Source organism: Neltuma alba, unplaced genomic scaffold, assembly GCF_004799145.2.
Source record: "Neltuma alba isolate B1F8T4 unplaced genomic scaffold, ASM479914v2 tig00000377_pilon, whole genome shotgun sequence".
Lineage (NCBI taxonomy): Eukaryota > Viridiplantae > Streptophyta > Magnoliopsida > Fabales > Fabaceae > Neltuma > Neltuma alba.
Window position 1 is genome coordinate 96,020 of NW_021632026.1, and position 72,089 is coordinate 168,108.

The 72,089-nt window shown below is 34.7% G+C and overlaps 3 protein-coding genes and 1 long non-coding RNA gene across 4 annotated transcripts; 1 reads left to right on the forward strand and 3 right to left on the reverse strand.

Annotated features, from left to right (window-relative positions):
- Positions 1-10,234: 10,234 nt before the first annotated feature.
- Positions 10,235-14,118, reverse strand: LOC114729992 (disease resistance protein TAO1-like). Its single transcript, XM_028917043.1, has 5 exons — positions 13,524-14,118; positions 13,298-13,401; positions 11,590-12,652; positions 10,913-11,188; positions 10,235-10,790 (listed from the first exon to the last, which is right to left on the reverse strand). Exons 1-5 carry the CDS (start codon positions 13,851-13,853, stop codon positions 10,335-10,337), a joined length of 2,229 nt encoding a protein of 742 aa, XP_028772876.1. The 5' UTR covers positions 13,854-14,118; the 3' UTR covers positions 10,235-10,334.
- Positions 14,119-28,183: 14,065 nt separating this feature from the next.
- On the reverse strand, positions 28,184-29,952 carry LOC114729258 (uncharacterized). The gene is made up of 2 exons (XM_028916273.1): positions 28,926-29,952; positions 28,184-28,608 (listed from the first exon to the last, which is right to left on the reverse strand). The coding sequence occupies exons 1-2, from the start codon at positions 29,950-29,952 to the stop codon at positions 28,574-28,576; spliced, it is 1,062 nt and encodes a 353-aa protein (XP_028772106.1). The 3' UTR covers positions 28,184-28,573.
- A 16,096-nt stretch (positions 29,953-46,048) lies between these two features.
- On the forward strand, positions 46,049-46,932 carry LOC114730265 (uncharacterized). Its single transcript, XR_003738826.1, has 3 exons — positions 46,049-46,248; positions 46,361-46,426; positions 46,786-46,932. It is a non-coding gene; the product is annotated as an uncharacterized LOC114730265 (long non-coding RNA).
- Positions 46,933-53,007: 6,075 nt separating this feature from the next.
- Positions 53,008-55,857, reverse strand: LOC114729351 (TMV resistance protein N-like). The gene is made up of 4 exons (XM_028916381.1): positions 55,373-55,857; positions 54,210-55,299; positions 53,782-54,066; positions 53,008-53,153 (listed from the first exon to the last, which is right to left on the reverse strand). Exons 1-2 carry the CDS (start codon positions 55,855-55,857, stop codon positions 54,354-54,356), a joined length of 1,431 nt encoding a protein of 476 aa, XP_028772214.1. The 3' UTR covers positions 53,008-53,153; positions 53,782-54,066; positions 54,210-54,353.
- Positions 55,858-72,089: the final 16,232 nt, after the last annotated feature.

Genomic DNA, 72,089 nt, shown 5'->3' on the forward strand with positions numbered 1-72,089 from the left:
AAGGCAATATAATTCCATACAGCACCACAGAACACTACTATCAGAACATTATCAAGCACACTAAAAACCTTTAATCCATAATAAACTTATCACATAATCAGAGCATATTATAGTAAGCCAAAACCTTTGCTCTAATACCAAAAAGTGTAGCACCTCCTTTAATAACCTATTATACATTAATTGGAACCATCATAATGCATTTCCCAGTGTTTTCGAGTGAAAAATTTATAGTTTCAAAATTTTCATTTAATTCTATCCATACACTGTTCATCGGAATTTTGGTCAATTTTGAAAATTCATAACTAATTCTAAAAAAATCAAAATAAGGTGGTTCTAATTTTCATGTGAAGCTTGCTAAGAGTTCTATAGGGAAAAAATATTCATTGGACTCAATTCCATCCAGAACAGCACCATAAAATTCAACAAATGCATTGTTCATATAGTAAATTTTTGAATTTCCAGTATTCTAACAACTTTGAAAGGGCATACCTCATCTAGCTTTTCCCATCATACAACACATACTTTAACCATAATTTCTTGAGCAATTTTTCAAATATGAGGTATCTATATCACTGATACACATTTGAATATAATCCATACCTATGCATAATATTACATAGCAAATGTCAAACATATACAAAGATGGTAAATCGCTTCCATATACTTCCGTAACATAATTCCTTCTGTTGATATACCATCTCCCTATTCTTGAACATATCCTTGAGGTTCCTATTGATTATTTATCATTGAGGGGAATGAGATTTCATAAAAATCTCAATAGCAATAAATTACAATCGTCATGTAAATCAAGCAAGTATAATGTGACATGTCATAAAATATCAAAACATCCTCAAATTACATAAAACCATATTTTGCATCATACCAAAAGAGAAACATCAACACTTTCACATTGACATGTTTCTATGCATTTGGCCAAAGCACAATCAAATGTCATAAAGCCAACTATTATCATCACATAATTTCTCAATTCAAGCAATCAACATAATCACATTAAACAAGTAAGATAGACAATCAAATTATAATTCAATGCTACCTCTTAATCCTTGATACGATTCGGCCTCCTTAAGGAAATCATGCTCTCCTTGAATTTGTTCCACAAACCTATCAGTTCAAGTGTAATTCCAAGCCAAATCAACAATTATTCAACCTAAATACAACACTTAATCTTAAACTTACATAATTCCCCCCTTTTTCTTGATTTTTAACATAATTATTCCCTCTCTGTTTCTATCAATCTCTTGGCCCATTCCTACACAATTTTTTGTGTAGAATCCAAATATTTAATCAGATTTATAAAAATCACACTCCTTCCCTTTCAAACTGGTTTGGCTGAATAAGGGGTGTATGGTTTTCAAAAATTTTATTTTTGATTCCAATGATTTTACGCACTTTCCTTTAGTATATCCCTACATAAAAACATATTTTAAATCCATTGGAATCATCAAATCATAGCAAAACAAGCTGCTGCATCAAGTTCCCCCTTTGGCCGAATTGATGTATATAAACCCTATGTTGGGTTTTCTTCCAAAAATCAATCCATACACCACTTAAACATGCTTATTCCACTTGATATTTAAGATTTTTATCCTTCCCTAAGGATCAAATGTTCAAACCAAAATGGACAGCATCTCCCCCTTGATTTTCATGCAAAAACTTAACCCAAAACTAATTTAAATTTTAGGGATAACAAGGCTTGAACATACCTTGATGAATCCTTGATAAAAGTTAGATGATTCCTTGTCCAAAATCCCTTGTCAAATTCAGTTTCTAGCTCAAAAACGAAATGGGCAGCACCTCCCCTTATATTTTCCAATTTCCTAGCATTTTCTTGTCTTTTTAAGGGGCTAATTTATAAGCAAACAAATCTGCCACTCCTTCCCCCATTTGCACGACCAAAGGCCACCTAGGGAGGGTTATTTGGCAGCCATCCAATGCAAGAAGGGTTTAGATTTGAACAAGTGCCCTTTTTCTAGAGTTTTTCAACAATTATCTCTTAATTTTGCATTTTATTTTAATTAAAATGGTAGGGTCCAGAAACTACACAAAATTGGGCCTGAATTGGGCTCAATGTGGGCCCCAAAAATGGCCTAGTTTGGTCCAAAAAGATGGCCTACAACCCAAATCAAAATCCTAAACCATTTTGGAACTTTATCAGTCACTATTCACTAGTAATATTCCATAATTTTTCTAGGCCTCCAAAAATTAATTTCTCTCTATGATAATTCACCTTTTAATATAAGAACATGATCTGAAAATTTTCAGAATTTTTCGCTACCTTTAGGTATTTATTTTGAATTTTTCCCGATTAGGCCTTTATCCGTGTAACTGTGAGAAAATAAATTCCTTAAAATAATTTTCTATACTTTCAAGGCCTGACCAATTTTATAAATTCCCATAAATATTTAGATAACTAACCCATATTTTTTTGGGAATTATTGAGCCTCTAGCTATTTAAAATAATTATTCTCCTTTAATTTTTCACTATTTTCCCGAAAAACCTCCGTATTCGGGAAATTCCGTAATAATTCATTTATACCGATTTCACCTCTAGGGCCTTTATTGAGGTTCCAAAACCTCTAATCCACTAATTTCCTATTTTTAGAAAAATTTTCAAAATTTTTCTCAAAATTTTCCATTTTGCCCTTCCTAAACCAATAAATTTGAAAATATTAGTCCAAACTTTTTTTGGGTTTCACATCATGCTTAGTTTTCTTAGCCAACCTTCTTTCCCTATTGGCCCCAATTAAATTTTTCATCCCTTCTATCAATGCTAAATTCGGCAGGATGTGACATATATTTATAATTTGGCATGACCGGTCAGATCATCCTGGATCACAATGATGCAAAATATCATGAAAAATGTGCATTAATATTTATTAAAGAACCAGAAGATTCTTTAAAAATGATATATGATTCAAGAATTTTTATCTACTATTTGTTCTCAAAAGAACTAAATAAGATAATATCACTAGCTGTGCTCAAAATCGGATCCGTGTAGATTTATAATGTATCAAGTTTATATATGGGCCCATTTAGACACCATGTGGATCAAAGTAATACTTTATAAGTTAAAGATGCATCTATAAAATGGTCACAGGTATTTATGATTAACCTGTAACTTGAAGTTTGCAAATATGTTCAAATAATTACATTGAATATATAAGTTTCTTATTATGAAATCAATATGATTCTTGTTGAGATTGCTAGTGGTTGTTCTTCATGTTGCTGATGATTATATGCTTAGTAAAAGCCTCCATAAGTAGCTAAACCAGAGTTTATGAGAATAGAATTCCCGTTTGAGTGTTAGGATGATTGATTTTATATATTTTTGCACATAAATGCATCAAGCCAATAATATATCGTGAATTCTCCCATTACAATTGGCTTTTGGTCAAGAGCCAAACATTTTTCATCTTAGAATGTGCAATGTCTATCATTCCACTGTAATAATGCACATAGATGGATATTAAAAGTAAATTGGGATCACTGTTGGATTAGAATCTCCTTATTCTTGTTTGTCTTTAAATGAAACAAAATAATGTTTCTAAAGGAGACTTATGGATTTAGGAGACCTATACTGTATGTTCTCAATATGAGGGGGAGGAAATGTGTAGCTGGAAAAAAGAACATATAGAATATATTTTTACTATCAAATGTAGATCCTCAAATATAGTAGTATGAACAAGAAGTTCATAAAGTATTGCATTCATAAAATATTATTAATATTTGCCAGATGCAATTACTTATCTAAATGAGAATTCTTAATTCTTATATTCTAGCTAAAAGCGCTACTATTCTTGAAGACATGCTAAAAGCATGAGAGTATGATCGGTTCCAAAAGAAAAGAAAAGGGAGCAAATGATCATGATGATCATACTAAGGAAGCATGAATTGCAAAAGAGGTTAAGACATAACTATTTGACCCTTAAAGAAGTTTAAGTGTTTGAAAACAATAAAGAGATCTCAATATGTTATGTCATAAAAGAAAAAGGGATCGATAGAGGAATAAAATTGTCGACAATAATTTATTGATAATATCACATGATCAAATAAGGATCTTATATATAAATCTGTCATGAGATATAGACAGAAAAATGGTTGGTCAATAGAAAAGAAAAGACACAATACAACAGGGATTTGTATATCCCTAGCCCACACACTTAAAGTGTAATGCTAGTATCATGTAAATAGGCATTTGTAGAATAAAAAGAGAAGTAAAGTCTTGTGGTGGATTAAATTGCATGTCTTATCAATTTGGTAGTCTGGTAATAAATGAAGTTTTTTCATATGCGTCTTAGAAATATATAATTATCACGTATGACTCACTTTATAGTGAAATTATATGTGAATCCCAGAAGGATTCAAATCCTTGTATAAAGTCAAACGACCCAATATATGAACATATCTGGATCATAATGTATGAAAATCCTTGAAGGATTTAAGTTTACATAAACATACAATTATGTTCTCAAGAACACTATTCAATTAAGTCTTTATGTGAGGCATATGTGGTTAATATCAACTGAAAGGAATGATGTAAACATATTCCAGCTTGTCTATTTATGAAAAGATTCAAAATAAGTTTGTTATCAGTACTGCTTATAATGATAGCATCAAAACTGCTGATGAATTTTCAAAAGTTGCAAATTACTTAAAGGAAAAAAAAATTGAAATGAAAGCTTTAGGAAGAATATATGTGGATAAGTCACATCCATTATGTGGATAAGTAACATCTCTTATGTGTTTTGGTAGTTGCAAGATCTTTAGATATGGATTCTAGAAGGTAATGCATAAACATTTGGTCCAGAAATATCCTATCTTAGTGTCACTGAAGCATTTATATATATATATATATATATATCTCTAACCACATAGAACCTGATATATCATTTGCTGATTAGCATGATATAGTTTTTTATCAACATGAAGATGTTGGAATGAAGTTAAAAATATTCTTTGTTACTTTAAGGGTGCTGTGGAGGTAATATTATTTTATCTGAAGGTACCAAAGACTAATCTTAATGGCTATATAGATAAAGTATTCTTGTTTGATCCTTATATCAAGAGATCACAGTATAATCCACATGTAGGTAAACCATAAAAGGACTATTTGTCTCATGATTTTCAAAAGATTATGAAGTTCATATTTGACATTTTTATCTCACTACAATATTTGGAAGGCTTGTTCATTATATTAAACTTTACAGGCTTGAAGATGTCAACTGATGTTGCCAAAAGAGGGAGTTGATACACACTGTACTCTTTTTTCCTTGTCTATGGTTTTGTCCCATTGGGTTTTCCTAGCAAAGTTTTTAATGAGGTAGCATTGCATAGTATATCAATGAATGATGTACTTTTTTTCTTTTGCTAGGTTTTTGTCCCACAAGGTTTTTTCTAATTGAAGTTTTTTAACAAGGCAATTTCATATATATTAGACATCCAAGGAGGAGTGTTATGAATATAATAATATCTTTGTGGATGTCCATATATTTCTCATTATCTTCTATATCTCCTATAATCTCCAATATCTCCCATTATCTCTATATCCCATAATTATCTCATATTATTATATAATTTGTAGATTCTATCAAATGTATAAAGCTGTGCCTATAAATAGAGGCAATATATAATGTATTGAGCACTCTTGAATGGAATAAAAAATACTTTCTCTTGTTGATCCCCTCTTTCTCTATATTATTCTCATCTATTTCCTCTTTATTTGTTTTCTTAGTTTCACTCTGTCCAAGCGATTTTTCTTTTTATCGGATCGCACGAAGATGCAGCTTCCAAGATTACTTAATGTAATTCATGCTATTAAATATGTGTAAATCGAAATTTTTATTTTATTTTTAGACTAAATTAATGACTTAATCATATCACCTTGATGTTTTGGGGTCGTTTGATAATAAATATATTAATATTAAAATGAGTAATTAAATAAAAAAAGGAGAAATTAATGAAAAAAATTTGAGAAATCATTTATAAATAGGAACAAGTCATAACTAATTCTCTACTGGTCCTTAATATAGAATTTAATTATTAAATTAATTTTTGTCTCAAATATAAGACTTATTTTTTATATTTATCAATTTTTATTAAATTACTCTTATGGATATTCCCTCAATCATAATCAAGTAAGTGAGAAAGTAAGAATATTAAGAAAGATAATTATGGTATTTTAGGAAAAACATATCATATTTCCTATAATTAACTAACTCATCTAACTCTCTTAATCTAATCAAATTAGTTAAGCAGGTCTTATATCAAGGACCGGAGGAGTATTTATTTTTTATAAAATGGAACGAGCGATTATATATATAAATTTTTATTATTCTTTCTTAAGTCATCATCTCATCATTTAAAATAAGAAACTCCGCTGAACACGCAAGTCTACGTACAAGAGAGAACAATTAAATCGCGTGTATTGTTTATTGGCCAACCAATCAGAATAAAATATTACAGCAACAGGAAGCATCACTAACGTTGAAAAAAGTGATCTTTATCCAACTGGTTTTTATAAATTAAAATAGGAGTAAAAATACATTAGCATAGCTTTTCATAAAAAACTAAGGACCCGTTTGGTTTGAAGAAAATCCAGCTAAAAAAAATGGACAACGCATATTTTCAATTGGCTGTGAGCACCTGGTTTAAAGAAGAAGCAGGAAAGGAATTTCTAGCAGGAGGCTCATTTTCCTTTGAAGATATGAATTTTTAGTCGCTTGCGCGTACGAAACGCCCATTGTCTCATTTGCCTTGAAATGTTGACTAAGGAAACACGATTGGAGCTCAACAAATCTGAGGATAAAGTGGTGTGTGCTGAAGTTGGGTCTTCCACAAACGTCGGGACGCAACCAGCTAGCTTTTTCCAAAGGTTTATTAGCGTAGAACTCTTCTCTTCGTGTCTTCTTGATTTGCAATGGTCTTGTTCTCTTCTTCCTTAGTTTGAAGTGCAACAGTGTTGAAGTTATATGATGGGTTTTAAAAGAAAACGAAGGATGAATTTATATTTGGGTTTAATATTTGAATTGACTTTTAAACTGAAGACCGAAGTTGGGCTACTTTATGTAATTTTATTTTTAAACTTTTTTTTTTTTGGTATGGAGATAGTCTCATAGCTGGCACTAAAACCCTTTCAGAAGTCTGTAATGCGAGAGCATTAGTTATTATTATCAGCTGTGGATACCTTTAATTCAACAAAAAAACGCTATCTTTTTTTCATTTAATACTTATTTTCATCTAATTGAACATAAAAATTTTTATAAACACTTTTCACATTCTAATGCATACCAAACATCCACTCGATTGAAAATTTTCTATTATCTTCCTTTCAATTCCTTTTCATTCTAATGGATTCTTTTAATCAAACAGGCCTAAGTTTGAGAAAAATAGTTGTTTAAATGATATATGTTCAAAATTCAGTAGTATCAGAAGGTACCATGTCAAATATTATTTTTCATCCAACTAGCATTTTTTTCCCCAACTAATTTATGAAGCTTCCTAAATCCTAACACTATTCTAAGCATGCATTAGTCTCAATGAAGTTAATTTTCTTGCCTGGTACACTTATAGTCTTGCATACAATTTGAAGAGAGAACATTTTTCTATCTTATTTACAAGTCACATCATTAATATAAATATATTATTTTATCCTCTCTTTTTTTTGGGTGTGATTAAGGGTATCCCCAAATCACTTTAAACTTGAAACTAATTTTTATTTGACTAGGAGCATTTAAGATTAAAGTTCTTCCAACAAATATTTAGCTTAAAATTCGAATGTACTTTTCTCTAATCACCTCAACTTACAGTTTGTTGGTTATTTTATTTTTTATTTATTATTGTGTAGATTGTTATTTTCTTCAAAAACATATATATTAAATAGGGATAAGATTCACAAGTACATAGTGAAATTTTAAGAGAGTTAACAAAATTTAATTTTTTTCAGTTTCAGTATAACATATTAAAAGTAACTTTTAAGTAGGATTAGAAGGGTAAATTATTGTCATTATTGTGGTTGTTGTATATTATTATTTTTGCATTTGGTCATTTGATAACACGCCAATTTATGATGGTATCTAGCAAAAAAAAATTGTGATGATCTAATTTGCTATATATTTTTAATAATGTTAGCCCACCTGAATTATATTGTCCGCGAATATTGAATTGTTAGTACCCATCTAGAAAAGCAGCGAATCACTATAATTTTAGATAACCGTGATGTGTACAAGTGACATTGATTAAAAGTGATGATAGTTAATGGTGATTACTATTTGGATACTTCTTCTTACAAGTGATTTTAAAAATGTTGATTATGTTTGGATTTCAATTATTAAAATCACTTATAAATATATAATTATGAAAAAGTAACAAGGGTAGATAAGTATTTATTTTTTAAATAGAATTTTAATTTAATAATTATTATTAACAACGGTAGACAAGAGAATTTTTTGTTGTTAAATCTCCATCAGGATTTTCCAATTGCAAGCTACTCCTAGTAGCTTATGCTCAAACGTGTGACTGGGATTGAAATCATGGTACCGTGCCGTGATTTCAAAGCATTTAGCCAAATGGAATAAATAGATTACATAATCACTTATTAAGATTCAAATAAGTTTATTAAAGCTTCCACCATTTAACCAAACAGGCAATTAGTTTGTTAGAACTTACGAATCTTAATCGGCTTTGTCGATAATTTTTTTATTTAGAAATTCCGACTTATATATAACGCACTTAGATTACTTGAAGCTGTTGGCTGGTCTCTATCTATGTCATATGCCACGCTTGTGTAAAATATTTAGAGAAGATAAAGTGGTAAGAAAGGATCTGTATCAGAAAAAATAAAAATAAAAAAAGTGGTGAGAAAGACTAAATCAAAGTGATGGACGTCAGTTATTTTTTTCCCAACTAAATTTATAATTTAAGATACCGACAGCGTTTCATGGTCTACTGTAGCTAAAATTTTAAAAATTTGGCCGAAACAATTCAAAATAGGTTCATCTTATTTCCCACAAAAAATTGTTTATTCATTAATTTCATATTTATTTTATCCTAAAACTATTTCAATTTTTTAGTAATAAGGAGAAATGGCTCGTGAAAGTTAAGATCCAATTTGTGCTAATAATCATTGGTCTTCTCCAAATTGCTCCCATCTTAATAAAAAGCATATATGCTTTTATAAGTGTACTCTCTTAAGTAAATTCCTTTGTGTTATTCATAATAACAATATTAGCAATTCTTAATATTCTCACTGATTGTCAGTATCACTCAAGCAATCAAAGACTTTGTGGAAGAAGTTAATTAATTAATCCAAAATATTGACCTCATGAAACACGTAAGATTTGTGGAAAAAAAGGTTTCCAAGATAACTTAATTTAAACATTCCTCTGGTAATTAATATAAGATTTATTTAACTAATTTGATTAGATTAGAAAAGTCAGGTAAGTTAATTAAATTAATTATAAGAAATATGATATATATTTTTTTAAAATATCATAATAATTTTCCTTAAAATCCTCCATCCCTCTTCTAATTGATCATGGTTGAGAGTATTAATAAGAGTAATTAAAAAAATTAATAAATATAAGAAATAGATCTTACATCTAAAATTAAGATTAATTCAATAATTAGATTATACGGACTGGAGAGGTAACATATAAAACAATAGATCCCTTCCACGCGTTATTTATAAGACCAATAAACTTTACGAACGTGTCAAAATCACCTTTCATGATGAATATTTTGCTAAAAATAATACTTATAGTTTTTTTTTTCCTGATAATACTTATGGATTATATATTCAGCCTATATATGATTCTTTTTAAGTCAATCTATTTCTTTTTACCTTTTAACAAAAGTTAATTGTTATGAACAATTTTTAGGATATAAAATCTTTTTTTTTTTAATTTTCAATTCAAACCTCAATTCTGTAAAGCTTTAGATAATGACTAATTAAGAAAATTCTATTAACCATCATAATTCATAAAAAGTATTAGCATTATTACACTAAAGAAACATTAAGTTATAATTTTCCGTACTGTAAAAACATACACATGCGCAACCCTATAATTATATTTTAAATACTTAAATCACCATGTAAATTTTTCCATTTTCTTTAATCTATTGCTTTCAATAAAATAGTAAGATAAATTAAGTTTTAAGTTAATTCTGCGTTAAGAATTTTGAAAATAAATGGTTCAGTTTTCATCTACATAATTTCTTACACCCACCATTAATTAGTTAGAGATGATGCGCATACATTCACATATAATAAAAGTGGAATAATTGAGTTTAAAGCACATAACTAGCAAAACTATATCTCAGGACACACCTTTTATTTTTACCCTACAGAACAAGTAAAAAAGACAGCAAAAAACAAGCAGATGATAATTTTTATGTTGGGGCAAAACAAAAAGAAAAAAGTACAACATTCTTTCTAAGAATTGATGGTACCAAATGCTGAGTAGTCTCACTTCTATGGAGCTCTTCAAAGGGCAAAATCTCAAACAAGAAGCAAACTTTGAACAGCCAGCAAGGTTCAGAATTTCCAAACAGCCTTGACCAAATAACACATTCGGAATACTAACCAAATTAATGCAGTTTCTCAGATTTAAGAATTTGAGCTTTGGAATTCTAGCAATAGATGCATGTAATTGCAACAATCCAGTACATCCTTCCAGCTCTAATCTTTCAAGATTTGGAACCCCTCCAAAATCTGGCATCTTCATCAAATTTTTGGAGCCACTAAGAATCATAGTTTTCAACTTAGGAAGCACCTGTAAATGAGCCAGAGTCATTATGTTCTACATAAAATGTAGCTATAGAGCAAGAGATATTTATACTAGTACTCTAAAATGTATCATAACAAGTAAAATAAATCTACAAACTATAGTTTTACCTTTTGGCCTTGCCATAATTCTTTGATGTTGCTATCGGTCATGATCAATTCCACTAGTGCATAAGGCTCGAAAGTCGATGGCAAACTAGTGAAAGGATATTGATGCCACGAAACATATCGTAGTTCATTAGAAAGAGAATTGAGAGTTCCATAAAAGTTGACATTACGGAATATGAGTAATCTAAGATTGCTCATTTGTGATAAAGCTTCAACTCTTAATGTAACTCTTCTGGTGTCTTCCAAATCCAGGGATATAGCTTCAAATCTTTTCATAGCCTAGGAATAAATAAATAAGACAAGTTAGACAGATCACTTCAATTTTGTGTATTATATATATAGGGTTAATATCATTTTTAGTCCCTAAAATTTGCCCTCATTTTATTTTAGTCCCTTAAATTTGAATTCATTTTGGTTTTGGTTTTGGTTCTTGTTTTAAGGACCAAAAATCTCAGGCCAGATTGAAATGGAATCAAATTTCAGAGACCAAAACCACTTATTTCAAATTTTAGGAACCAAAATCAAAATAAAATCAAATTTCAGAAATCAAAACCCCTAGTTTAGAATATCAGGGTTTGAAACCAAAATGAAGTCAAATTTTTAAGCACTAAAAATGGTATTAACCTGGTTTTATACACACAGACTATTTTAGTAAAAGAAAAGAGTTATTAACGACTTACTGTGCCTTCATTTTGTTGCATGACGTAATCAATATCGTCTATATGCCACAACCTATTCCATTTTTTGGGCTCATAAGGGAATCCTCTCCGAACAATATGTTGTCCCATTTCTTGCAACATATTATGCATCTCTATTTTGTGATCTAAAATGTTCATGAGTGATTTCTCAATCAAAATTTTCATTCCATTCTCCGCAGGAAAGCCACAAGTATCTAAAATTTCCTTCACACGATCCATCTTTTTTCCAATGAAAAAACATGAGATGTCCAAAAAGATTTCCTTGCTCTTATCATCAAGTTCATCAAAACTTCTTTTGAGCACCTCCACTATGTCACGATCAGGAACCCTTTTTAGTTGAGCCAAGGCACTTCTCCATTCTCCAACACTTTTCTGGCGTAAGAATGTGCCCAGTTTTATAATTGCCAATGGAAGTCCATTTGCATATTCCAGTACACTCTTTGTCATCTCTTCATATCCACTCTCTGCAGAATATCGTCCAAAGGCTTTTATACAGAAGAATTTAAGAGCTTCATCCTCACTCAGTATTTTAGGTCTATAAACATGTTCCACTTCACACTTCTCAAGGACTCGTTCATTTCTAGTTGTAATGATGATTCTACTTCCTTTATCAAAGCGTTCAGATTTCAGAAGCAGATTCAGTGCATCAAGATTTTGTTCATGATCAACACCATCAAGAACAACGAGAAATCTCCGTTGGTTTCGAGTCCAAGTTTCTGGATCTTTAATCTCAAAGTTTTGATAAAGAATTTCCATTAGGGGAAGATCATCATGCAAAAGTTCACTTATATTCTCTATGAAACAATAAGCGTCAAAATGGCGAGAGATTGATCTATACAAAACTTGAGCAAGAGTTGACTTGCCTATTCCGCCCATACCGCAAATGCCTACTACGCGAAGTTGTTCATCAACTGAACTTAAATTCAAAAGCTTTTCAACTTCAGCTACACGAGATTGCATCCCAACTAGCTCAACAACATACTCTAGTTGACGCAGAGCTATCATGACCTTGCTAACGATTTCATTGATGGCTTTTGAAATTCGGCTGAATAAAGAACAAAATTGAAAACAACTAATATGATCTATCGGTTGACTTTCAGAAAATTAAACTACTACTTCTAATCCTGTCCTAAACATAGAAGCCAGATAAAGGGTTCACTTTGATTTTAAACATGAGGCCTTAATCCATTTTTCCTCCCAAATTTATAATTTTTACCCGAAGTATCCCTATTGATTGTACATGTTAAAGAGGTTTTCAATCAAGGGTTAGTTCCAATACACTCCTCCGGTCCTTAATTTAATTTTGACTAATTTGATTAGATTAAGAAGGTTAGATAGGTAAGTTAATTCTAAGAAATATGATATATTTTTTCTAAAACACCATAATCATTTTTCTTAATACGTTCTCTTCCTCTCCTATTTAGTTATAGCTGATAGAGTATTTATAAGGATAATTTAAAAAAATTAATAAATATAAAAAATATGTCTTATATTTAGAATTAAGATTAACTCAATAATTAGCTCCTTATCAAGAACCAAAGGAATATATGATTAAATATGATAGTTTAGGAAACCAAGACACATTTATTATTACAAAGAAGTTTAATTAATTTTCTTAATATCCACGAATTATTTATATACCTCTTATATTAAGAACGAGACATAGGATTAGTTAGTAAGAGAATTGTACCGTGGTTGGATCATGATACTGTACATCTCAAGAAGATCATCTGGCGTCCCACTTGTGAATTTGCTGAACTGACTGGCGACCTTGTCATAGAATTCATCCAGAACCTGGTTTCTTTTGGCATTAGAGTTGTTTGCAGAAACAATAACATTTGACTAAACCCGTCTAATTTTTATTTGAACAGTCCAGATTCTTGAGGAGCATAACAAAAAGTGTTTCAGAATTTTACCTGCTTTTCCTGGATTAGATCAAGATCGTAGAAGATGAATATAACACCGCGTGGCCGATGAATGCGCCAAGTAATTTCTTGGAGTTCCATTAAGTGACCTTTTGAAGTAGCATCGTTTTTGGAGAAGATAAAAATATAGACCCACGATTCATGAATTGGTTTCAGAAGATCATCTAGAAGTGAATCGTCTATTTCAAGATCCTGATATTGCTCAAAGGTTGTTAAACCTTCAGCTTCAAAAGCAGCACAAAGCTTATCAGTGAATTCATAAACGTTGTAGTCATCGTCTCTGTGGCTTAGATAAATATTGGTCGGCCTCCCGTCCGCCATGGAAATGAATCAGATTTGCTTTAGAGTTCGACTCCAAGTTTATATTTATTGTTTCGGTTTCTCAGAATGACTTTAATTTCTTTGGTCCTCGAGCACCAACCATGGACAGATATTTTTCCCAAACATGTGGTGAAACTTAAGTTCCTATTTAATATTCATATATCTTGTTAGAAAAAATAGAACTTTACATCAAATAAGTGACGTGATTTGATAGCTTAATTTGTCGTTAACTTCACAGCAACAAAAAAGAAAAAACTACATAAACTTTTACTAAAAATAAAAACAAATGGCAACATATTTTTTTTATTAATGTCTGATTTGTTATTTAATAATTTTCAGAAATTTTTATTATCTTTCTTTTCTAATTTATTCTTCAAAAAAATTCAAAAAAGTATACATTTTTTTACAAATTTAAAATTTAAAATTAATCTTATTTATTATAATTTAATAATAATTGACTATACTTAAAAAAAATAAATGAGAACATATTTTTATAATAATTTTTGTTTTGTCATTTAATAATTTTTAAAATATTTTATTATTCTTTTCCCTTAGTCAGTAAAAAACCAATAACTTGTGCTGTGAGCCGATGCCTTAAACAGCTTGCGTTTGGCTCCTGACTATTTACTCCGTAAGCTGATTATTAAACAAATAAACATATTTCTCGGGCTGCTATCAAGTCATGTAGCATTGATTATGTGTATTGGCCTTTGTGTTTGGTTCATATTGTCCTGGCAGATAGAGTCGGGAATCAGGACCGGCCCTTCAGGGCTAGCGGGCTTAAAAGGACCGGCTTTCTAGGGCTGAAATTTTAAAAATACCCCAATTTGCTAGGCCCAGCCCTTAAGCTACAAGGCCAGGGCCGGCCCGTGAGCTTTTGACCCGTTTAAGAAAAAAAAACTATTTTTATATTTCTCATATTTTTTTTATAAAAATAAACCAATGAAATTATTAATAAAAGACATAAATATGAATAAAATTAAGTTATAAATATAAAATATTATTATATATAAATATTCATCAACATCTAAGAACATCTAAAGCATTCATTAACAATATAACAACATCTAAAAGTTTTATCTATAATGCAAATGTGCAATAAATAAACACTATCATTAATCTTTTGAAACTCCATCATCACTATAATTAATTACTTTTCTTCATAACTATGCTTTTCTTTCGTAACAAAAATATCAAGTTTTTCTTCTTTATAAGAATTTTATTTTTAAATTTTGCAATCTAACTATTATTTTATTTTAATGTGAGAAACATTGTTGTTGAAACTCATGAATTTCTAATTCAAATTATAGAATCACAAGTTATATAAGTATAAAAATATTCTATTATCAAATATATATATATAGTTTAAAAATATCAACGCATATAATATAAATCAAATCATTATTAAAGTCCAAATTAACCCATTTTTTAAAAATTTAATTGGATAAATTATTGTCTAAAACTAAATTTAATTTTAAAATGATAATAATAACTAAATATTTGAAATATTATTAACAATATAAAAAATTAATAACATTAATATTATATAAAAAATTTAAAAAATAAAAAAAATTATAAAAGGGCTTAAAAGGGCCGGCCCGCGGCCCTCCAGGGCCGGCCCTTTTAAGCCCTCGGCCCTCCAGGACCAGCCCTCCAGGGCTTATTTCTCATTTTAAGAGAAAAATATCAAACCCGACCCTCATAATTTCAGGGCTTAAACGAGCCGGCCCGAAGGGCTCGACCCGTTTTCCCGGCTCTACTGGCAGATAATATTTGAAAAATATTGTAGCAAAAAAAAGTATTTAAAAAAGATAAAAGAATAAGTTTATCTATTATAATATTAAAAAGATAACAAGCATCGCAATAAAATGTTAGGGGTAAAAATATATATTAGCATTTTAAATCAAGGCAAAAATGTCACTTCAGTTAAGTGTTTCAAACGTCCGTCAGTTTTTTTTTTTGTGGGTCCCACCAAACGCACAAGTGTCAACTCTTTCCTCTTTCCTTTCTCTCTCTCTCTCTCTTCTCCCTTCTCCTTTTATCCTTAATCTCTCTCATCTCCGTGGACTCTCCCTCTCTCTCCCCGTCAACTCTCCTTCCCTGGGCCTGTACGGATCACTCATTGTGGAGTTGGAGGACGGCCAGATAGAGCCTTTCCACTGTGATTTCATCCTATAATTAAGCGTGTAATGAGGTATGAAGGTTTTTGGGCATACCTGGAGTCTACAATGTAATCAGGTTGCCACGCGGAGGTCCGATCACGGTGATGGAGTCGGATCTGATAGACACAACAAATGCACCGGAGAGAGAGTTTGGAGAGACGGAGGGTGAAGTCTGATGGAGAAGGAAAAACGCAAAATGCACTGCTGCAAACTGATCCCATTGGATCAGTTATGTAACTCCCCTCACATTTGTTCAAATAAAAACCGTCTGCTTCGTTTTAACTATTCCCGCTTTTGGCAAAATATATGAAAGGGCAAAAATTACAGTTAAAGACCCATGAGTTTTATAATTTGCACCAAGACCCCAAATGATACTGGGCTTGGGTCCAATCCACCAAGGGTGGACTAGCCCATTTTCCTACATCTCCCACTCACACTTGGTGGATTAGATGTCGCGGGTCTAGTCTCTTCACCTTCCCTCAATTTCATACTTAGTGCTTTGCCGTGACCGCGTGGGCATGACGTCTTCGCTTGGGTCCCTATACTAGAAATCCCTTTTAAAGGATCAGCACAAGTCACCCTCTCCTTTGTGTAGCTTGAATTTTAAAATTATGCCTCAGATGTCCCAGATTTACTTATATACACTTTTTCACGTTAAATCTAATCCCTCTCGAGTCAATGGTTGACTCAGATTACCTTTCTCGTATGTCTAGTATCCACACTTATGACCACAAAATGTCATAAGGGACATGTCACAGACACTAGCATAGGTGTGTATATCACAGTCAATCTTCCTTTCACCCAAATATCACTTTGAAATGAATCAGTCGCTTTCTTAGCATACTACCTTAGATCGCATCAATCATGACCATAGGACATATGCCAAAGTAGCAGTCACTGAAACATATCTTCATGATATTGTCAAAGTCAAAGGACACCAATAGGAGGATAATTCCTCCCTGGGACTCACACAGCAATGAAGCAGGGATCTTTCACTTGCTTCCCTTTTGCGGTTCTCTCAGCACATGTGGTATGAAACACATGCTACGGTGTTACTCTTTTACTATAAGAGCGTATGTCGATTTAGATTTATTATTAACACCGTACAGACTTAGGTCCAGACACACTCAGTATCTAAACCCAAATTCTTCAACTCTGCTCATTGTTATGACGTCGACGTTGAAGAGTTTGTTGTCTGGCTACAGGTATTATGGAAGTGGGATTCCAAACTTCGATCCAGCTTTATCAACGTGAATCTCATCTTGACTTGCTACACTTTAGTCAAGGCGACATAAAGTTTGTGTTTCTTCTCTACCATATCAGCATTCATTGCTGCTTTACTGGTGAACACAAATGTCTCATCTTTGTTCACTCCACCTGAGTGTCAAAGGCGGTTGCCCGTGTGAGAGAGCAAACATTTTTAACCTGTACGACATACTAGACATTGTATACTTTCGGACAGACACATAAAGTGATAACGAAATACAATTTCATTAATGAAGCATTCATATTACACTTTACGTATGCCAAGGGCTTATACATGTTCTTTAAAAACTCTTTCGCCTATTGGCTTTGTCAGAGGATCTGCTACCATACATTTGGTTGAAATGTATTGTACAGTAACAATCTTTTGTGCTATGTAATCTCTAACAAAATTATACTTGATGTCAATGTGCTTGGTTTTGCTGTGATACTTAGGATCTTTAGTATAGGCTATGGCTGCAGTATTGTCACAGTATACCATCACCGGATTGGTACTCTCATTTCCAAATCCAAGGTGTTCTATAAATCTCTTCAGCCATAAAGCCTCTTGCACTGCTACAGTGCATGTCACAAACTCAGCTTCCATTGAATGTAAGGCAATGCACGTTTGCTTCTTGCTACTCCAACATATGGCACCATTGTTGAGCAAGAAGGTATAACCTGAAGTTGACCTTCGTTCTTCTTCATCTCCGCCTACATCAGCATCGGAGTACCCAACAAGACGCAGGTCACCTCCTTCGTAGCACAGTGCATAATTGGAAGTGCCCTTTAAGTATCTCAAGATCCTCTTCACTGCTTTCTAATGCTTTTCACCGGGGTTAGACTGGAATCTGCTCACCAGTCCCACTGCATAACAGATGTCTAGTCTTGTACACATCATTGCGTACATCAGACTACCAACAGCACTGGCATATGGAACTCTTTCCATCTTCTTTTTATCAGATTCGGTTTTGGGACACATGTCAGAACTCAAAGCCACTCCAGTGGCAACGGGTGTACTCATGGGATTGCAGTCTTTCATGTTAAATCGCTCAAGAATCTTGTTGATATAATTCTCTTGTGAAAGAGAGAGGATTCGTTTTGAACGATTTCTTTGGATCTTAACTCCAAGTATATACTCTGCTTCACCCATGTCTTTCATTTCAAAATTCGACGAAAGCCATTCTTTAATAGCCACCACCGAATCTAGACTATTTCCGGCTAATAGTATATCGTCTACATATAAGGATAATATGACAAAATTACCCTCAAACCGCTTAATGTAACGCAGTGGTCTTCCTCTATCATTTGGAAGTCATATGAGGTTATTGCTTTGTGAAACCTCAAATACCACTGTCTGGATGACTGTTTCAATCCATAAATGGACCTTTTGAGTTTACAAACTTTATTTTCTTTTCCTTTTTCAATGAAACCTAATGGTTGTTCCATATAGATTTCTTCATCCAGATCACCATTCAGAAATGCGGTTTTTACATTCATTTGATGTAATTCTAAATCTAAACTGTTTACTATTGCCAGAATAAGTCTAATAGAATTGAAACGCACAACAGGTGAGAATGTATCTTCATAATCTATTCCTTCCTGTTGTGTGTACCCCTTTGCCACTAATTGAGCCTTGTATTTGTCAATTGATCCATCCACTTTTCTTTTAATTTTGAGCCACTTGTTCCCAATGGCTTTACGCCCTTTTGGAAGATCAACTAACACCCAAACTTGGTTCTTTTTCATTGAGTCTATTTCTTCTTCCATAGCTTTCATCCATTCATCTTTTGCAGGACCTGACAAGGCTTCTCGTACAGAACGGGGATCATCATCCCCTTCTAGAGTAACTAAGAGAGATTCGCCTTCTATTTGAAAGCGTCTTTTGGGGACACTTTCCCTGTTACTCCTTCTGACGGGAGCTATTTGCTTATCTTTCTTTCTTTGTTCAGGTCTTGGTGTTGACCTTTCTTGGCTCCCACTCAGATTGACACACCTAGACGATTCTGGTCTGTCAATTTGTTCTACACTGACTTGTTCCTGTGTCTCATAAAGAGAAACAGTACGGTCAACATCTCCTCTATTAGGAAATTCAGTCTCAATAAATGTGGCATCTCTTGATTCCATTTCAGTCACGGTTCCATCTTCGTTTTCACCTATGAAAACGTATCCCTTTGATTGTTCAGAGTACCTTATGAAGATACATTTCTTTCCTCCGGACCCAACTTCCCATGCTTATGAGAAGCATCATGGATATACGCCGCTGACCCCCAGGGTCTCAAGATGCTTAGATCTGGTTTGCGTTTTGTCCATAACTCGTAGGGTGTGGAAGCGACTGATTTTGAGGGTACACGGTTAAGTATGAAGGTAGCCGTTAACAAAGCATCACCCCAATAAGAAATTGGTAGGTTTGCTTGAGCCATCATAGACCTAACCATGTCTAGAAGAGTTCTATTCCTCCTCTCAGCCACTCCATTCTGTTGTGGAGTGCCAGGGATAGTCAGTTGTCTAATTATCCCTTTTTCCTCACAGAGCTATTTAAATTGATCAGATAAATATTGACGACCTCGATCAGTACGTAATGCTTTAATTTTACTATCCATTTGATTCTCTACCTCATTTATGTATCGTCTAAAGCACTCAAGTGCTTCAGACTTATGTGAGATAAAATAGACATGACCATATCGTGAAAAATCGTCAATAAAGGTAATAAAATACCAAGCTCCGTGTCTCGCCCTCACACTCATTGGACCACAGATATTAGAATGGATTAATTGTAATGGATTTTCATTTCTTGTTCTCTTACCGAAAGGTTTTCTAGTTGCCTTACCAGCTAGACAATTTTCACATAAGGACATTTCCATGTTAGGGATTGTGCCCAACATTCCTTCTTTTGCTAGTTTAATCATTCTATTTTGATTAATATGTCCTACTCTAGCATGCCAGATATTCATATCAGGATTGCTTGAAGAAATAGCAAAACAATCATGAGCGTTAAAACCAAAAGCAAGATCCATAACAAAAAATTTCTGGAATCTGAATGCTGAACCATAAAATTCAGAGTTAAAGGAAATGTCTGCAACTTTATCATAAAAATAAACATTAAACCCAAAGTCTACTAAGCAAATAACAGAAATTAAATTCCGTCAGATGTCGGTAGCATGAAGCACATCATGGAGTATCAAGGTCTTTCCACCACGCAAAGCAAGCTTGCAGGTGCCAATGCCTCGAACCTCGATTCTCGCATTGTTCCCAACATAAGGCCACTTGCTTTGATACGGCAACCGACGGTATTCCACGAAGGATCCCCGATCCCTGCTTACGTGGTCTGTGGAGCCTGAGTCTATAATCCAAGAAGAAGAAACAGGTTCTGTTAGAAAAACAGTACTAGAAACATATGAAACATGTGAATTCACATAATTCACTAATACCTTTTCGCTTTCAGCCTGTTTAGAACAGTCGCGTGCGAAATGGCCCATTTGTTGGCAGGTGAAGCATTTGACCTTCTTCAGGTCTAGCTTCTTCTTCCCGCCTTTCTTTCCCTTCTTCTTAAATTGTTTCTTGCCCTTTTTAAATTAAGGACCGCCCTTCTTCCCTTTCTTTTGGGGCTTCTTGCCCTTTTTGAAATTGGGCTTAGATTGGGAAGTACCAGCATCCTCAGTTAAATAAGTCTGTCCAAAGCTCTTGTAAGCCTCTAGACGTTCATCTTCCAGCTCCAGATGCTTAGCTACATCGTTAAAAGTGATGATGTTTTCATTGTGGGTTAGGTTGACTTTCATGTGCTCCCAACTTGCAGGGAGCGACCTGATGACAGCCTGCACTTGCTGCTCATCAGACAGATTATGTCCAGCTTCCTTCAGTTCCCGGATCATATTGGCCATCTCTCTCAGATGTTGCTTTATAGGATTGTTTGGCTTGAGCTTATAGGTATCAAATTTAATTGTCAACCTTCTAAGCTTGGTCGTAGAGACTCCGCCAAACTTATCTTTCAATGCTATCCACATGGCCTGTGCAGTTTTGTGCGACTCAAACTCACACATCAGGTCATCAGCCATGGAGCTCAAAAGCGTGATTCTTGCTATGCTATTCTTCTTTTTCCAGGTTAGATATGCCTCTTGGTCTCTCCTGTGCTGGTTTGTGTTGCCGGCTTCAGGTTCAACCATAGCAGTGGTGAGAGGCTCTATCGCATCCTGTTCCTCTAGGATATACTAGACCTTTCGGTGCCAGATGTCCCAGTTGTCCCCGTTAAGCTTTTCTCCCTTGTTCAATTCAGCAATTATGTTCTTGGTTGCCATTCTTAGTTCTGTGACAAATCTATCCCACATTAATCTATGTTCTCTTTGAAGAGAACCGAACCAAAGAACATTTTAGTTATATAGCACAATGAAGTATACAATGTAATGTGCCTATATTATCCTCGATCAGTAAATAATAAAATTACAAGATCTATGATTAAGAGAATACATTTGTACCTCCCATCACACAGATACTAGCAATAATCATCATGTCCTATCAAGGATTTTATATAAGCACTTCAAAGATTGTAACCTTTAGAAGTCTCATCTTCTAAAAGCTCCCACTTATAAAAGGCATACATATGATATTCATAAATAATCATACAACAATAATTCAAGTAATTTCATTAAATGAAATAACATACTTAGTCTGTTTACAATGCATGAAATCACAAATTCATGGCGAATACAAATATTACATCATTTGATATGAACATAAATGTAATCAAGCATTGCTTTTCTTAGGCTTCTAAGTTTACGCGTTTTGTTCATAAAGGAGGACACAAGCTCTATGGCCCAAATCCAGTAAGACTTTCTTATGGGTTTGCCTTTAGGTCCGCCTCTAACTCTTATTGCTCTCATGTACTCCATTATGACTCTAAGGTAGAATTCTGTATTCTTCTTATCGGTCATGTAATGGACGTAGCTAGCGAGCACACCATTGATGCCTTTTATGTTTGTCAATTTAGCTGCATCACTTTCAGCTATTCTCATAGCTAAAGCAGGGGTACATGGTTGATCCACCTCTTCGCCTTCCTCTACTTCGGTTTTATTGGGAAGATTTAGCGAATCATTACAAACCAAATGAGGTTCGGTACGGAGGGGTTCAATGGGAAATAAAGATTCTGACTCAGGTCCAGAATCCATTAACTCCTCTAAGATTTCTTGAGGAACCTCATCCTCTGGTTCATATTCTGGAACTGCATTATCCATGTATAAGTATTCCAATGAACCATCTTGGATATTTTCAGTGCTACTAGAAGCCTCTTGCTTCATTTTCACCTAGAACAAAATAATTTAAATTATTTTGAATATTCTGGAATTTATTTCCGCATGAAAAATACCAGATTATACACTGAAAATACTCACAAATAGATCCTTAATTATCTCCAAAATTATCAAATTATATATCAAAATAAAGATCTTGATTTTAGGGATTTTTAGAGACAAACTGCATCTCAAACGGACCTTTCACACGCGCCTACACGTGCCCCTAGAAGGAAAAATTGAAGAAAAATTGAAGAAAATTTTTTTTCTCACTCGCTTAGTCGGCACATGTACTACACGCGCCTCCATACAGCTCACCGCAGGCTACACGCGCCGAACCGGCGGCCTCCACGCGCCACGACCTGTTAGGTGGTGGTCCCCACGTGCCAAGGTGGGGTGCCACGTGGCAGAACGCGCCACGTGGCGCTGCTTAGTCAAAAAAAATTTTTTTTAAATTCTTTTTTTTTCAACAGCCCTTTTTTAAAAAAAAAAAAAGTATTTGGACCGGTTGGGTTTGGGTCCATTTCGGCCCAACCTGTTCCCTTCAAATTTTTTTTTTTTTTTTTTTTGTTTGGGCTGGATCCTGCCTCCAGCCCAATACACCCCTTCCCTTTTTTTTTTTTGTCTGGGCTGGATCCTACGTCCATCCCAGTACATGCCCTTTTTTTTTTTTAAGCAGGGGCCAAAACGACACCATTTTGGCCCGGAGGTCACCTTCAACCTCCAGCCGGTCGTCTTGACCCGCTTCTGCAACTGGGTCGGGTCCAGACCCGATTCCCGTCTCTCCTCCTTTCTCTCGTCTCTTCTTCTCCGCCGTCCGGTGTCCCTTTTTAGTGTACTTTATATCATTTTCTTCGTTTTTTGAGCTCTTCCAATGGGATAAATTTTGAAGCCTAAAAACTTGATTTTAAGCAACCCAAAACGACAAGCGTACGGCCAAAAAATATACTGTATAAAACGATTTCACAGAGGCAGAGAAGCGACCCAATATGTCTAAACATAAATAAGACATAAAAACTATCATATTGGAAGTAAAATGGAGGATTTGCATAATTATTGAAGCAAATCACTAGTTACTCAGACCAAACAATCAGAAAAAATACTGATATGAAAACGCAGGCCACAGAATCTACAGAAAATATCACATGCTCTGATACCAATGAAGGTTTTCGGGCATACCTGGAGTCTGCAATGTAATCAGGTTGCCACGCGGAGGTCCGATCACGGTAACGGAGTCGGATCTGATAGACACAGCAAATGCACTCGAGAGAGAATTTGGAGAGACGAGGGTGAAGTCTGATGGAGGAGGAAAAACGCAAAATGCAAAACTACTGCTGCAAACTGATCCCATTGGATCAGTCTCCAAAGAGAAAACAGTTATGTAACTCCCCTCACGTTTGTTCAAATAAAACCGTCTTCTTCGTTTTAACTGTTTCCGTTTTTGGCAAAATATATGAAAGGGTGAAAATTACAGTTAAAGACCCATGAGTTTTATAATTTGCACCAAAACCCCAAAATGATACTGGGTTGGGTCCAATCCACCAAGGGTGGACTGGCCCATTTTCCTACATGGTAAGAAAACCAATGGTTCCTTTTTTTCCTGCAAATGTCCCCAGTATACCACATCGCACCCACAACACATGGAGATACAATTACTAGTAAAACAAGGATAAAACACCCTGCAACAGCCATGGCCCTATATATATCCTTGAAAACAACATCACACATAAAATCAATTCGACCAACTCAAATACTAACTATTAGAGCAAAACAAAAAAAACAAAACAAAAACAAAAAAAAAGAGGCTTTCGTTGATTCATTTCTAAAGCAAACAACTTTAATGAATACTTTTAAGTTTGGCTGAGAAGCTTACCGATGCCATAGCTGTGGCTGACGACAGCACCAATCTTTTCCCAAACAGGGAAATCTGCGTCGTTGAACGTTCGATTCAATGTGGTGACCTCCATAGCTGCGTCAAAGGACGTCCTCTTCTTCCTGGGTTAGAAAATCGCAGAGCTTGGAGGAGCAGTGGGGTAGAGAGAGAGAGTGTTGCCGGGGAAGGGTGGGAGTTGAGAGGGGGAGAGAGAGTCAGAAGATGTGAGGGAAGGGAGAGGGAAGCGAAGAAAGGAATTAGGAGAGAGTTGAGCGAGAGAAGCGGACACCTATGCATTTGGTGGGATCCACAATAAAAAAACTAACCGGTAAACAAAGTGTCCGTTTTAAAATGTTCATGACACCGAACATATTTTTTTTTATTATGATATTTTATTTTATTTCTTATATATATATATTTTAAAATAATTTTTATTATAATAATTAATAAAAATATTTTTTAAAAAATAATATTTATTTATTATAAATAATTAAGTTAAGTTTTACGTTTTATGATTCATAAATTTATCTATTTATCCTTTAAAAAGTGATCTTCATTTCTCTCCTCTGTCATGCTCCTTTTCTTTCGGGGAAAATTGTAAAAAAAATCTTAGAATTATAAAAACATAGATAGAGACTCTTGACAACTTCACTTTGAGTTTTAACAATAATAATATAAAGTGTTTTCATAATTATAATATGTTATAAAGTTGTCAAAATCTAAAATGAAATTGTCTTATCTGTGTTTTTATAATTTCAAAGTCTTTTTTTTTTATAATTTGCTCTTTCTTTTACCGCTTTCCCTGGGGCACTTCCCTCTCTTTCTATTTTTCCTTCTTTTCTTCTTCTCCGAGCACCTCATTGGCCTGGAGATTTCAAAATTTGAGTGCCCTCCCTGTACCTCTCGCGGCCTCCCTCCATTCGCAATTCATCAAATGTCCTTTGCGCCTCACTCTCTCTCACATTTCTTCATCGGATATTGCTTCACAATCGCCTTCATCTTCGCCGATGCGGGAGCTGTAAAGGGCCTCAACGATTTGTATCCATATGGTTTGAAAAGTTATCTATTTGCTGAATAATGCATTGCTATTATTGCTGTGAGGCCCAGAGGACCATGAAAGACGATGATACAATTGGTGGTGTTTAAACACCTATTTATATACACGTCTTGGGCCAAGGCCCAGTAGCAGAAGGAAAGACTCCTAATTAATCAGACTATGAAACACTAATAATACAAGGAAAAAATGACTTCTCTTAACACTCCCCCTCAAGTTTGGGGGCATACAAGTTCATGGTCCCTAACTTGCTCATAATCCTTCGATGATCCTCTCTTCCCAGTCCTTTTGTAAATATATCTGCTTGCTGGTTTACACTTCTGACATGTTGAAGACTTATGACTCCCTGCTGCAATTTTTCTCTCACAAAATGACAATCAATTTCAATGTGCTTAGTCCTTTCATGGAAAACTGGATTGCTTGCAATGTGAATAGCTGACTTGCTATCACAAAATACTTGTACAGGCTCTAAATTATTTACATTCAGATCTTTTAGCAACCTAGTGATCCAAACCACTTCAGAAACAGCACTTCCTAGGGCCCTATACTCTGCTTCAGCTGAGGATTTAGAAACAGTATTTTGTTTCTTTGATTTCCAAGACACTGGTGATCCTCCAAACTTTACAACATACCCTGTGACAGACCTTCTTGTGTCTGGACAAGTTCCCCAATCAGAGTCCACATAACATTCTAATTGACATTTCTTTGATGCAGTGAGCATAATTCCAAGCCCTAGAGTTCCTTTTAGATATCTCATCACCCTCATGGCTGCATTCATATGAGATCTTCTCGGCCCATTCATAAATTGGCTTAATCCCTGCACAGCAAAACTTATGTCAGGCCTAGTGACTGTAAGATATGACAACTTACCTATCAATCGTCGGTAAGAAGTTGGTTCAGGTAGCAAGGGATCATCCTTCTCATTCTTTGGATTACCACTTAATCTTGTGTTTCTCTCCATTGGAACAGTAAGAGGCTTTGCTGCAGTCAAACCCATGTCAGACAATATATCTAATGTATACTTTCGCTGGTTAAGTATTAGGCCCTGTTTTGATCTAGCTACCTCAATTCCTAAGAAATACCTAAGCTGTCCCAAGTCTTTAATTTTAAATTTGTTATGCAAGAACCTTTTGACTTCATTAATTTTCTCAGGTGTATTCCCTGTTATCACCAAGTCATCAACATAAACCAATATCAAGGTAGTTTCAGATTCAGTTTGCCTAATGAAAAGAGAATAATCATACATGCACTGTCTAAAACCCCCTTCTAAAAGAGCCTCAGTGAGCTTAGCATTCCATTGCCTTGATGCTTGTTTGAGACCATACAAGGATTTGGTCAACTTGCACACTTTATTCAACTCAACGTTGCCAAATCCTTGTGGGATGCTCATGTACACTTCCTCCTTCAAGTCCCCTTGAAGGAAGGCGTTGTGAACATCCATTTGAAATAGGTCCCATTCATTCATCACTGCAAGGTTAAGAACTATCCTTACTGTGACCATTTTTATAACAGGTGAGAAAGTTTCAAAATAGTCAATTCCTTCTTGTTGACTATACCCTTTTGCTACTAGTCTAGCTTTAAATCTATCTATATTACCATCAGCATTATATTTCACCTTATAGACCCATTTACATCCTATGGGTCTCTTACCCTTTGGTAAATCCACAAGTTCCCAAGTGCCATTGTCCTGTAGGGCTTTTATTTCTGCTTTCATAGCTTCAATCCATCGTTGGTCCTTAATTGCTTCTTCATAACTATAAGGCTCAACAATGCTGTCAATACTGGAAAGAACATGTTTATAATCAAGTGATACATGTGAGTAAGACAAAGAAGACTGCATAGGGTATTTTACCTTTGTTTTACCTTTGATATCTGAATCAGGTTGCTCAATAACACAGGCATAACCTACTAAAGATCTGAAAGAAGTGTCAGTAGTATAGGCATAATCTTTCATCCATGTTGGAGGCTTCCTTGCACGAGTAGGTCTACCCATATTTTCCATATTTTCAGATGGAAATTCATTCCCATTTGTTTCTGGTGAAACCTGCTCTGTATTTGTATTATGCTGCCCAATTGTTATTGGGGGTAAGTGGTCAGGTTCATATATGTGTTGTTTGTGTCTAAAAGGATCAATCATGAAATGGTTATCTCCCCCTTGATTGATACTTACAGCATCCTTAAAAGGGAATTTAGTTTCTTCAAAGGTCACATGCCTACTGATAATGATATTATGAGTCTGAATATTGTATAGCAAATACCCCTTCTGAGACCCTGGATACCCAAGAAAGACACAAGGATCTGATCTGTTTTGAAATTTATCTTGGGGTTGCAAGTTAGTGGCAAAAGCTAGGCAGCCAAAAATCTTTAATGAAAGAAGATCTGGTTGGTGGCCAAAAAGCATCTCAAAGGGTGTCTTATATCCTAATATAGTTGAGGGTGTTCTATTAATAAGATAAGTAGCAGTTTTAATGGCTTCCCCCCAAAATTTTAAAGGTACACCAGATTGAAAAAGCAAACTCCTAGCCACATTCAAAAGATGCCTATGCTTACGCTCTACCACCCCATTTTGTTGAGGTGTATAAGGGCAAGTGGTTTCATGAATGATCCCTTTAGCAGTTAGGTGTAGTTTCAACTCAGAATTAATAAATTCCAAACCATTGTCAGATCTCAGCTTCTTTATTACAGCAGAAAATTGAGTATCAACATAAGCAAGAAAATTTTTCAAATGATGAACAGATTCACTTTTATTAATCATAAGGAATGTCCAAGTACATCTGGAAAAATCATCAACAATCGTAAGAAAATACCTATGACCTTTATAGGTGGGCTCTTTATAAGGCCCCCAGACATCCACATGAATCAGATCAAAACAGCAAGAAGTTTTAGAGAAGCTAGAAGAAAATGGCAATCGAGGTTGCTTAGCCCGAGCACAAATTACACATTTGTCATTGGTGATTACAGGGACTTCCTTTCTTATCAAGTCTAAATGTCTAAGCTTATCTAAAGGGGCATGCCCCAATCTAAGATGCCAAAGGTTCTGAGTGGTAAAATTCATTACTGTATCAGTTTGTGTTATCCTTTCAATGATATAGAGTCCACTAAGGAGCCTACCAATCTTCCTTGTTTTGCCAAGAGAGATGTCCTGCAAGGTACAGTAGTGAGAATAAAAGGAAACTACAAATTCCTGACTGGCAGTTAACTTGGATACTGAAACTAAATTATAACAGCAGCCAGGTGCATAATAAACATCCTTTAAAATGATATTGTCAAGTATCTTAACTGTACCTACGTGAGTGATAAGCATTTTATTGCCATTAGGGACTTTAATTAGCCTAATTGGTCCTTTATATTCTTCTACAGTGTCAAACATTTCAGTGCTATTTACTACACGACACGTAGCGCCTGAATCTAATATCCAATGTGAATTACAAAAGGACCGAGGAAGGGCAAGAACAGCACCTGAAATAGTTTCCTCGATGCATTCAGTTGTGGTTACTGCTATGTCATCCTTTTCCTTTTGAAGAAGCTTGAGAATTTGATCATACTGCTGTTGAGTAATAGGTGTTTGAGCAGGTGATGAGGAGGTATTTATTGTGTGATCAGCAGTGGAGACTTGGGCTTGTTGTCTACGAAAACTTGGAGGGAAACCGACCAGATGATAGCAATTTTCCCTTTTATGTCCTTTACGATGACAGTGAGAACACTCCTCCTGCGACCTGCCTCGTCCTCTTCCCCTTCCTTGGCGTCCTCCTCGTGCAACCATGGTAGCACCCTCAGTTGGATGAGCAGGAGTGGAATAGGAAATTAGTTGGTGGGATTCATCTTGGCAGATTAAGGAATACGCTTGATTTACAGTGGGAAGTGGAGATTGTAACAGTATTTGAGTCTTGGCGTGATGGTAATTATCATTCAATCCAGAAAGAAATTGCAGAAGCCTCTGTTGCTGCACTAATTTGGCATACTCTTGTGTGGTGGGACACTGACAGGTTGGAAGAGGTGCCAGGGAATCATACTCGTCCCATAAGTCCCGTAGCTTTGTAAAATACTCAGGGATACTTAATGCACCTTGTTTTAACGAAGTAATAGCCTTATGAATGGAGAATATTCTTACCCCATCGGCTTTGTGAAATCGTTCCTTCAGGTCTAACCATACCGAACGTGCACTCGAAGAAAAAACAATCCCAGTGGCAAGTTGTCTATCAACCGAATTGACAAGCCAAGAAAGAACGATCGCATTACAACGATCCCACAACCCACGAAGTTTCTCATCCTGGTTCTCACGCAAACAGGTTCCATCAATGAGCCCCAGTTTGTTTCTGGCAAAAAGTGCGAGACGCATAGATCGGCTCCACACCTCATAATTCTCTGAACCGCGTAACACTTGCGACACCAATGTAACGGCTTGCGTATCAGATGGATGGAGATACAAGGGATGGGAGAAATCGATGGAAGAAGGAGTAATTGGGTTATCTGCGTCTTTTCCCATGGCTTTAGTTGATCTTGGAAAATTGAAGACAAATTGAGAGGGATTTTAACTATTTGAGAATAAAATTCCGGTCAAGACTGTTGATCGGAGTAATCTTGAGCAATCTTGCAACGGTGGTCAGACGAACAACAATGGGTAATGAAGGAACACCGACGGACAGCACTTTTCTAATCGGTCATACACGATTCTACTAGGGCGTGTCCTTCTAGCAGTTCAGAATCATTTCTGCGTTCTGCTATTAGTGCAGAATCGTTTCAGCGTACCTTCTCTGTGAACAGCAAGGGCTAAACGAAAGAGGAATGGGCTTGTGTGACCCATACGACCTGGCTTCTAGATACCATGAAAAGTTATCTATTTGCTGAATAATGCATTGCTATTATTGCTGTGAGGCCCAGAGGACCATGAAAGACGATGATACAATTAGTGGTGTTTAAACACCTATTTATATACACGTCTTGGGCCAAGGCCCAGTAGCAGAAGGAAAGACTCCTAATTAATCAGACTATGAAACACTAATAATACAAGGAAAAAATGACTTCTCTTAACATGGTTCTTCATATTGTTTGGATTTATCGCTGAAATAGGGATTTGTTTGGGTGCAGGAAATCTAGCTCTTCGGATTTGTCATCAACAGGAATGGAATGAAGGTTCGATGCGCCGGTGTTATGAAGTTTCTGGAGCACGGTGGGAAAGACATCTGGTTAGGCTTCCTTCACGATTTGAGTTATTATCTTTTGTTTTTTCCCCCTTTCTTCTTCTGATATGTCAATGCTTCCTCTTCCCCTCATCGTTTCTGTCTTTCTGACTTTCTGTTGCTTCCTCTTCTCCTCTTCGATTCTGTCTTTCTGACTTTCTGTGGCCTCCTCTCTGTTCTCTCCCGCCTTCCTTTGGCTATTTTCTAAAGCATAGTGATCTTCAAACGGTTATGCTTGCTTCATTGTTTGATTTTTTATCTTCTCCAAAATTTTCTTCTCACGCAAGTTCTGAAAAGGACATATATTAATGTCTTTCAAGGGCTTGCTTTCTTCATTTGAGTTTTCAGATTAGAAAGAACGAAGAAATAAGGATGAACAGGATGAAAGGATGAACAACAATATGAGAGGTGATGGATGCAGGTCTATCTCACCCTGCGTGTCGGTATCTATTCGTCCGCTTCTGCATCTGATAATCTCATAGATTTGAGGGAAAATGATAGATAAAGAAGCTACAAAATGTGAAATGTCAATTTGGGAAGTTAAGAAAATGTAATTATCCATAGGGAAGTCCTTCCCAAATTGGAATTTTGAAATTCAGTAAAATGACAAAAATGCCCTTTATTCTTTTTTTTTAAAAAAAAAAAAACCCAGCCCTTCAACGGTGGCCGGCGACTGGCGACCACTGCCAGCGACTGGCCTCCGGCGGCCGCCGACCGCCTCTGGCCACCGGCACCGGCCACCAGTGTGGTGGCTGTCAATGAAGGATTTTTGTGACAAGATTTTTTTTTTTTTTGGGAATAGGATAATATTGGTTCAAAGTGGCGGGGGTGGGATTTGATCCCACAACCCCTTAGCCACTTGGACTAACAAAAAGATGGCTATTGGGCCATCAAAGATTTCTTAACCTTATAATGCAAACAAAAATATAAGTTAACTCTTTTACTGTGATTCCAACTCGTGACAACAATTTATCTGAGGATGACAAGTCTTAATTGAGAAATAACAAGTCTAAATTTGATATTAACAAAGCAACTTTTCCTTATACATAACAAATAGCAGCATGTGCATTAATTAAAAATTATCATAATTTATTTAAAAATGACACGTCTTTGTTGAAAAATAACAATTTATTCGGTATTTCTTGTTATGTATAAGGAAAAGTTGCCTTGTTAATATCAAATTTAGACTTATCATTTTCCAGTAAAGACATGTTATTTTCAAATAAATTATGGTCATTTTTAATTAACGTAGATGCTATTTCTTGTTATGTATAAGGAAAAGTTGTCTTGTCAATATCAATTTTAAACTTGTCATTTTATAGTAAAGACGTGTCATTTTTAAATAAATTATGATCATTTTTAATTAATGCACATGCTGCTATTTGTTATGTATAAGGAAAAATTGCTTTGTTAATATCAAATTTAGACTTGTTATTTCTCAATTAAGACTTGTCATCCTCAGATAAATTGTTGTCACGAGCTGGAGTCACAGTAAAAGAGTTAACATATATTTTTGCTTGTATTATAAAGTTAAGAAATCTTTGATAGCCCAATGGTCATCTTCCCTTTTGTTGGTCCAAGTGGCCAAGGGGTTGTGGGATCAAATCTCACTCTCGTCACTTTGAACCAATATTATCCCATTCAAAAAAAAAAATCTTGTCACAAAAATACTTCACCGGCAGCCACCACACCGATGGCCGGCGCCGGTGGCCAGAGGCGGTCGGCGGTCGCCGGCAGTGGTCGCTGGCCACCGGTGAGGAGCTGGGTTTTTTTTTTTAAAAAAAAAAAGAACAAAGAGCATTTTTGTCATTTCACTGAATTTCAAAATTCCAATTTGGAAAGGACTTCCCTATGGGTAATTACATTTCCTTAGCTTTCCAAATTGGCATTTCACATTTTGGAGCTTCTTTATCTGTCATTTTCCTTAGCTTTTATTGATGAGCTATAAAATCCTCTCCCTTGTATATTTTTTTAAGTGGTAAATGAATTTCATTCCTTAAGAAAACGCAAGTGGAGAATTTATGTTCTTCCACTTTATTATTTGATTCAGATTTTTCTTTTCTTGGTTTCTGGACTATGTCATTCAGCTGGGTTGAAGATGAATTATTATGGTCTTATTTTTTTTTAAGACGATTTAAAAACGGATTTAACGGTTTCACTAGCTTACTACCAAAGCTTTTCTTCAATCTGTTTGTGGTTTGTCTCGAATTTGTTTGTTCTTAGTGTAAATGAGTTCTTGTGATTTTGTCATTATGTGGAGCTTTGACATTTTTCTCCTTGTTTCTTTATATTCAGGGGGGAAATGTCAATTTGACTTGTATGGAAATTAAAGAATTTGCAACTTCAAAATTGCTGCTTAATCTAATGTGTATTCAAATTTAATTCGATAAGGTCACATGCTTTGGCTGTACGCTGAAGCTCCTTTTATGTATAGGGTACGTGATACACAAACAGACAAATCATATATTAATTTGCATTGGGCAGGGTGCTGGATACTTTTCAAGAAAAGGGCTTACATTTAATTGAAAAGTGCTTACATTTAAAGTGTGTCAGTTTAGTTACTTTATAGATTAGGTTGATATGATTAAATGCTTTGATGGATATTCTTATGTTGGACTGATTAAGTTCACAAGAATATTTGTAGTTCACTAACTTCTCTTGTATAAACGAATATTACATATACGAGTAATAATGTATGATTTCTTGAATGTGAACAGTGAAAAATTATCAACAAGGAACATATCTGTAGTGTAGAAGATAAAGAAAATGGGTTAGAATATGTGACTAATAATGTTCAATGCAACATAAATATTTTTAAATGATGTCATGGTAAATTATATCTTAATATTCATCAAGGGTGTGCCTTCACCCCCAACTTCAATACAAGAGAAGTTAATCTTTGTATCTCACATCAGAGTCAATAGATTCTCATCTATTCTAGATATTTTCAATATTTATAAGTTATTAACATTTCCATCTATTGTACTTGTATATTTGCATCCAGCGGCTTTATGTTTGGGTAGGAGCATTCAATGTCCTTGTCTGCATTCAATGTCCTTTGCTTCAGAATACTGAATTTGTTCCCTTTCTCTCAGTATTGAACTGAACTATCCCTCAAAGGAACCAAATAGTTTATCCATGAATTGAACAAGTCAAATCGGCTATTTAATTATGTCAGAGTTATGACAAGGAAGTTTCAAGGAGCAGTAGCATAGGGTATGACAGTGGTTTTATACATGAACATCATCATATATGCATATAATGGAGATGCTAAGTATCCTGGAGTCTACTTTTGTGCCTGTTTGGAATCACTTTTTATGAGCTTAAAGTGAGCTTAAATTATAAAATAAGCTAGATTGCAACTGAGGCCTGTTTGGTTTCACTTATACGTGATTGGGCTTATGGAAAAAGCCCCTGATGAAACGCTCGATTCTCATAAGCTCAAGAAAGGAGCTTATTGCTTAGCCCAGAAGAGCTTCTCGCGGGGAAAAAAAAAAGGGTGTCAGATGCTCAGTTGTCTTTTTCCTCTCCCATTTTCATTTCCGGGTCTCCGTCTCACACAACTCGTCTTTTTCCTCTCCCATTTTCGTGCCTGTTCCTTTTTTCCTCTCCCATTCTCTCTTGCCGCTGTGAGCTGAAGGTCCCTCTCTGGTCGCCGTGAGCACCGTCGTGCGCTTCGAGTCGTGGGTGTGAGGTGTCCGTGGTCAGCTGGAGGTGCTTCTTCCTTGCAAGTCCGAGCTGGTCCCACCGTCTACAACCGAGGTCGCCGCCGTCTGCCTGTGGTTTCGAGCTGTGCGTCCGAGCTGTGCGTCGATCTTGTCTTGCGAGTCTGATACACGGTGGGATCTATCTCTAGCTGCCTTCGATTCGGTTGATCTGTTATAGGTTGGTGATTACAATTTTTTCTTTCTTTTCTGGTTTGATTCTTGGTCGGATTTGCTATCGCCGGTGGAAGTGAAGAGTTCTCCGTCGCCGGTGTTCGGTTTATGATTTTTTCGGTCTGGTTTATTGCGGTGCTCTGTTTCTGTCGCCGGTGGAAGTCAAGTGTTCTCCGTCGCCGGTGATTTTTTTGGTCGATTTATGATAATTGATTTGTTTTCCTTCTAGTTGTCCGACGGCTTGCTGGTGGTTTTGTGAATTAACGGGGAGCAAAACGTAGATGGTGTATACGTGATGAATCATTTTTTTTTTTGGTGAAAACGTGGTGATCATTCTGGATATTGTATAAGTGCGCATGAGCTTGTGTATATGTGTATATCAGAGTGTTATACTGATTATTGGGTTGCAATGGTCCAGGAATTTTGAAAGAAAAATGTACAAAAAAACAAAATTTTTTATGTGAAATAGATTGAAGTGTATATCAGAGTGTTACACTGATCATTCAGTGGTTTTATGTGAAATAGACTGAAGAAAGTAATTTGATAACAATTTTTTAGTCATTATAATGCTGGTTTTTAATAATGTAATTAACTACTGAATTGTCTTCCCTAATTAAATTTCTATTAAATAAGTCATTATTAATTAAGTTTCTGTTAAAATATGGCAGTTCTAATTGAAAGATGAACAATTTTTTTTTCAAACAATAAGAAAAACAATTGATTAATTGAGTTTTTGAATAAGAAAGCAAAACAGTTTTTGCAATTATAATGTGTTAATTAATATTTGACGATTTCATAATAATTATTGGAGTTTTGATAACAAATGCATTTATAATAATATTAAGAAAATAGTATATATGTTTGTTTGGTGATTACATAATGTGGCTTTCATTATTATATATTTAGGGTTTTGGTTGATTTAGTTAGTTTTGTTTCCATCAAAAGGATAAAGAAATGGACAATGATAAGGGAAAAGCAACATGGGATCCTTACACGACAAAGATTCTAATCGATGTTTGTGCCGAGCAAATAGTGCACAAGGAACGACAAGGAACATCATTTACAAGGCCTGGTTGGGGAAAATTGAAAAGAACTTTCAAGAAAGGAGTGGGAGAATGTATGACAGAAGGCAATTGAAGAATAGATTTGATATATTGCGAAAAGATTGGAAATTGTGGGATAAACTGATGTCTGGAGAGACTGGGATTGGTTATGATGTAGCCACAAATAGGATTTTAGCCTCCGATGAGTGGTGGCAACGAAAATTACTGGTAATTATTTCCGTTGGTTGAGTTTTAATTTTGAATATCCGTTACGACTTTGTTTGATTTTGCCTAATTATGTTAATGTAATATAGGTTGACCCTAATTTCAAGAAATTTAGATATCAGGGGTTGATGTTTGCATCAGAGCTGCAGAAAATATTCAAAGATGTTGTGGCTTCGGGAGAGTATATGTATGCACCATCAGCCTCACAGCCCCAGTTGACACCTGTGACACAGGCTGGTACAGAAGAGGAGGAGGATGTTTATAGAGTTGGCCTGGACCAACAGGAAGGGTCAGGGGACAGTGAAGATGGAAATTTTGGAGTTGACCCAACAGCCACTGCAGGATTCATCGATGACTTTGCCGGTTGCAACTTAAACACCCCTGCGAGTACTGGACCAAGTGGCTCAGGAAGCTATGGAAAGAGGAAGAGGGGTGAGACATCTGATGTAAAGAAGAAGAAAAAAGTTTCCGCGTCTACTAAAATTTCTGATAGTCTTAGTGTTATAGCAGCTGCATCTGACAAGCGAGCAGCGGCACTGGTTGAAAATCCCCAAGTAGTTGACAAGGTTTTAGCACACCTGACTACCGTTGAGGAGCTTAATGATGATCCCCAACTATATTATGCATGTGCCAAGATGCTTACGCGGTTGAGGTGGGCTAGGCGAGCCTATTTAGGGTTTATGCATGATAGAAGGAAGTTGTTGGCGTGGTTAATACCGGCAGCACAAGATCCAGACACATGGAAGTAGGCACCTCTAGAATAGGATTTAGTTTAGGATTTAGTTGTTGCACTTGTTAACTTGAAATGTTTGCTGTTTGAACCCGAACTGATGTGACTTGTTGTAGGAACTTTAGTAATGACTATGTAATATATTTATGCTAATTTCTAATTGTCATCTATGTGTTTGGTTTTTCTGTTTGTAGTGTGAAAATTATTTACATGGGGTTTAGTGTAGTCCTTATAATGCTTACACTTTGTTGTTATTATAGTTATAGGGTTAACTCCAAAAATGGCTAATTGGAATGATGATTCACAGTGGAATGAAGATACTGTGAGGGATTGGGATGATGATTCATCGTGGAATGAGGATACTTTGAGGGATTGGAATGATGATTCACAGTGGAATGAAGATGACCATTCAAGATGGTTATCCATGATTAATGAGGAATTAACACAATATGAAGCAGTAGGTGCATTGGTTGGTCATTACTGTGAAATGTATATGTTTAAACAACCCTGCAGAACTAGTGAGCAAACAGGAAATTTATGGGTACAAGACATTATGAATGGGCATGATGATCGATGTCCTGAAATGTTTAGAGTGGATAAACATGTTTTCCACCTCTTATGTACTAAATTGGAGGAACATGGTTTGCGAAAGTCTAGGTACATAGGAATTGAAGAAGTGGTCGCGATGTTTTTAAATACGATTGCACATGGACAATGTAATAGGATGATCCAGGAACGATTTCAACGTTCAGGGGAAACTGTAAGTAGGCACTTTCACAATGTACTACAAGCTTGCCTTAGCCTATCAAGTGAACTCATTCGACCTGTAGATCCTACATTTCGTGGAACTCATAGAAAAATTGAGAATGATCCACGTTATTATCCATTTTTTAAGGACGCAATCGGAGCAATTGATGGTACTCACATACCGTGTGTTGTCCCCGCTGCAAAACGAGATAGATTTATTGGCAGAAAGGGAAATCCATCACAAAATGTCATGGCTGTATGTGATTGGGATATGTGTTTCACTTTTGTCTTGGCAGGATGGGAGGGATCTGCACATGATGCTCGTATATTTGATAGCGCTATTACAAATTCATCTCTAAATTTCCCTCATCCACCTCCAGGTATATGTTTATATGTTCCAATCATGCACGTTTTTAATTATTTTATATTTTCATTCATTTCATAACGTCTGAAATTGTTTCATGAATCTTTAGGGAAATATTACTTGGTTGATGCGGGATATCCAACACCAAATGGATATCTAGGTCCATACAGATCTGAGCGCTACCACCTTCCGGACTTCCGACGACAAGTAGGATTCCGAAATAGTAACGAAGCCTTCAATTATTATCATTCCAGTTTAAGGTGCACAATAGAAAGAACATTCGGTGTCTGGAAGAATAGATTTCAAATCCTACGAAATATGCGCAGTTACGACTTCCAAACACAAGTGTACTTGGTTTGTGCAACAATGGCCATTCATAACCTTATAAGGAGACATTCAAGCTCTGACTTCTATTTTCAACAAGCTGAAGATGGTAATGTAATTGGCGAACATGATCAGACTGAAGCTAGTCAACCATCACCTTCAAATGTCAATTCACAGTCTTCATCTCATATGAATCGCGTCCGTGATGCAATCAGAGACCAAATTATCCATAGCTTATCAATTAATTAATTATGTAATATTATTATTTCATTTCACTTTGTCGCAATACTACTAATTGGAGTTCAAAACAGTTTTATCCGTTCAAATTATGTTTTGCTTTTATTTGCCTAATATTTTTTATGATTTCTCTAAATTTTTCAATTTTAATTCACTCTAAATTTCACCTCTTCATTATATTATCTCAATTCTTTTTTTTTTTTCATGTTTCACTTTATATTTCAAATATTTTTTGATTTTTTAAATATTTTATAATTTAATCCACTCATTAAATTTTATTTCTTCATATTATTTTATTTTAATTTTATTGTATTGTCTTAAATCAATTTTTCATCATGTTTCATTATTTATTAAAACTCATGCCCATTTTGGTAATTTTTCAGCCAAAATTACTTTTACTCAACTATAATCCAAACAAGCTTTTTCCAATCTCATTTTTAAACTAGCTTGTCTGAACTCCAATCCAAACACAATTCAGCTTATCCAATTTAACTTTTACCAACTTCACTTTTCCATAAGCTACTTTTTTTTTAAGCTGCTTTTCCAATCGCTGATCCAAACGGACCCTTCTATCTTACACGTCTATAGCTTTGATTTTTGTCATCCTGGGATTTTGTTAAAACAAGGGGAAGTTTCTACTTATTTCTTATACAGTGTAATGTTGAAGTCATCAAATTATCTTGTATGAGCAGATGTTGGTTCAATAATAGGGATTCTTTTTAAACCTTTCATGTTGATTTCTAAAATGTAGACTAAACAGAGTGTCTAGAAATTAATTGTGTACCTGTCTTTGTTGCCTTGCATTTTAGGCCCTGTTTGGATAGCAGACTAAACCATGGTTTGGGAAAAAAACAATCCAAACAGGCACAAATTATCTGAAACTATGGTTTGGGTCGAAACCATGGTTTTGGAACCCAAAACCATGATTTCGGGAGAAGTGAATCTATTCTGCTTTTGGCTCAAATTGGAGAGTATAATTATGCCTATTAGAGTAAATCTCGACAATAATATACTTTAACACCCTTAATTAATTTTTATAAACATATTTAATTTTATATCTTATAAATAAATATATCATATTAATTATTTATTAATTACATTATCTTATGTATTATTAATTATGTTGGTAAAAAATATATTATTAACAATTTTATTTCTTCAAATTAAAATATATCATACAATCTATGTTTTATGTAATTGTCATATTAACTTATGCTTTTTTTAATAATTTGTACATATAAAAAGTGCTTCTGATAACAACTATCTAAACACTCTCACTTCTCAGAATCACTTTTTTTACAAAATCTATTCTTCACAAAATCTATTTTTTTCAGAATCTATTCTCTAAAAGCTATTCTCCAAACCGTGGTTTGGTTTCATCCAAACACAACCTTAAACTTCACTCCTTTTTACTCTCTAGAAATGGGTTTTGACTAAAAATTGTGCTATACGTGTTCAGAAAATCAGATGTTTGAAAGGGATGATAAAGTAATATATGTCTATGGCACAAAAGTATTAATTCACAGCAGAAAAGCAAAGTCAGGGCACAATCCCCTTTTCAAAAAAGAAAATGAGTCTCTATTACTTTATAAGTGATCAGAAAAGTACAGGTTCATCTTTGTCAATATCCTCAGGCTACATAAAAAGGATTAATGTGAAGGTATACCCCTTTTTATAAAATAAATCTCTACTTTTTTTATAAGTGATCAGAAAAGTATAAGGTTATTTTTGTCCATATCCTAAGGCTAGCCAAAAATATTTAAGGCAATGACGTCTACTAAGGCACCGTTTGGATTACATTGCAAACCACAAAATGCTATCCAAACACCAAGCCCAAATTCTCAAATCGTGGTCCAGATAAAACCATGGTTTCAACCGGTGAAACCATGGTTCTACGAGAAGCAAATAATAGTCGCTTCTCTGATAAAAATTGGGAACCATTCGAAGGGGCAACGATCATACCCAATAATACCCTCTCATCCTTCTCTTCGCTGGCCGACTCCAATCTTCGGTGAATCCTCACCCAGCTCGACTCTTCGGCCGGCTCATCCATCGGGTAGCCTGTTCGCCGGCTCCCCTCTTCGCCTTCTCGTCACCATCAGCTCACCTCTTCGCCGACTCGCCTCTGCGCTGTCGGTGCTCTGAATTTCTACACCGGTGAGATCGCCTTGGGCTCGTGAAAACAGGGGCTGGTTGTGTGTTTTCTCGACGCGCCAAAACCAGATCAAGCATTGGGTTGTCCGATCCGTCCATCCTCTGTTTCGAAAGCTTCGTTCTTCAGTTCGCCTGGTCAGGTTGCCGGTTAGCTCTCTCTGGTTAGCTCAGGTTAGCTCTCTCCGGTGGTATTAAAAATTTTGTTCAGTCATGCATTTTCCCATTCGCAACCAGCATGTTGTTCCAATTTTGTTCGCCGTGTGGTTCTGGTTCGGTCCCTCCTCTTATTTTTGCACTGAATTTTGTTCGCCGTGTAGCTCTCTCCTGTACTGAATTTGTTTAGAACCGTGGCTATTTTATTTGCACCGTGGTATGTTGATTTTTGGAATGATTTTGTAGTGTTCTAATATCCTCTTCGAATTGCAAGCTTCCTCCCACTTTCGTTTTTCAATTTGTTCAACCAGCTTTTTCCAAAACTGACCGGCATATTATTCAAAGGCATGAGATAATTATTGCTTGCTTTGGTTTCATAGTAGTTTGATTTTATGAAACGAAGGGGGAACATATCAGATGCTGGTAATTGATATTTGATAAACATTTTCCCGAAAAATTTCCCTGCGAATCGAAGCTAGACTCATCAATGTCTGGTTCTGGAGGCAGGGGATGTATCTGGTGATATTTTTTTGGAGACGAGAAAGGCTGTCAATTGAATTCTACTGGATATATAAATTTAATGCAAGTTCTTTTTCCTCTTGTTGCCTGGCGTGGGATCCTTTTTTTTCTATCCAGATTTTCCTCCCGGAGAAGAAGCCTGTGAAGTCGAACAATGTATTGGGAATTTTTTTTCCCTTGGATAGTACTTTAATTAAATTAATTATCATTATTTGTTAAGAGTTGATCTGATTTGGGACGAGATAAGAAATGTGTTGTCCTGTACTGTTGTATTAAGGATTTTGATAGAGTTATGGCCAACTTTTGAGAGCGAGGAAAAATGGAATCACAACTCAAATCCATGTATATATTAAAGAAAGTGATTTGTATTTTGGTCAGAAGTTTATGCTACTAGTTTTTTTTGTATTTTCAGTTGACAAATCCGATAAGAATATAATTTTAAACAAATATTATGAAAAGCTGATGCAACATGTTAATTTTTTAAAAACAATTATGTGCTTTATAATATTAGTGCGTTCATCATGAACATTTGTATTAATTACGCACATGAACGAATTTTTTTAATTATATTCATAATACACAGTTATTTCAAAGGTTAAGTACAATATGATTTATGGTACATGATGGTTCAAATATGGGTTTTTCTTATTATTTTCTCATCCAATCATCTTTCAACAAAAGTTAAGAAAAAGAAAAAGTATATATAATAATTTAGTTAGTTTTGATGTTTTAAAAGTTAGTATTTTGAAGCAAAAACATATAATGAAATTTGAAATAGGAGGGAGGTGTATTTTTTCCGGCCATGTAAAATTAGAATTTTTCTTGTGTTTGTTAATTTTTGTCGTGCTTAGTTTGGTTGGACGAAGGAATTGAGATTTAAAGATGTGGTCAACTTTTTCACCTATTACAGTAGATAATATGATTTTGGGTTGATTAATTTGTGATGACTGAAGAGCTGTAATTGTGCTATAACATAATGGGTAAAGATACGGTGAAAGCTTCCTGGGATGTAAGAACCACAAAAGTGTTTATTGACCTGTGCATTGAACTTGTGCAACAAGGAGAAAGAAGAGGTACAAGCTTAACAAAGAAAGCTTGGGATATTCTTGGTGATAAGTTTACTGCCAAAACTAGGAGAGTGTACGCAAAACAGCAATTTAAGAACAAATATGATTCCCTGCGAAAAGAGTGGCAGACATGGGATAGGCTGCTTCGCGAGACAGGATTGGGATGGGATACTGAAAGGAATACTGTTAGTGCAACTGATGATTGGTGGGAGAGGAAAATAAGGGTAATTATTGAACCTTTTGATCTTACATTTTCTCTGCCTGTTAATGTTTTGTGCATATTTATTGTTTTTTGAATATTTTATGATATTATTGGTGTCTAATGTGCAAGAAGTTCCAAACTATGAAAAATTTAGAGAAAGAGGACTTCAATTTAGGGATCAATTAACTCAATTGTTCGGGAGTGTGGCTGCAGTTGGACCACAAGCATGGGCACCTTCTTCCATGACACTTCCAAGTGAAGGAACACCGAATGAAGATTTGGAAGAAGGGTCCAGAGATAGTGATGAAATTTTAGGCGCACCAACTGGTGTAAGTAGGGAATTTAACACAGTGAACTTCAATGTTAATAGTGGAGGTAGTGGAGGCAACACTGAATTGAGGCAGGATAACAATGGTGGGGGTACAAGCAGAGGTAGGAGTCGACCTAGTAGCTCACTGGGGGTCAGAAGGAAGAGTGAAGTCAAGAAGAAACGCACATCTCCCTCTATGAAAATAGCGGATGCACTTAGCAAGATTGCTGAAACAAATATTTCTGAGGCCGAGCGTGGAAATGAGGTCATGTCACGAGTAGAAGCTAGAAGGTTGGAAGAAGAAGATAGAAGGTTGGAAGAAGAAGCACGTGCTTATGAGATTTCAATTAGGGGAGTCTTGTTTCACTTGAAAACAGTTCCTGAAGTTGTCAGTGATCCTGATTTCTTTAGACGCTGCACACAACTCCTTATGGAACGGCCGGAGGCACGGGAAATGTATGCAGCTCTGAAGGATCAGAAGGAACAACTTCTACCTATTTTGGAGTTTTACACTAGGGATTTATGACTTGTTTATTATATTAGACAGTTCCATATGTGTATCATTTTATGTGACTAGTGGGTTGTTATATGAATCAAACAACTCTGTAACTTTTATAAATGTTTCGTAATTTCTACGTAAGAATTCTAAACTTTATGTGTATGTGCACAGGATAAAACGAATATGGATGCTGAAATTAAATGTGTGGAAGAGCATGCTAAGGGACGAAAAAAAAAGGGTTAACAAAGTTGCAGCATTGGTCGGTGCATACGCTACTTTGAACTTGTGTAAAGAGTCTCGGCATACAAGTGCTTATACAGGCTGCTTATGGGTAAGGGATGTTTTAGATGGCAACTCCAGTCGTTGTTATAACATGTTTAGGATGGAACGGGGTGTGTTCTTAAGTCTGGTGGAACAATTGCAACAACATGGTCTAAAAGAGACTAAAAATATAGGGATACATGAATCAGTTGCAATGTTTTTACATACCGTTGGCCATGCACTTAGTAGCAGAATGCAACAAGAAAGATTTCAACATTCAGGGGAGACAATTAGCAGACATTTTCATAATGTCCTAATGGCATGCTGTAGACTTGCCATGTCTAATATCAAACCAAAAGATCCAACATTCCGGCATGTTCATACAAAAATTCGGTTTGGTAAATACTAGCCTTTTTTTAAACATGTTATTGGAGCAATTGATGGCACGCACGTTTCCTACGTTGTCACTGCAACAGATCAAACTAAATTTATCTCTAGAAAAGGAACAGTGTCACAAAATGTCATGGCGGTTTGTGATTGGGACATGTGTTTTACTTTTGTCTTGGCTGGATGGGAAGGTAGCGCACATGATGCTCGGATATTTGATCATGCCCTCACAACTCCTTCAATGAACTTTCCCCACCCACCTGAAGGTTTTTTATTTCCTACATTTTATTTATATTTAGCTTAACAATAGAAAAATAATTTACAATAATTTCATTTTTTATATAGGAAAATATTATTTGGTGGATGCTGGATGCCCAACACCAAATGGATATCTCGGCCCATACAGACGGGAGCGTTATCATCTGCCTGATTTTCGAAGGACATCTGGGTTTGAAAATGACAATGAAGTCTTTAATTATTTCCATTCAAGTTTAAGGAGTACAATTGAAAGAACTTTCGGAGTTTGGAAAAAAAAGTTCACAATCTTACGAAACATGCCATCCTATGATTATGAAACACAAGTTAAAATTGTTTGTGCAACGATGGCTATATATAATTTTATTAGAACGACATCTATTACTGATCCTGGATTCGTTCAGTTAGAAGAAGAAGGTACTTATGCAGAAGAACATGATGATGGGGTTAGATTTTCACGTATACATTCATCAATTCAATCTTCATCTTATATGGCTCAGGTTCGTGACAGCATAAGAGACGAACTTGTTAATTCAGTTCGTGACAGCATAAGAGACGAACTTGTTAATTCAATACAAGGATAGTAGTCATGTCTTATTTCTTTCCTTTTATCATAGATTGTAATATGTAGTTAAAAACAAAACATATCACAAATGCTTTGTATCGATGCATCATCTTAATGATTATGACACTTCTTTATTTATATTTCTTTTATTAATAATAGACCTTATATTCTCAAGCTAATTATTACTTACTTTAATAATTAATAAATTGTTTGAAGACGTGTTTATTCTATTTTGTCAAACAATATCATCCCATTTTATGTTTATAATCTTCATGAAAATACATGATTTTTTGTTTGCAACAAAATAATTCATCTTCTCTAAAAATATTTTCACTCTTATATTTTATTAATATATATGTGTGGTGACAATTAATTAATTAATTGTATTAAACATCAGAGGTTATTATACATGTAGTATGTTATTACAAAAAGTAGTTGTGAAAAAATGTTATGGGATTTCACGTTTAAAATCTTTAAAGAAAATTAATATTTTTCTGTTAGTAAAAAAAAAAATCACTTTTCTATAAACATATTTATTATTATGTTTTATAAATATATATACACATATTAATTATGTATTAATTATATTATCTTATATATTATTAATTATGTTAGTAAAAAATTTTTCATTCACAATTTTATTTCTTCAAATTAAAATATATCATAAAATCTATCTCTTATATAATTATCATATTAACTTATACCCTTTTTGGTAATTTTCACATGTAAAAAGTGCTTCTGGTAATAACTATTCAAACACTCTCACTTCTCAGAATCACTTTTTCTCAGAATCTATTCTCCACAGAATTTATTCTCCAGAATCACTTTTCCAAACCACGGTTTGGTTTCATCCAAACACACCCTAAGTTGCAGTGGTTCAAAGGAGAACAATTGGAGGTTAGAAAAGTAATATTATTTCTCCTCAAATAGATATTACTTTCAATGGTTCAAACTTTTTGGGTCCTAGGTATTATGTTGTCTTCTTACTTGTTTTAATTATTAATTATTAATATGGATGATGATTGTATTTATTAATTATTAATATGAATGATGATTGTATTTCTCATTGGATTTACTTTTGAGCAATGGACAGGGGAAAGATTCAACCTAAGTATATCTGAAGTGTATATTTTTAAGACCAAAATATTTTGAGATCAGCTGTGTAATTTATATGAGATGTTTAAGCTCATGTCTTACTGTACGTAGTTCGATTCAGTTTACCAAATGGAAGATATCCAACAATTAGAACAAAGAGTTTGGAGATGACATCATTTTGCACTTTTATTATAAAATGTTAAAGAAATTTTAAAAGTAAATGATAAAATCAGTAAATCAGTGAAATCTACAATATCACAAGTTTAAATCAGTGGAAGAAAACTCAAATGCTTTTTCGCTGTCAAAGACGAGGTGGAACTAATAAACCACATGGTTTTAAAAATAGTCGACCATACATTCTAATGCTCTGCCAAATGAGGCAGATGCAGGTGACTGCTTTTGCTTGGATAATCTGAATTATACAGCAAATTCCTTTTAAGTCTTATGTATTGAATACTTGTCCTGTGTTTGCTAAGGTCAAACAAATCTAAATCAAGAGTGTAATGAGAGGTTTTGGCAGTCTGGTGTAACTGCTTGGAGAATCACTTTTCAGTGAAGTCAGAGATTTTGGGATGATTTTTTAGAAGGTATTGTACTATTGTCCCTTTCCATTGTTAAACAGATTTTTTTTCATTTTTCTCTTGCTTCTTTTCTGTTACACGGTTTTGGTATCACATCATCTTATTTTTATTTCAATAGGCGTGCATCAGGACAACAAATAGGGAAATGCTTTCCACCAATGTCCTTTCCATGGCAAAGCTTGTGGTAATCAGCCTTGTAATCTCCTCCTAGAAAGCTTAGGTACTGACGTAAAGAATATCATAATGCTCTGAATTTGATATGTTGATGTATATGTTCTGAGGAGTTTTATTAGTAAAATTTTTCTTTAATTTATGGGTAGAAGAAAATTTATTTTTCATTTAACGTTAGATGTATTTAATTTTTTTAGTATCATCATGGTTTTTCAAATTAATTTTATATGATGAGGAAAACTCAACGCTAATGAATTTTCTTACCAGTTCATGATTTTTTTAAAAACAGAAATTGTTAAAAAAAAAATTGAAATCATATACCTAATATATTGGTTTTCAATGAAACTTACAAAATTATATGCCTGTTTGGAGGATAGCCAAGTTTATAATATGGTGAAAGTGTGGGCCTTGGAATAGTTTCAGTTGAGAACAAAATGATGTCACCTTGTGTATTTAGTGTTATCTGCAAGGTTCAACTGACGTGCGATATAACTAATATAGTGATTTTATGGGAAACTTAAAAAAAGTGTCCGCATGTTGAAAAAGGAGATGCTGCTGAAAGAAGAGATGTGACAGCTTGGAGAGATATGGCTTATCATACGTTTATATTCAAGTGTGTATCTGTAATGCATCCAAATGTGGCAAGTGATAAAGCAAAATAGGAGTTGTATATATATTTTGCTATTACATGTGAATTTTAAATCCCTCCTAACATTTTCTGTTCTATTATTTTGATGCTGGATATGTTAAGAGATATGTCTTTTGGGATTCATGGCTGCAATATATTGCTTACTGTTATACCTTCATCCTTGCTCTTTAATTTGGCATTTGTAATAGCCAGGCTTTGACTCGTGAATGTGGAGGCAGCAGTTGCTAGACCATTTCCAGCACAGTCAAATGGAAGTGGCAAAGGTTTGTGTCATGTTGGGTAATTTTGGAGCCTTTATGAATCAGTGTTGTATCTTGGCCTCACTCAGCAGGTTCATAGAAGATTATACCTGTCTTGAAAATTTCCCATTTAGATTCTACCTTTTCTATGCTCTAAATGCTCAGTATTTAATCCATGATTATGCATTAAAAAGATATATTGATGTAAAGTTTACTAACTATTATATCAGATTAGTTTATTATATTGAACATAGATGGAATTTCTTTATGACAATGATATATTAATGGGATATGTCACATCTGTGAAGTTGAACAAATGACAGTTGGCAAGAGTCAAACATTTTTTATAATTTGGAGATTGGAAATGGATGTTAATTTGGTCAAAATATCCTTGAGAACTTTTAATCAAAATTATGATATAAGCTTAGTGTCAGTACTTTGTACATCCTATTAAATTCCAATATGCATCCACTCATGAACATGATATGCTTAATGTATTATAGACTTGTACAAAATAGTTAAGATGAACACATTTCTAATTACAGCAAAAGGTTAGCATTCTGTTCTAATTCTCATATCTATTTTGATGTTAACACAATACGATATAATGCTAATATGTCAAGTTATGGATACAACTCTTTGCTTCTGAATAAACTCGTGTGCTATGATGTTGCCTGTCATGTAGTTGGATGAGCAACCTTTGTAGGATGTATTGCTCTTGGAAGTGCACGCTATAATCTTTTATAGACCAATGTCAAAATTGTTCTTCTAGAAATATCTCAATTTGATTATCACACGCTGGCTTTGAAAAAATAAAATAAAATGAATTGGTACTTGATCAGTGCAAAAATGCGTGAGGAAATGAAAGAAATAAAGAAGAGGTTTGATCATTATACTTGATGCATATAGGAAATTAAAGAAAAAGAATAAAACAAGCTTTGAGAATTATGAATTAGAAGGTACGTAAGTCCCCGTGAGTTGTTATAATCTCTTTGGGATGCCAACTTTTTTAAAGGTCTCTTCAAAATGTATTTTATAAAATCAAATCAACTCAATTTGTCTAGTAAGTTTCTCTGGTCCAAAAAAGATCATAATAAAAAATATAATGATTTACTCATCCAGTCCTATTTATAGAATAGAGAAATAAGGTTTTTTTTTGTTCTTATTTATAAGTCATTTCATCAAATTTTTAACGTGAATATACTATTTTATTCTTTATTTATTATAGTGTAGGTAATTATCTCTTTTGAAAAGTGTATATATTAAATATGGGTAAAGTTAAAAAATTATCATATTTTAATAGAGAGTTAATGGATTTTAAGATTTTTCTTGGTCTGTATAAAATATACTAAAAGTATCTTATAAATAGGACAAGAGGAGTAAGATTTATAAGCTCTCCGTGCAGCCCACGGAAAGGACGTACTAGTTCTTTACAATGTGAAGGACTTAAAATCCCCCCATCTATAATTTCTTTTTTAATTTTATACCATTAAACACAAGTATATATACAAACCTGTAAATGTCAAACTCAAGTTTTAGACATCATCTAAGACGGCTGACTCTGTTACTGTGGCACTGGTGACACTGTTACAGTGGCAATCTGCTGTTAACACCTCATCTATGAGTGATATGCTTGCATTTGGAAGGACTACTTAGAAATCCCTCAACTATAATTTATGTATGCTTTGTAAGCATCTAAAAACAATAAAAAGTCCCATTTTTTTTGTACACTATGGTCGTAAAGTTGGAATGGTACATTTGAAAAGAGATATGGGAAAAAGTGCCATTCAAATTAGTACAAGCAATAATGAAGGGAGCTGGCCCACACCAACAGGAATGAATAGCCGTGAATGTTGTGTTGTCGGTGAGGTGTGTTACAGTGTGTACGTAAAAACCAATCAAATTATACCAGGGGGGAAATGACACTTTCGGACAAAAGATAAATTTAAAGGAAAATTTCATTTAAAGACCATTATAGCCAATTAATGTACTCCTAAAGCATTTGAAAATTTCAGTCAACTTTTTTGGATCAAAATAAAATTAAAATTTAAAGGTAAAATTATAATACTACCCCCTTTTTTAAAAAAAAAAAATTTGATGGTTGCTAGAGCTCCAGTTACTGGAGGTCAGAGGTCCGGCAGCTAGCGCTCAAGTGACCGACATCAAAGATCGAAGTTTCGATGGCCACTGAAACTCCGATGACTGAAGGATTTTTTTCCCCCCCAAAATAAGGTGGCCCGGGAGATTTGAACCCATGATCTTTTGGCATACCAAAAATAATATGACCACTAAACCAACCAAGCCATTTAATCTATTGATGCAAAGAAATATATATTTATATATATAACAAAACAAATGTAAGTGTTTAAATATAAATGAACAAGTTAAATTCAACAATTTGCAAGTGAAACTTAACAATTCACAACAAAAATTTGACAATTTCCAAGTAATGTAATGGAATTCACAACTCCAAATACAAATGTTTGTGTGTGAATGAGCAAGTGAAATTCGAAGATTTATAACAAAAATTTATGGATTTATAACACAAATTTGATGATTTACAAGAAACATAAGAGAATTTGTAACCCAAAATGTAAGTGTTTGAATGTGAATGAACAAGTGAAATTCATCAATTTGCAACAAAAGTTCAATGATTTACAACTTATATTCAGATATTCACAAGAAACGTAAATATTATAAAACTTATAAGAGAATTCACAACCTTAAAAGTTTTTCTAATTAAGGCACAAGAACTTATATTCAAGGAGGTTTCATTTGGGTTGTAAATTCCATTATGCTTCTTAGACACACTGTGCATTAATTTAAGTTGTGCTTCAAATATCTAGATTTTTTTTAACTTGTGAATTTATTCATTATGATCTATTAAATATATATAATAAGAGGATCTAACTATTTCTTCTGACTCTTTTTCAAATTTGATAAATGTTAGTTGATCGTATATTTCATTATAGTTCTATGATTCAGAGTATCATTTCCTATTTGATACCTTATTCCATATTCGAAGTTACGATCGGATCGATTCTTTTTTAAATATACATATAAGTTATGAGTTAATTATCAAAGGCTTCGATATGTGTGTGGAGCCGGAAGAAATGAAAACTATACATGGAGAATTGTATTATTGACAATATGTCGTCCACGTAACATTTATTTATATTGCAAACCATATTTTAATATCTTATTCGTTGTGAAAAATTATAATATACTCCTCCGGTCCTTAATATAGGACCCAATTCTTGAGTTAGTTTTGGTCCTAAATATAAGAGCCATTTCTCATATTTATCAATTTTCTCTAAATTACCCCTATGGATACTCCCTCAACCATAATCAAGTAAAAGAGGGAGATGGGGTATTAAGAAAGATGATTATGGTGTTTTAGGAAAAATGTGTCACTTTTCTTATAATTAACTAACTTACCTAACTTCCTTAATCTAATCAAATTAGTTAAATAGGTCTTATATTAAGGACCAGAGGAGTAACTACATTACAATGTATCTGATGAATACAAAATGAGTAAAAGAGCTAACTTGAGATTATTAGCATTATGAAGAAACAGAAATTAAATACAGGCAATATGTAATTAATTCTAATACGACATTACATATTCCTTTTTATCTGACTCAGCCTTAATTAGCAAAACTAAGAAGACACCGGTCTTCACTTAATGTCGCCGAAAGCAATGAAGCGTCCCAAAATAGAAGCTCCGGTGCCTTAATTAGCAAAACTTTTGAGGTTGTGAATTCTCTTCTAAGTTTTATAATATTTATGTTTCCTGTAAATCTCTAAATTTGAGTTGTGAATCGCTGAATTTTTGTTGTAAATTACTGAATTTTACTTGTTCCTTCACACTTAAACACTTATATTTAGGGTTACAAATTCCCTTATGTTTCTTGTGAATCACCAAATTTGGATTATAAATTCTTGAATTTTTATTGTAAATATTTGAATTTCACTTGCTCATTCACATATAAATACTTGCATTTGGAGTTGTGAATTTCATTATATTACTTGTAAATCACCAAATTTTTGTTATGAATTGCTGAATTTCACTTGGACATTTGCATTTGTTTTGTTTTATAAATATATATATATATTTCTTTGCATGATATGATTAAATGGCTTGGTTGGCTTGGGGATCACATTACTTTTGGTATGCTAAGGGGTCTGGGGTCATAGGTTCAAATCTCCTTTAGTCACTTTATTTTAAAAAGAAAAATCTTTTAACCACTGAAGTCTAGTGGTTAGCCACCAAAGCTCCGACTTCTGGTGTCAGCTATTAAGCTCTGGCAACCATTAATATTTATTTTTTAAAAAAATAAAAAGAAGGGGTAGTATTATAATTTTATCTTTAAATTTTAATTTCATTTTGGTTCAAGGGGGTTGACTAAAGTTTTCAAATATTTTGGCGGTTGACTGACATTAATAGGCTACAATGGTTCTTAAATGAAATTTTTCCTAAATTTAATTACAATTTGGATTCAAAAAACAATTTAAAATGATAATAAAAAAATCTACGTCCTTAATGATTTAATGCCTAAAAAAAATTAATTACCTAATGATATCTTTACCTAACTTGTTTCATTTTAAAAGTTGAAATAATGAAATATGATGAGTTTCAAAATTTTTATATATTAATGTCAAATTTTAAAATTAAAGGTCAGTAATAATTACACTTACATGTAGTGTTAAAATTTTACGCTTTTATGTATTGGTTAAATAAGATTTATTTTAATATTTTATAATAAAAATTAAGATATCAATTGCAAAATTTTCACACTTGTTTGCGAAGTTTCGAAATGTCCTTTCTAAAATTATTGCCCAAGGCTTGGCTTGCGTTGGCCTGTTGCTGTGTCAGCTCACTTTTCTTGAATGCTCAAAAAGTCAAAACTCACATCTCAATATATATATATATATATATATATATATATTAAGGCCTTTTTTTTTTTAAATTTGAAAAACGTGGGACTTTTAATAGGCAGTACAATTTCAACATATTTTTCCCGTCCTAAATATAAAACGCTTATATTAGTGTGTATAAGGGTTTTACATTTAAAACCGGAAGAATATTTTGTTAGAAACATCATTTTGGCGAGAGGGTAAAGACACGGATGCTATGGTAATGTTACCGGGATCTCAATTGCATGAATAGAAATTTGGTTTGGAAATGTCTTATGGATATGGAATTTGGCTAACCATACAAAAGACCCACAAATTAAATTCAACAACTTAGGGTCTTGGGTTAAAATATGATATTATGCCTACTTATATATGCATTCTCTTGATGTGACTTTTCTTCATTATATTTGCAAAATTTCCCGCCATTCTTGTTTCCTTAATATTCGTTAAAAAAAGAAAAAAAGGCTTATATGGAGGGAGATGAATTGATTTATTTGAAAGGAAGAACATGGCTATTTATAAAGATTGTCTAAAGATGATGCTACTAATTATTACAACCACTAGAATTAATGAATCTATCCACTTTGTACCAACAGCATATCAATATCGCATCTTTATTAATTAAATGAGTATGGTTCGGTTCTATGAAGGTCCTTGGAAGTTCAAACGCTGTGCAAGTTTTAAACAACCAGGAAGGTTCAGAGTTTCAAGAGAAGTTGAAAGAAATAAGGTGCTTGGGATACTTATTAGACGATCACAGCTTTCAAATTCAGGAAAGCTAGCTTTCTGAGATCTCCAGTAGATGCATCAACTTCTAATAATCCACTACATCCTTCAAGATCCAACTTCTCAAGATTTTTCACTCCTTTGAGATTTGGTGTCTTCATTAGATTTTTAGAGCCATGCAGGTCAATGATCTTCAACTCTGGCAAAGCCTATAAAGAAGCCAAAAAGACAATTAGCTAAAAACATACCATAGCCAATGATCGACCGTGAAAGAGAAAATCGCATCAAACTTTAAATAGGAACAATCTTTAAAAAAAAAAGTAATTAATACCCATTTCGTGGTGAGAGGGAGTGTCTGCTGCCCTCCCTGCTGTCCCATCATTTTTCCTCTGTCGGCAAATTTTTTTTTTTCTGGATTCTTTTGATTACTAGATTCTACATTCAATGAGTAACATTTTGATGTCTCTTAGGTGAAAAATGGAGCTGTTTTCAATTTTTTAATGATTTTTCAAAAAAAAAACTCTAAATTAAAAAGAAACAGCACAGATTAATCTAATCTGTGCTGTTTCGTTTTAATTTAGAGTATTTTTTTTTAATTTAAAAAAATTTGAAAACAGGTCATTTTTTCGTCATAACATATCAAAATGTCACTCATTAAATGTAAAATCTAATAATTAAAAGAAACAATGAAAAAAAGATTTGGGAAGAGAGGGAGAATGATGGGGCATCAGACACCCCTCTCCCTTTGGTGGCACTCACTTCTTCTAGAAAAGGCCTAATAACAGGACCAGGGCAGTAATTAACTCATTAAAGTTAGTTAGAAAAACAGTACTATACCTTTACACCTTCCCATAGGAGTCTTATATTACTATCAATCAGGATCAATTCAACAAGTTTAACTGGTTCAAAACTTGGTGGTAAGTAATTGAAAGGAAATTTATGCCAGGAAAGAAACCTCAAGTCATTGGAAAGATTATTCAGCTTTCCTGAAAATTTCATAGAAGGGAATATGATTAGCCTGAGGCAAGTCATTTGAGATAAAGCTTCAACTCTCAATGGCAGCATTTCATTCAGATTTACATCTTCCTCCTTCAAGACGATGGCTTTAACCTTTTCTGTTCCCTACCACGAAGAATCAAGACAAACATATGTAAAGTAAAAGGAATATGTTGGATTTTTTGAAGCATTAATCGATTGATCTAACCAAAGGAATAAAAAAGAAAGCACACAAAAGCCAGTGATGTACTGATCAAAACATTACTTACTGTCTTTACAGCTTGAAGATCTTTGTACAACCAGAGTCTACTCCACATTGCTGGCTCTTCAGGAAATTCTCCTTTTGCAATTTTCCAGCCCACTTCTTGCAGCAAATCATGCATCCGGAGTGTTCCATTGACTGTGACTAAGAGTCATCTTTCACGCAGAATGCTGATTCCAACCTCAGGATTAAATCCACAATGATCAAGAATTTTTCTAGCATACTCCTCATCTTCTCCCTTGAAGAAACAAGCAATATCTACAAATATATCCTTGTCCCTTTGGTCAAGTGAAAATAAACTCGTTTCCAGCACTCCCATAACCTCTTGGTTGGGAATTTCTTTCAATCTATCTAATAGTGCTTCCCACTCTGATTTTTTTCGCATAAGCAAAGAAGAACCTAACACTTTGATTGCTAGTGGAAGGGCTTTAGCGTATTGCAGAAAACTATGGGTCAGCTCTTCAAATCCATCATCAGGAACATCACTTTTGAAGGCCTTTACACAAAAAAGTTGCAGAGCTTCTTCATCATTCAGTAGTTCAACCTTGTAAACTTTATCTCTACTCACTCCATGCATCTTTAGGATTCTCTTATGTCTAGTTGTTATGATGATTCTACTCCCAGCACCAAACCACTCAGGCTTTCCAACCAATTTCTCCAATTGATCTGCATGATCAACATTATCAACAACAACAAGAGTTTTAGCTTGGCGAAACCTATTGCTTATTAAATTGGTTCCTGTGTGTTCCTCCCAAACCTTTTGATCATTCCCCACTGTTTCAGAGAGAAGTTGTTCTTGTAAACCGGCAAGACCAGGACCCTTGTAAACTTTACTGACATCAAGAAGAAGACAGCAAGCATCAAAGTAGTGGGAGATTCTATCATATACAACTGCAGCAAGAGTAGTCTTCCCTACTCCGGGCATTCCCAAAATCCCCACAAATTGAACATCATCCCATGAATCTAGGTTTAGAAGCTTTTCAAAAGCTTCTGCACGAGATTTCATCCCCACTAGATCATCAGCCAGACTTGAGAATCTATGCTTCAATCTATGGGTGACATCCTTAACGATTTCATCAATAGTATCTGACTCAGATCTGAAGAGAAATGGAAAAATGAGCATACCAATACAGATTCATAATCAAACTAGGACAATACAACATGACTTACTTATTCCTTACATCATAACCAGCGAGATCGGCTACTTGTTTCAAAGCTAACTTCCATCTTGGGACCTTATTACTTGAGTTTTGCTCATGTTTATCAAATGCATGTTTGAAATCGCCCCTCTGCTTTCGTACATCAGATGGATCAACATGGTAGAAGATTGGCAGAACAGTGTATCCCGGTTGAGCAATTCCCTCGCAAATCTTGGCCAGTTCGTCCAAACACCATGTGGAATCAGCATAGTTTTTCGATAAGACAACGATTGAAATCTGGGATTGTTCGATTGCTTTGAGGAGCTCTGGTCCAATACGTTCTCCTCTCTGGAGCCTTTTATCATCCTTGTAAGTGTATATACCTTTTCGTTGGAGAGCAGCATAAAGATGACCCGTGAAACTGTTGCGAGTATCCTCACCTCTGAAACTCAGAAACACTTCGTATTTCCAGGTCCTCCGGAAAGACGAGCTGCTTGGTAAGCTAAGGTAACTCATTTCAACAGTGTCACAACCTCACTTCCTAAACTCAACAAAAATCTTTGTCCCATGTTTTCTCATGGCCATGGCTAACTGTCCGGGAAAGTAAAGTCATCGTTGACTGGAAATTAAAAACTGGCCGGGGGAATGCAGTTATCGTCCTTTAATTTTTCAAGATGCTTCATTTTGGTATTTTAATTTAATTTTATAAGGAGACTTTTCAATCTTTTAACCTAATGATGTTATTTTTTTTAAAAAAAATAAAATTCTTATGATGATACTGTAAGTTTAATTTTGTAAGATAACAATGATTAACACAAAAAATTATCATAAGATAATACTAATATATTACCTCCAGTGGTTAATATAAGAGTTAGTTAACTAATTTAAGTAGATTAAAAAAGTTAGTTAAATTAGTTATTTTTGAAATACCCTTACTAATCATGTGTATTAGCTAAAACTATTATGTGAAGAAGCCTTTAATACGTGCAACTACTTTGAGGATAACCTTAAAAAAATAGATAAATATGAGAAATAAAGTAGATTGAGGTCTTATATTTAAGACCAAATTAAAAATTTACCTGGTTCTCATATTAAGGACCGAAGGTAGTACAATATTAGAATTAATGAGTGTAATATTGTTTTAATATTTAAAAAGATTGACTCCTTTCCGTTTAAAAAATTTTAAGAACATTAATAATTCCTAGTCAGGGATTTTAACATTTTGAAATTTGAAAACAAACCATAATTGTGCTTTTTTTGGCCAAGATGAAAGTAAAATGTTCGAGTTAATTTTTTATCAAGAAAATGTTTCAAAAAGATAAATAGTTCTGGCTACTCTTGTAATGGTTTTGATTACCCTTGTAATGGTTTTGACAAGTTAAAATTGGTCAAAATCATTTGTTTGTCATTTTGAAATTCAATAGATATTTTTTTTGTAATTTTTTATTTTTTATTTCTCATTTTCCTTAGTTCAAAATTTTAATGTTTTTAATTGCCAGTCACTGATATTGGTGTCGGTGCTTAAATGTCTTTTTTTCAAAATATATTTTGCTGGGTTGGAATTCTTTTGTCAGCATCATGGGGCAAGCCACAAAGTATGGAGGCTTTATTGAAAAACATGGACATCAGATATTTTTCTAAACATGTGTGGTGTGGATGGATGACTCTTTTTGAGATTGACAGTCCAGGGGTGTTCAATTTGTCCCGTCCCGGTCCCGGTGAGTTCGGGACTGGACGGGACGGGACAAAAAAAATTTCGGGACGGGGGACAAAAACGGGACGGGACGGGACAGTGACTGGGACGGGACGGGACGCGGGACGAGGTCGTCCCGTCCCGTCCCGTCTCGGGTTTTTTTTTTTTTTAAAAATTATTTATTAATAATTATTATTAGATTATTTAATTTACTTATTAATAATAACTCTTGCTTTTATGGTGATTTGTAGCTCTTAAATTGTAGTATGATCTTAACAAAATCTCCTTTCTTAATAAAATAATTCACAAAGTCATTATATAGTGTTTTTTTACGGTATTATTTTTACAGTATTATTTTTACACACTTTTTATGCAATATAATTGAGCTTTCTATGTAATATTTTTTTATAATATTTTTTATCTTTAGAAGCCCAAAAAAAATAAGGAAAATGACTGATAAAGCCACTCCAATATATACAATTCCAGATTGGGTCCTGGAATTGTGGAAATGATAGATTGGGTCAATGACCCAATCTGTCATTTGCAAAATGAAGGCAAATGGACAAATTTGCCCTTCTGATGTAAAAGCAAAAAGAATATACTGAAGCAAGGAAATGTCGATGACACTTATTGCTCTGTAGAATTATACTGCAGAAAGGTGGAGAACGTTCGATGGTGGGACCTTGGAAGGTGGTTGAAGCGAGCAAGGTTAGTAATTTCTCACACCACAGTTTTCGTCTATTCATCCTGCGGTCTAATCACGGTGGTTTTGTTCTTTATTTTGAAGTATTGTGATTGTGGGTATGGTTGGATACACGTTCTTGGTCTTGAAATCTAAATAAGGTTGAAAAAAGCAAGTGAAGTAATTTTCTGCACCACAATCTTCCTCTTTTTATCCCCTACCATGATCATTTATCAATATGGGTCTATCGATATTTTTTCCGACGAAGCTGATACAGTAAATTGGGTTACGTACGAAGGTTGAAGCATGCGTACTTGCAGCGTTTCGTTGGTGACAATGAAGTTTGTATTTTTATTTGCTTGAGCTGAAGCATTTATCCATAGGGGTTTGTTGCTTTTTGGTAGGGCTTACAATGATTAGTGTTGGGGAATGGAGGATTGTTTTTGGGAGAAAGTCGAAGTTGATTGCATGACATTGAAGTTTGAGGCATGACAGTTATGATAGGGTGGATATTATAGTTAATAGCTAATGTTAAAGTGTGAAACTGTAAACTAAAGTTGTTAATGAGTGAAGAGGTACTGTTATTTCTCTTTATTTAAAGAAGTGACAAAATATCATTATCGGTGAACTAACATAATGATTATTCATTTGTTTCAGCTTAGCTTACACAATGAATTGTAATATTGGCTCCACTCCTGGGAAGGAATTATTTTGTTACTTTCATGTAGATGGAGAATTTGTTATTAGTCCTGAAGGTCAAGTTAGATATCATGGAGGTAGAGTACATGCAGAAACGATAAAAGATGGAATGACACTTGAAGATTTAAGGGCAACTATATCAAAATGCAGTGGTTCTGATGGTAGCAGTTGGGACATGAAGTATATTGTCAAGTATGATGAGAGGACATTAATTGATCTTGTTGACGATGGCGGAGTTAGAAATATTTTTGTGCATAATGACATCATTGCGCATGTGTATGTATCATTGAAAGGCAATGAGACTGAAAGACATAAAATCAATGATCAAGAAATGTAAGTTATAAATTTCTTCTTGTTGAAGTTGTTATTTGTTGTGCTAATGTAGTTAATGTGGGAACAGATGTTGTTAATATGCTAACAATTGTAGTTATCGTGCATGCAGAATTGAGACAGAACCACATGAGATGACTGATGCACAAATGTAAGTAAAAAAATCTTTGCTGGTGTAAGTTGCTATTTGCTGTGCTAATGTAGTGAATGTGGGAACAGATGTTGTTAATATGCTAACAAATGTAGTGATCGTGCATGCAGAATTGAGACAAAACCGCTTGAGATGAATGATGCACAGAGGTAAGTAAAAAAATATTTCCTGGTGGAAGTTGATATTTGCTGTGCTAATGTAGTTAATATGGGAACAGATATTGTTAATATGCTAACAAATGTAGTGATCGTGCATGCAGAATTGAGACAGAACCACATGAGATGACTGATGCACAAATGTAAGTAAAAAGTTTTTTGCTGGTGTAAGTTGCTATTTGCTGTGCTAATATAGTCAATGTGGGAACAGATGTTGTTAATATGCTAACAAATGTAGTGATCGTGCATGCAGAATTGAGACAGAATCGCCTGAGATGAATGATGCACAGAGGTAAGTAAAAAAATATTTCCTGGTGGAAGTTGATATTTGCTGTGCTAATGAAGTTAATATGGGAACAGATATTGTTAATATGCTAACAAATGTAGTGATCGTGCATGCAGAATTGAGACAGAACCACATGAGATGACTGATGCACAAATGTAAGTAAAAAAAATCTTTGCTGGTGTAAGTTGCTATTTGCTATGCTAATGTAGTGAATGTAGGAACAGATGTTGTCAATATGCTAACAGTTGTAGTTATCATGTATGCAGATCCGAAATTGAAAGATGGTTGGGATTGTCACGCCAGGAAATGGTTGTATCTTATATCAGTTTGGGAAACGATTATGAGCACGTGAGTCATGAAAGTACTGCTGAATGCATTCCTTATCAAGTCCCAAGTGGCTCACATGTAGGCAGTGATGGCCCGCATAAAGGCCAAAGCTCCAGTGGAGGGAATGCAGTGGCACAAATTACTGAGATAAACTATAGTAAATGGTTGGAACTTTTTACAGGTGTGGGGCAGAAAATTGCATATGCTGGTTTGTTTAGGGAGTATTTGTACAAGTTTAGCATCGTATATAACTTTAAACCTAAATTCTTGAGGAACAGCAAAGAGAGAATGTCTGTCATTTGCAAAGTGGAAGGTTGTCCATGGAAAATATGTGCAAGTGCATTGGGGAAGAATGTTCCATATCTTTGTGTCACCATATTCATTAATGAGCATGTCCATAGTGCCCAAGATAATTTGCAAGTTAGACAGTGTGCAAGATCTAATATGACATCCTATATAATTATCAATGAGGTGAGGAGCCATGCTAACAAGCGGGCAAGTGAAATAAGGAAAAAATTGCAAACAGAATATGGTCTAAATGTTACATATAAACAGGCATATAGGGCGAAGGAGAAGGCAATAGAAGACATAAATGGTAGACCTGAACATTCATATATGTTGATACCATAGATATGCCAAAGGCTAAAGGAAACCGATGAGAAACAGTAGCTGAATGGGTAGCTGGTCCTAACTACAGATTTGAGCGTGCGTTCATCGCATACAGGTGTTGTATAGAGGGTTTCTTGGCTGGTGCTAGACCCGTTCTGTATGTTGACAGAACTCATTTATCTGGACCATATAAGGGAACACTCCTCGCAGGTTCGGCATATGATGCAAATAATGAGCTGTTGCCTTTTGCAATGGCTATTGTAAAGGGAGAGACCATTGATGATTGGACTTGGTTTATGTCTATGATTAAAAAGATAGTTGGCTCAAAGCCATTAACTATTGTGTCAGACCGTCATAATGCCATAATAGGAGCTGTACAATCAGTGTTCGGTTCTGACAGGCATGCGTATTGTTATAGGCACATTAAGGAGAACTTTAGTGCAGAGTGGCTCAAATTGAACAGAGGTAAAAGGAGCAGAACACGCTCCAAAGAGGATGCATTAATGCTTCTTAATAAAATTGCATGGGCTAGGGTTCACGATGAATTTGACAAAGCAATGGCAGAAATGAGGGAGTTCTCTCTAGAGTTATTTGACTGGCTTAACAATCATAGGGATGTAGATAAGTGGGCTGTGAGCAAGTTCCCATATAAACAATGGAACAATATAACCACCAATATTGCTGAATCATTCAATGGTTGGATGGTCAAGGAAAGAAAGCACAATGTAGCCCAAATGATTCATGAGCATCGTGAGAAAGTTGCGAAAAAGATGCAAGCATCAAGTGTGGTAATGACAAAATGGAAGAGTTGTATAGGGCTAAAGATAGAGACCAAAGTAAAGGAAAATGTGGAGGTTAGTAAGCAGTTCATTACAACAGATTATGGTAGGGGAAATGCCAATGTCCAAACCTCACGTGGACACCACCGAGTGAGTCTCAGCTTGCACCATTGTAGTTGTGCAGAGTGGCAGATGACAGGGATTCCATGTAGGCATGCTTGTACAGTGATGAAAACTGTCCATGGTGATATTTATGATTATATTGAGGGATGGTACAAATTTTCATGTCAGCAGAAGATTTATGGGAGGTGCATGACTCTGGTGGTCACAATTGACATGCCAAATATAAATGACTATAGGATGGAGAATATATCTAATCAAATTTTGCTGCAATCCCCAATCACAAGTCGGGCTCCTGGAAGGCCTAAGATTACAAGGCATGATTCACAATACCAAGACAAAAAGATATACAGCTGTACTCAATGTCATCAAGTTGGACATACAAGAAGGACGTGCAAAAACTCAAATCCAAGTTGATTTGGGATGTACACCATGTGATGCGTCATTTTTTTGTTAGCACTGTAGGGCCATTTTTTTGATTGAAAAAATGTAAATAGTTTAATGTATTGGCCATGTTGGTTTTTGGGTTAATGGCCATGTTGGCATTATATTGTTGGGTATGTTTTTTGTTAGTCAATGCCTTAACTGTTATTGTTATATCATTGTAAATACTGTGGATGGTAGGGTAGGTGATGTCCTTGTTAATGAAACATTAAGTGGAAGCATCATCTTAATGTCCACTTGTCATGAAACATATGTAAATAAGTTATTGTGATGTATTTGATGGTTGTTGGTTAATGACTAAAGTGATGTTGTTATTCTCTATTCTATTGTTGTAGTTGTGATGCATTTGCTGTCATGTTATTTTTCCTATATGCAATTATGCTACTGTGAGTAGTTATTGGTGCATGACAGACATGCATGTACGTAATGCGTAAACACTTCTAGTGAATTGTTGATCAACTGTGGTTAATAACCTCATAACTTGTACTGACTCTCAATGAAAGTTGTCATGAGCCATTTCTGTGTACGTTGATATAGTAAGTAGTTATTTTCTACGCGGATGTAGGTAATTCCTAAACACTTCTAGTGAATTGTTGATCAACTGTGGTTAATAACCTCATAACTTGTACTGACTCTCAATGAAAGTTGTCATGAGCCATTTCTACGTACGTTGATATAGTAAGTAGTTATTTTCTACGCCGATGTAGGTAATTCCTAAACACTTCTAGTGAATTGTTGATCAGCTGTGGGTAATAACCTCATCACTTCTATTGAATCACAATGAAACTCCTCATGAGCCATTTCTGCGTACACTGATATAGTAAGTAGTTATTTTCTACACCGATGTAGGTAATTCCTAAACACTTCTAGTGAATTGTTGATCAGTTATGGGTAATAACCTTATCACTTCTATTGAATCACGATGAAACTCCTTATGGGCCATTTCTGCATACGCTGATATAGTAAGTAGTTATTTTTTACACCGATGTAGGTAATGCCTAAAGACTTCTAGTGAATTGTTAATTAGCTGTAGGTAATAACCTCATCACTTCTATTGAATCACAATGAAACTCCTCATGGGCCATTTCTGTGTTAGTTGATATAGTAAGTAGTTATTTTCTACACAGATGTAGGTAATGATTACACACTTCTAGTGCTTCCTCAAATCGAACTAGTGAATAAATATGATTATTCATTGCGCACCACTAACTACAAATCAATGACTAGTTATTTGTTTAAACGAATATAGGTAACGACTAAAATGTTATAGTCATCCTTTAAATAGATCTAGGTACTCAACTTAATAACAAGTTGTAACTTGATAATCACCCAGAATTTGAACATGTACATTACCGGTACAACATTATCCCCTATGAAATTACATGGTTACTATTGAAGAAACCTTTCCAACTTGTCCTATACACATGTAAATACTAATTCTTGACACTCCTATTGAGTTGATCGCTGTCGTTTGCTTTTTATAATATCTTCTTATTCCTCCAATAGTGTTAAGGCAGCATCACGACATGCATTGTGAGGATGATTAACCATCCACCACATTAGATCACGCTTAAATTGAGCCACTTGATCCTGCACAGACATTGAATTCCTCATCACACAGGGCAATAATCAATCACAACAAACAATCATTAATTACATAAAATGTACAGGAGTATAATTAAGCACTGCCTGTGGATGCCACGATTTTAACCATAGCATAACATAGACTCCACAGTCCTTGCTGCACACAGCATGTCATGACGTGTTAACAATTTTGCTCAACAACATCCAGCCAACCAATCAATTTAAAGAGAAAAAAAAGTTGATCACACTCACACATTGTTTTGTTTTGCAACATCAAGATAAATTATATCAGGCCTTGGCTTCTTCCCAATCAACGTTGGCTGAACCAATTCTATAATATCATGAAACCGGTCCCGCTGGATAAAACAATTGCAATCAATGAAATAAAAATTTCACAGCTTAATTATAAACAATAATTGGTACATACACAAATGTTGTGGAACTTTTCCATATCGTCAACAATTGTTCCCTTCTGCTTGTTCTTTTTCTTTGGTTGCCCGCTAACATATATGTTCAGTGAATCCAGCACGTAGAAGTTCATGACCTTCGGCTCCAGCATAAAGCAGAACCAGTGTTGGTCTACAAGTGCTGGTCCCAAAATCAAGTCACAATCCCCAATGTTGTAACCAACATCTTCCTCTTGTAGTTCCTTCTTGCTCACTACAACACTGCACCCTGGACTACAAACTTTGGACTGCAAAATATGACATTATAAGCATATTGACATAAACTATCACTGAAATTAAGTAATGTTACAGCAACCTTATCATAAAGTAGGCATCAAATATGTGTCGTCTAACTTGTCCACCCCCTCTTTTATTTCTCCCATCAACATGTGGCACACCATTGACATGACCTGTTTGACACAAGAGAAAATTTTTAAGTTTCAGCTTGCACAGCATCTGTTATACACAATAGCTAATCAGGTGGAGATTTCATTACATGGTTACTAACTCTATGCATTCTACCCAATGACCTTAGATCATCACGAGTTACATGGAAGTCATCCAACTCAACCAACCTCCTGCAGATCAAGTACTCATTTTGCTTAGACAGGCCGAAAAAGTTTCATTCACATTTATTTAATAGCAATAAAAGGCTTACTTGTCACCATTAGCTGAACTGCACATTTTGGAGACAGTGATGAAAATTTTTTCCTTATCATCCATCTTCCGATTTGTTCTCTTCACAACCTTAGGCACAACCCAGGGAGACTATAGTTTTGGGGCGGGCTTCATCGGCCTTTTCGATCTTCTTACTTGTTCTGCCTTGTCCAGTAGTTCCTCTTCATCCCATGCTCCTCCTTCAGCACCTAGGTGAATGATGGTGATAGGAGATAATTGCAATGATAGTTGTTCAATATCTTCCTCTTCACCTTCTTCCTCCTCAATATCATGCTCAGAATCTTCATTTTCTCCATCACCATCCTTGTCCTTCTCACCATCATCTTCTCCATCACCGTCCTTGTCCTTCTCACCATCATCTTCTCCATCAGCTTCACCTTCAAGTTGTTCTTCCTCATAGGGTTGTACATGCCTTTCATTGTTAGATTTTGGCCTGTACTCCCTTCCCAGTTGTACCTTCATCAGCTCATTGTCAACAATAGCTACAAGTTTGTTGCTATTTTCTCTAATCATCCCCACCAACCTCTCACGCAAATCCTTCAACTCCTATAGGAAACCAAAAAAATTTTCAGTATATATTGTCATTTCAAAAATATTTGAGAAGGTTACAGAAATTTGTAAACATGACATATTACTAAATAATATAAACAAAATCACTATTTAACAAGGTTGCCTTTACCGGGTCTAGATAAGGTATAGATTCGCTTCCTCCTTTATTATTAGGCACTCCAGCACGCCTTTCTGAATAGAGAAGTCCAATGCGGCTCTTTCTTTCTTCATTACTCATTTCATTGACCCTCTTATCCGTCCAGAATGATATGGCCTCAGTGTGGTCATGCTTTGCACTTTCAGTTATAGGAAAATACTCAAGCAAGTATAGCTGTATCACCAATTAAATGACATTAAAACTGTTACAGTGGCAAAACAATAACTAATAAAAAAAATGCATACTAGTAACAGGTATATGCATCCACCAACATTGCAGCTGCCATCCTGCTTCCTCACAACCCTCAAATAATCTTCCATCTCCTTCGACAACTCTTGCACCACAAACGTAGCCCAATCATATTCCACAAATGAATCCTTTGTTACAGCCACCACCTTTATCAGTCGCTCACTTACTCTTCCACTAGAAGTGGGGCATAATAGAGTTCCGAGTGTGTGGAGCATAAACAACATTTTAAATTCATCACCCTTCTTTTGTCCAGATGTTATCACCTTCAAAATATCTATATAAGACTTCTAGAAATAATTAAGCCTAAGGCTTATAAATGCAGGGTCGTCCTCACTAACTTCAGATGTCACCTCTCTTCTCCCAACATGGGGTATGGCCAGGAGCATTTGCACATCTACTGCTTCCAGTTTTCTAGACATTCCCCTAATGAGAAATTGCTGCGTTGGTGGATCATATGAATGCATCATAGCAGCACAAATGTCTCGAGGGAGTCTACGAAGTCTCAACTCTAGCAACCTTGACAACCCCATTGCTTGAACCTCGTCTTTCAGATCCTTGTTGTCCTTAACATACGCTGCCAAGGAAATGAACTGTCCTAGTGCACTACGGCAATGAAAAGGAAGCTGGTAGTTGCTCGTTGTTGCCTTTGGTGGCCTTGTTTTCTTTGCCTCATCTTTATATCTTTGTCTCTCTGATTTAGGTAGTTCTTTCCATGCCTTTGTCACTGCTTTAGTGTATTGAGTCACATTCTTGAACTTCTTCTTCCACTTATTCATGAACTCAGTTCTAAACAAAAGCAACCCGCTCCTCACAGGTTTAGATGGACCTTGTTCATCAGCTGACATATCTGTTATCCTGCAATAGCCATCAATTTTCATCAACAACCATCATCACCTAATCCATTCAAACATTTCTATAACAAGAGAACAAACCGAACATCTCCAGTTGTAGCCATGCAGGAAACCAGTTCAATTTCAATGACGTTTGCTCCAGATACAAAAATAAATCCTCAACAATTCAAATACATGATCTACGATGACTTAATAAGAAGCAAACCCAATTAGGAATCTTTTAGCTTGAACTGATTGTTTTTACAACGTGCATAGAAATAGTGGACTCTAATAATCAAGGATACATTATTTCCCTCCACCTTCACTCAGCAGCCATGCTTAACTTAGAAGAACGACCTTAGATACTCTGTTCTACAGGTCTGTCTACTTCCAAAATAGTGATGCCCAAGCAAAATGACGCAATTGAACAATTATATATATTCATATCAAACAAAATAGTTCAACCTTTAACAGAAAAATTATACCCACAAGACAATGCAAATCAGAACTCATTCATAATGATCAAAACACTTTAAGAGTGAGTTCATCAACAACAGCCAAAAAAAGTTCGGAATCCCCACAACATCAGTTCTGCAATCTCTATATTCAAATTACTTCCTCTGTAACAACCTCGCCACCTTGCCGCTAAAAGAACTTAGTGTCATTTTCTTGGATTTTTTCAGGAACAAAATATTTTGCAACCAAAATCAACAAGCGCTCGTGATAACAGTATACGCAGAAAAACAGATTAACTACAAATGAAATGAAACAATGTTATTCAAGCCGAGAAAGAAACGAAGGGAGAGAACCTGAATAAATTCTTTCACAGCGACTGAATGAAGGAAAGAAATGAGCGCCAATGCCCTAATTTCCCTTCTTCTTCTACCACTGGATTTGCTTCTTCTACCACATGCGATTGGCAGCCCTTTTCTCCCTTCCCGAAATCTGCCTTCTTCACAGATAAAAATCGCTTCCTCCATGGTCTCATTGCTTCCCACCTCTTGCTTGGTTTCTATCTTCACTCAGCCGTGCCTTTTGTTTAAAATTGAAATAAGGGCAAATTTGTCCATTTGCCTTCATTTTGCAAATGACAGATTGGGTCATTGACCCAATCTGTCATTTCCACAATTCCAGGACCCAATCTGGAATTGTATATATTGGAGTGGCTTTATCTGTCATTTTCCCAAAAAAATAAGTATTAGAACATAAAAAAAAAAATCATATAAAAAATTATAGTTTTTTTTTAAAAAAAAGGGGGAAGGGGGACGTCCTGGTCCCGTCCCGGTTTCGTCCCAGTCCCGACGGGACCGAGACAGGATGGGACAGGGGACAAAATCCCTGTCCCGTCCCTGTTTACCAGGACGGGATCGGGACGGGCCTGTCCCGGTCCCGTCTCGTCTCGTGAACACCCTTAATTGACACGAACCTCTTTTTTTTTTTTCCCTGACTTTTATTGGTCTTGGATCAGAACTTGAAAGCTCTGTCCTAATTGTATCACCTTACCAGCAAGTTCTTTTGTTTTGTTACCAAAAAAAAATATATTTCCTGTTATTTTAAATATAAAAGTTAGTTAAGATAATAAATTTTAGTTCCAAATATAATATCTTAATTTACTTTATCTTTTAAATTTATGATTTCTTCTCAAACTCTCCTTATTAATTACTTATATGAATAAGTGTTTCTTTCAATAGGAGTGATGCGTAGAGATGGCAATTTAAGAAAATTGACATACATTGGTTATAAATAATTGATTTTTTTTACTATTTATAAATTAGTTATCTATTTTTTTTATTTAGAATTCAATATTTATTTATTGTAGTGTATCTATTCATACTCAATGCAGATAATTATCATATCATGAAAGCAAAGAAAAGGCATGCAAGAGATAAATGAGGTAGATAGAATTTAAGGAATATCTTATCCCATGTGGTATCATTTATCCATGACTAATATTGATAGACTTCTGATTATTAAATATTTAAGAGTAAAATTGCATCCAACACCCTAATCTTATTTTTCATATGCATCCATTACTTTGATCTTATTTCTTAGTCCATTTAGGATTGTGATGTTATTTTTTTAGTTACATCGAGATAAACTAAAAATAGGACTAAGATGTTAAAAAAATAATATCAAAGTGCTAAACGTACCGTATAAAAAATTAGGGTGCCAGATACAATTTTACTCAATATTTAATATTAATATTTACGTTTTGACATCTTAACCTGCGGCCTGGCGGCACATAAACTCCCCATGGGAGTGGGAGTTTGATGCTGTTAACTAGTGAAAATAAAAATCTTATATTCCCACATAAATGAAGTACGATGGCAGAGTAATTCCTACCAAAAAGCCTTTGATGATCATGCAAGATTTTGGTTTTGTTTCTTATGTCTGTATCTTTTATTCATAGAACAGAATCCTTTTTTTTCGTTATTCTGTCCAAGCCACGACACTCTGCTTTCCTCTGTTTTGCTCCTATTCACCTAATGCCACTATTTTCCTACCCGAAAACAGGCATTTTTCTAGCTTCATTTCCCTTTTTCTCCTTTAAGACTGGTTTTATGTAAGGCGATAAATATATCACTGTCGAACCCTCAACTTAATATATCAACACGGGGATGAAGAGAAGAACAAAACAGGGGAATCACTTGCACTTCACCTTCTGAAAGCAATTATGAGTCATGGCACTTAACATAAGAACTTGTTTGATTTTTATTTTAATCCTAAATATAAAACTCCAGTCTACTTTATCTCTCATATTCATTTATTTTTTTCAAGATAGCCTTTCTAATAATAGTAGTTCTGGCCAGTAAACTTGATTAGTAAAGATATTTTAGGAAAGACAACACCTATTTATTACAAATAACTAACTTAATTTATTTTTTTAATTTATTCAAATTAGTGAATTAGCTCTTATATCCAGTACGGGAGGCTAGTTTATGGTACACCTCCTTTTCCAAGCGAGTTGAAGGTGGGTTGCAGAAGCCACACACTTGCGTAGCAATTCGGAAGCCTTGTTAATATCTCTTTCAGGACAAGCTCCGAGAAATTTTCACCACAACAATCCTCCCATGGTTTCATTTTATCAGTCTCTTTCATTCCCAGAGCCATTAGCAGATGTTCAAAAGCTCAGTGAGCAACAGAGAGTCCATTCTATCTGGGCTGAAAGGTTATAGGCACATGAAGAGTTTCATTAATGGATAATCATCATCATCAAGGCCGATCTATGTTTATTTAAGTTTCAAAGGAGACTATGAAACTTGCAGATTCACGGACAGGCTTTGGGCTGCTCTTGAAACTGATGATTTCAACACCTTTTGGGATGATAAGAAGCTTGACCCAGGTGACTCCATCTTTCCCCCGCGTCACTTTCCTAAACCAATTCGACAATCCAACATTTCCATCATTATCTTCTCAAAAAACTATGCTTCTTCTATATGATACCTTGAGGAGCTCTCAGAGATTGGCGCACGCATTCATGAACCCCGCTATACTGTTTTTCCAATTCTCTGTGGTGTCCATACATATGACGTTCAAAACCAGAGCACATCTTTTGGAAAATCTTTTGCCGAACATGAACAAAGGTTCAAAGCAAATTTCTGCAGGGTACACAGCTGGAGTTTAGCAATGAACCAAGTTGCCAATCTGTCTAATTGGCATGTACTGCATGAGTAAGTAATCAGTTTTTTCGTCAAAACTTTCAGAGTCTGCATAAGTAAATTATAGAGATCTCCAAGTAACTGTTGATCAATTAGTGCCTTAATTTTGCTTTTACCCCCCTATGTTTAGGCCAGGGGCACATGTTATTGATGACATCACAATAAAGGTCAAGAGAAAAATGCATAAATTAGCCTATGTTGATGCAGATTTGATAGGGATGAAATGTTGAATGAGAGAAGTAGAAGAGCTTCTTGATTTGGGTTCAAATGATGAGGTTCGAGTTGTGGGCATTTGTGGTATGGGTGGGGTAGGGAAGACAACTCTTGCTAGAGTTCTCTATGATAGGATCTCTCATACTTTTTATGCTTCTTGTTTCATATTCGATGTATTTGAATTTTGCAGTATTGCATGAAAGGTGGGACATCTCAAGAATAATATTTTCCTGGTTATTGATGGCATTCATTTTGGCCTAGATCTTGAACCAATAATTTGGTTTGTGAAATCTAACTAGTTTGGTAGAGGGAATAGAATCATTATAACTAGTAGAGATGAAATAGTGCTTAAAATGTTTGAGAAGTACTATCTCCGGTCCTTAATATAAAATCTCACTTGACTTTTATTTTGATCCTAAATATAAAACCTCAATCCACTTTCTCTCTAATATTTATATCTTTTTTACTAAAATAGTCCTTCTAATAATGATAGTTCTAGCCAACACACTTGATTATTAAAGATATTTTAGAAAAGACAATACATATTTATTATAAACAACTTAACTTATTTCCTTAATTTTCTCAAATTTTTGAATGATTTTTTTTGGCCATTTGCGCTTTTAAAATACGAGTTTGTAAAACATGTGCCCCTTTCTTCTTCATGGTTCGGATAATTTCAGTGACGAGCTTGTTTTGGTGACTTCATTTTAGGACCAAGATCATGAGTTGGCTTGATTCTGCTTATGGCCGTGATTTATAGAGGGCTAATTATGGCTGGGGAGATTGAAGAAACATTTAGCATTAACTTTCAGGTTGTTGTTGTTGTTATTATTTCACTCACCTGTGGATTGATTTATAGACGGAGAGAAATTTTTGAGTGAATCAGGACTGCCACGTCAAATATGGTCTGACCAATACAAAAATTACAAGCCATGGGTCATGGGTTCCACCATTGCTCTCTTCCCTTTTTCCATGCATCTCGCTCTCTCTCTCTCCCCCTCAACCCGCTCTCCTCTCAGCTTTCTTCGTTGTTCACATACCCTTCTTTCCCATTTTCTCCCTTCAAAATTATTCAATTTACATTTATCTTAGCCCAATTTATTCCCTCTATACGACCATACCCAAAAATAAGATTTTTTTTATGAATAATAAAAGCATATTATTATAATAGTTTTTGATATTATTTCACATAGATAATATATAAAAATAAATTATAAGAAATCTATCAAATTTTATCAAAAATAAGTCTATATATAATACAACGGTATATGAATAGTAGAAAATTTTTTTTGATAGTGCCAAATGAATGGTACAAATTTTAAAAAATTACATGTTTAATAAAATTTTATTATTCATAAATTTTCTTTTGAGCCAATAATATATAAGATACATGATTCTTCTCTCTCGTATAATTTCAACATTATTATGCATAATATGTTATTTAATGGTAATTTTATTATTATGTTTCTTTTTGTCATGGGAATTTTATTATTATGAGAAATATATATAATATATTTATGTGCACGTATTTAGAAACAAAGAATTTAGCCTACCTCACCCAACGTCAACAATTAAAAAATAAAACAAGTTCCTAAATAATCTATGTTGATAATCATTTTGGCTCTCATACGACCAGGTCGTTTCTATTTTTGTCTTCAAATTTTTCGGTGGAGGGGAAAAATTGAAGATGAACATAAGGGTAGAGAAAATGGGAAATAAGGATATGCCAACAGTGAAAAAGCTGAAAGGACAGAGATCTAAGGGTATTTGGTATATCTGAAAACCATTTGAAAAGTGTTTTTATATAAGTCAAAACAAAATTCTTTTTACATATTTATTTTGTATACTGTAAAATTATTTTTAAAATTATAGTTTTATTTTTACTCAAAACTCTCAGAGCTTAGAGAGAGAGGAAGAGAGCAGGATGCATGGAAAAGAGGAAGAAAGTTAGATAGCTGTAGTGATACTTATGAGTTATAACTCGTCATTTTTATATTGGGCAGACCATATTTTACGTGGCATTTCTGGTCCATCCAAGAATTTTTCATGTATGGATCACTTTGTAGCTTTTCCCTATGCCAATGCAATCATGAGTTTCTTTCGTCTTC

Coding starts and splice junctions, on each gene's coding strand:
- LOC114729992 (XM_028917043.1), bottom strand. CDS start 13,853: ATGGCGGACGGGAGGCCGACCAATATTTATCTAAGCCACAGAGACGAT. Junction 13,402..13,523: donor ATCTAATCCAGGAAAAGCAG/GTAAAATTCTGA, acceptor AAAAGAAACCAG/GTTCTGGATGAATTCTATGA. Junction 10,791..10,912: donor AATTATGGCAAGGCCAAAAG/GTAAAACTATAG, acceptor GCTCATTTACAG/GTGCTTCCTAAGTTGAAAAC.
- LOC114729258 (XM_028916273.1), bottom strand. CDS start 29,952: ATGGGAAAAGACGCAGATAACCCAATTACTCCTTCTTCCATCGATTTC. Junction 28,609..28,925: donor CATCGAGGAAACTATTTCAG/GTGCTGTTCTTG, acceptor TGTACCTTGCAG/GACATCTCTCTTGGCAAAAC.
- LOC114729351 (XM_028916381.1), bottom strand. CDS start 55,857: ATGAGTTACCTTAGCTTACCAAGCAGCTCGTCTTTCCGGAGGACCTGG. Junction 55,300..55,372: donor GGTTATGATGTAAGGAATAA/GTAAGTCATGTT, acceptor ATTTCTCTTCAG/ATCTGAGTCAGATACTATTG.